Source organism: Humulus lupulus, chromosome 2 (genome assembly GCF_963169125.1).
Source record: "Humulus lupulus chromosome 2, drHumLupu1.1, whole genome shotgun sequence".
NCBI classification, from domain to species: Eukaryota; Viridiplantae; Streptophyta; class Magnoliopsida; order Rosales; family Cannabaceae; genus Humulus; species Humulus lupulus.
This window is the reverse complement of record NC_084794.1, coordinates 100188760-100260848: the sequence shown is the minus strand read 5'-3', so window position 1 is coordinate 100260848 and position 72089 is coordinate 100188760.

The window sequence follows — 72089 nt, the reverse complement described above, 5'->3', positions numbered from 1 at the left end:
GAATAATTATAATTGGCCTACTGAGCGAGAGAATAAGAAAGTAGTGGGAGTATTAGAAGTTGATCCAATTGCGCTATTGATCACTCAAGTACCATCTCTAACCAAACAACTGCAGCAAACTAATCTCGCCACGCAAGCAATGGAAGTGCAGAATGTCATGACTTGTGAGATTTGTGGAGGACCTCATTCTTATGAACAATGCCCAAGCACAGCTAGTTGCTCAACATATGTAAACATTATGCCCTTGGAACATGCACAGGTTATAGGTAATTTTTCAAGACCTGCACCCAACACTTACTCAAATTCCTATACACCTGCCTAGAAAAATCATCCTAATCTGTCTTGGAAAAATAATCAAGGGTTACAACCACAATATCCACAGTACCCATCTCAACAACCCCCTCATCAACCAACTTATGGATTACATGCTAGACCCTATTATGATCCAAACCCACGCCCATCTCATCCACCACCTCCTCAAATGAACCCACCAACAATTCAGCCAGACCAATCAAATCAATTTATGATAGAGACAAGGTCTTCAATCAGAAGTTGGAGACACAAATAGGTCAATTGGCTCAAATGTTTTCTAATAGACAGCAAGGGAATTCGCCTAGTTCCACAGAGGTAAATCCTAAAGAGCAATGCCAAGCTGTCATTCTGAGAAGTGGGACTAAGTATGATGGACCTACAGTGGATAAAAAAGGGGAGAATATAGAGAAACAACAAGTTACTAGTCTAATTCAGGAGGAGGTTATTGAAGACCTTCCAAAAATAGAAAAACCAAAACACTCTGAGCCTACACCAAAAATTCCATATCCTCAACGGTTTCGAAAGGCTAATCTTGACAAACAATTCTCCAAATTCCTTGAAGTATTTAAGAAACTTCATATTAACATCCCATTTGCAGAGGCTCTAGAACACATGCCTAGTTATGTGAAGTTTATGAAGAAGATATTGTCTAATAAGAGAAAAATGTAGGATTATGGAATTGTTGCATTAACTGAAGAGTGTAATGCAATTATTCAAAAGAAGCTTCCTCAAAAGTTAAGAGATCCTGGCAGTTTTACTATACCTTGCACTATTGGAAACTTTCATTGTGAGAGAGCTTTATGTGATTTAGGTGCAAGCATAAATTTAATGCCACTGTCTGTATTTAAAAGACATGGTTTGGGGGAAGCTAGACCTACTACTCTTACTCTTCAATTGGTTGATCATTCATTAGCACATCCCCGAGGTATTATAGAGGATGTTCTAGTAAAGGTAGATAAGTTCATTTTTCCAGCGGATTTCATTGTATTAGATATGGAGGAAGATGAGGATGTGACTATTATATTAGGACGACCATTCTTAGCCACGGGGCAAGCGCTAATAGACGTTCAAAAAGGAGAATTAAGGCTTAGAGTACAAGGAGATGAAGTCATTTTTAATGTTTTCAAAGCTTTGAAATATCCTTCAGCTAGTGATAGTTGCTTCTATGTTAGTGTAATGGAGGAAAAAGTAAAGGGGCTGAGTCTATTAAAGATCCATTGGAGTTGAGTCTGATAGAAAGTCCTGAAGAGTGTGTTGGTACTGAAGCCGGTGAGTATGTTAAGTGGTTGAATTCATTAGGGAAATTATATAAAAAGATATATGAGGAATTAGTGCAAGTGCCTGAGAGACATCTTCCATCCATTGAGAAGCCACCAGCCCTTGAATTAAAAACCTTACCTGATCATCTTAAATATGCTTATTTGGGTAAGAATGATACTCTTCCAGTTATTATTTCATTTTCTTTATCTGAGACTGAAGAAGAGAAGCTTCTAAGGGTATTAAGGGCTCATAAATTAGCAATTGGATGGAGTTTAGAAAATATAAATGGTATTAGTCCTTCGGCAGTAATGCCTTATATATTAATGGAGAAGGATAGTAAGCTTAATATTGATGCTCAAAGGAGGCTAAAACCTTCAATGAAAGAAGTGGTAAGGAAAGAAATTCTTAAATGGTTGGATGCTAGAGTAATTTACCCAATATCTGATAGCGCTTGGGCTAGTCTTGTCCAGGTAGTTGCAAAGAAAGGTGGCATGACGGTGGTTAAAAATAATAATAATGAACTTATTCTAACTCGTACGGTGACGGGGTTGATAATTTGTATTGATTACTGCAAACTAAATAAAGCCACCAAGAAAGACCATTTTCCTTTACCTTTTGTCGATCAAATGCTCGATAGATTGGCTGGCCATCCTTATTACTGTTTCTTGGATGGATATTTCGGATATCATCCAATTCCTATAGCTCCGGAGGATCAAGAAAAGACTACCTTCACATGCCCTTAAGGAACACTTGCCTTTGGGAGGATGCCATTCGAGTTATGTAATGCTCCCTCCACCTTTCAAAGATGTATGAGGTCAATTTTTTCAGACATGGTGGAAAAAGGTATTGACATTTTTATGGATGACTTTTCAGTTTTTTGATCCTCTTTTGATGGATGTTTACTTAATTTGGAAAGGGTTTTGAAAAGATATGAGAAGTCAAATTTAATTTTAAATTGGGAGAAATGTCACTTCATGGTGACAGAAGGAATAGTCATGGGCCACAAAATTTCACGCTATGGAATTGAAGTAGATAGGGCCAAGATATCAACAATAGAAAATTTACCTCCTACAGTGTTTGTTAAAGGGGTTCGAAGCTTCTTAGGCCATGCTAGATCTTATAGGAGGTTTATAAAGGATTTTTCAAAAATTTCAAAGCCCTTATGTACCTTACTTATGAATGGTGTGGTATTCAATTTTGATTCCGAGTGTTTAAAGGCGTTTAATACATTGAAGGAAAAATTAGTCTCTGCTCCAATTGTTGTATCACCAAATTGGGAAATTCCTTTCGAATTAATGTGTGATGCTAGTGATTATGCAGTAGGAGCGGTTCTTGGACAGCGAGTTGACAAGGTAGTTCGAACAATTTATTATGCTAGTCGAACCTTGAATGATGCTCAATTAAATTATGCAACTACTGAGAAGGACTTACTTGCAATAGTCTTTGCATTTGACAAGTTTAGGCCATATTTAATTGGTAATAAGGTGATAGTTTACACAGATCATTCATCTATTAGGTATCTTATGACTAATAAGGATGCTAAACCTCGTCTGATTTGATGGGTTTTACTATTGCAAGAGTTTGATATGGAAATTCATGATAAGAAGGGGACTGAAAATCTAGTTGCTGATCATTTATCTAGATTGGAAAAAGAAGACGAGCATAGTGCGAAAGAAGAGTCAATTGATGAAATTTTTTTGGATGAACAATTATTTTCAATTGAATGTGAAGAGAAGATACCATGGTTTGCAGATTATGTTAACTATTTGGTAGCTAAAGTTGTGCCTCCTAACATGTCAAGGCAGCAACTAAAAATGTTCTATTTGGAAGTGAAGCATTATTATTGGGATGAGCCCATTCTTTTTCATCATTGTTCTGACCAAGTGATTAGAATATGTGTTCCAGAAGAAGAAATGACTTCCATACTTACTCATTGCAATACTTTACATTGTGGTGGTCACTTTGGAGGAACAAGGACAGCAGCAAAAGTTTTGCAATGTGCATTTTATTGGCCTACATTATTTAAAGATGCTAATGCCTTTGTTAAGAGTTGTGATCGTTGCCAAAGGATCGGTAATATATCCAGAAGAGATCAAATGCCAATGGCTGGAATTCTGGAGGTTGAGTTGTTTGATGTGTGGGGCATAGATTTTATGGGACCTTTCTCAACATCTTATAATAATAAGTACATTTTGCTGGCAGTAGATTATGTTTCTAAATGGGTAGAAGTTGCAGCCACTCCTACTTGTGATGGTATGGAGGTACTTAAATTTCTTCATAATAATATTTTTACTCGGTTTGGTACTCCAAGAGCTATTATTAGTGACAGAGGCAGTCATTTCTGTAATAAATCATTTACATCTTTATGTGCTTGTTATGGAGTTCATCACAAAAAATCTCTGTTTTATCATCCGTTAACTAATGGTCAAGTTGAGGTGTCAAACCAAGAAATTAAAAGTATTTTAGAGAAAACCGTAAACACATCAAGGAAAGATTGGTAAAAAAGCTTGATGGTTCACTGTGGGCGTATCGCACAACTTTTAAAACTTCAATTGGTATGTCACCATATTGGTTGATGTTTGGGAAGGCCTGTCATTTACTAGTCGAACTTGAGCATTGAGCTTATTGGACGGTGAAAAAGTTGAATGTGGACTTATTTATGGCTGGGCAGAATAGGCTTCTAGAGTTGAATGAGCTTGATGAATTTAGAAACAAAGCTTATGAAAATGCAAAGATTTATAAAGAAAATTCTAAGGCTTTTCATGATAAACGAATAATCATAAATGATTTCCAACCGGGAGATAAAGTTTTGTTATTTAATTCTAGATTGAAACTGTTTCCAGGAAAAGTAAAATCTAGATGGTCGGGACCGTTTACAGTTGTGGTATCGTTACCTTATGGATCAGTACAAATTCATAGCGAGAAAACAAGACATTTTAAAGTAAATGGTCAGAGGTTAAAGCATTATTTGGAAGGACCAGTGGAAAAGTGTAAATCAATGATGGTTTTGGAACCCCTTTAAATGGGGTGTTCATCGTCCGGCTAAATGATGTTGACGATAGCGCTATAGGAGGCATTCCTATATTTAATTTTAGTTTTAGTTTTTAATTTTAATTAGTCAACAATTTTATTTTGGATTTGTAAAGTTTAGTTATTTTCATTTTATTTATTTTTCAGTTTAAAGTTTGTAAAAATCGTGAAAAATGTGTTTTTTTATTTGTCAAGGGGCCAAGTCGCGACTTGCACTAGCAAGTCACGACATTATCAAAGTCAGAGAGCTGTTTGAAATATAAAGTAGGGGCGGGTCGCGACTAGGGCTTATGAGCCGCGACCCTAGGCTGAAACAGAGAGCAAAGAGGTTCTAAATATGGGGGCGCACCGCGACTTGAAGATCTGAGTTGCGGCACCTGGAAAGGAATCTACTAAAGAAATTAGAGGCGGGATGCGACCTGAATAGACTCGGTCGCGGCGAGCCTATGTTAGACTGAAGAAAAAGTCTTAAAACTCATTTTTTCTCAAATCCTCTATCATTTTTCAAATTTTCTCATTCAAAAACAAATTTCTTTAAGAAAAAGCTCTACAAATTTTCCCTCTTTTCTTCTATTTCAAATTCTCTTCATCTATTTTTCTAATTTCTTCTTCATATTTCTTATTGATCTATTCCAATTTTTCCCTAACCCTAATTTGTGTTCTATTGCTGCTCATTGAGGAATTGAAGGAGGATTAAAGGGTGGCAGATTTTTCAACTTTCTAGGCTTGTAAGTTTTTCTTTTTGAAGTTTTCCTTGAGTTGCATTTATATTAAGTGTTTGCCTTGGATTTTTGGACTGTTTGTTGGTGTATTGGGTGAAAATTTTTGGGAGTTTATAGTAAGGAAATTTCAGAGTTTTAGGGGAAGTGCTGCATAAATTTTTGTGTGCCATTTTTGAAAAATTGTGAAGGTATGGAACCAAGGAAACAACCCACTAGGGCAGCATCTTCAAAGAATACTAGTCGCCCTTCCTCATCCCGTTCCCAACCACCCCAAACCCAGCCAAACCCGCCAGCACCTCTGCCAAATTTATAATATGATCCCGCACGCTTCATTAACAAGGATACCCATGATCTTTATCAAAGGTTATCCCAGCGGCCAGTTATTCAAGAGCGTGGGATGGACATTAAAGAAGAACTATACCCTAATGACACTTATCATATTATTAGGAATGAAATTTTACGCCGAGGTTGGCAATTGTTTGTGGATGATAAGATGCCAAAAGCCAATTGCTCATTAGTTTATCAGTTTTATGCCAATTTTCCTGGGGCTGTAAATAGAAAGGTGTTTGTTAGGGGCATTTTAGTTGAATGCGCCATTGATAATATTGATGCATTATTTAATGTACCTAAGTTATCTCCAGAAGAGGATGAGTGTTATCAATTGGCATATCATAGTGAGGTTGATTGGATGGAGGTGGCTGAGACCTTAGGAATTCCTAGTGCTTCCTTTGTTTTATAGAATGGGGAGTCGAAACATTTAAGAAGATACCAAATGAATGTCGTAGCTAAAGCTTGGACTCTTTTTGTGAGTGCACGACTTATGCCAAACAGACACTTGTCTGAAATGGGGACCGATAGGTTTCTTCTGGTGTATGCAATTATGATGGGGCTCTCCATTCACATTGGGCGAGTTATTTGCCAAAGCATGAGGGATTTATGTCAGTTGATCACTACTGCTAGGTTGGGGCATGGTTCTATGATTACTGACCTGTGTGAAGTCTGGGAGGTGCCTAAATATCCTAGTGATATTTATAGGAAGGCGATGGGGGCTATTTCTCGGGCTACAGTGAATAAATTCAATGCTCCATCTTTAGAGCCACGAGTAACGATACCCAGAAATATAAGAGTTGGTAAGGAAGGAGAAGCAGCTGAGGAGTCCATACGAGCCAATGATCAAACAAAAGGAGTGAAAGCAGCTCAGGATGAGAGAAGAGAAGAATACCCTCAATATTTGGCGATTGAGGCTGCACCGGATATACACTTGGCCATACTAGATTACATCATTTGACAAAACCAGCATATGCACAATTATTTGGGCGAGCTTCATGATTTTCATAGAGCTCAAGTTGATGGATAGAACGAGCTGATTTACCGATGGTTGAACTAAGAGGCGGATTGCCAGTACTTCCCTTATCCACTGCCTTGGCATCCATTTCTAGACCCACCACCATTCTGAAGTGATTCACACCTGGTAAGTTTTCTTTTCTTTACTTATTTTTAAACATTGGGGACAATGTTTAGGTTAAGTTTGGGGGAGGGAGCTTATTTTTTTTCCTGTTAGTGTTGTTTTGTGTGACTTGTTTATGTTAGTGTTTAGAGTTTTGTTTTAGTGTGTTTAGTTTGGTACCAACATGAATGAAAATTGACAACAATTGTCGATGAGAATAAAATGAATGTTATGAGTATAATTCAAAGAAAATAAAATCTGAAAAAAAATTTGTGTGCTTGATTGAACACTCCGTTAGTACATTTTAGTTTAGATAACATTCGTTGAATATTTTGTCATGATGTTAAATTTATGTTCTTGATATTGATTATGTTTGTTGAAATTGGTTAGTGGAATGATGAATGGAAAGTGAAAATTATTTTCAACAATTCTAGAACTTGCTTACTTGTTATTTGAGGCGAAATAATATATCATGTATGCTTAGGAATATGGTTTAGGCTATCATTTGGATCATTTGAGCTTTTCTTGCCAACCTTAAATTACTTAATCCTTTGTTTACCCTTTTTGAGCCTAATTTTGTATCCTTTTTGTTCTAAACCATCATTTAAGCCTAATACTTGCAACTTTGTTATATATCCGTCCCTGATATACTTTGAGCATATGATTGAGAAATAATTATGGGGATTTATTTGTAATGGGGTTTAATTTTTATTTGAGTGGGTTTAGAAAATGAAAAGTGAAAAAATTAGAGAGAATATATTTATTGAATATATATATTTCAATACACTCCCAATATGAGTATATAGAAAAATCAAGTTTGGGGGAGTGTAGTTATTATTGAAAAAAAACAAAATAAATATATATATATATCTCTAAAGGAAGAAAAAAAATAAGAAAGGGGATTAAGGGATTATATTCTTATGGAAGTAAAGTTGGTGAGTTTTGGTCATGTGCTTATAATAAGTGAGCTTAAAATTTACTTTGTCAACTACCTTTACCTAAGCCATCGTTACAAGCCTATAAAAGTCCTATTGATTCTTATGCATATCATGATTTATATTAGTGGAGAATAGCAAGTAAGTGAGCTTATGAAATTATTTGGTTTGAATGGATCGATTGGAAAGAAATTTGGTGAGCATAATTGATTTCAAATTCATTTATTTAATGATCATGATTTGATAATCCAAAATGATAGTAGACTAAGGTGTGTTGATGGAGTGTTTTGATCAAAATTCAAGATTGAATAAACTGTTGAGTAGTTTTCTGAGAATTATATGATTTACATTCATGATTTTGAGGCATAGTTGTTGTTGTTGGTATAGTTCATGTTGTTAGAATCTAGGATTGTTTTGAGTCCTTTGTTCGAGGGAGAACAAAGAGTAAGTTTGGGGGAGTTTGATAACTTCATTTTAGGGTCATTTTAGAATGTGTTTTTGTGGTAATCTTGAGTTTTTATGTGTGTTTTGTGCAAGATTACGCTTTTGATTGTCTTTGTTGTAGGTTGGAGCGATGAATCACGAGAAAAATGCAAAAAGAAGCGAAAATTGTGGGAAATCGAGGCTTTTGGCGGTTATTGGACTAAAAATGATACTAAGGATGCTTAAAGGACAATTTTTGATGAAGAGATGAGCGAAAAGATCAAATTTGAGAAAAAATTGAATTAAAGTCACAACTTGGACTTATGAGTCGTGACTCAAGGTGAAGTTAGAGGTGCATATGCTTGCTGGAAGGAATTAATGTTGCGACTTAGGCTTACAAGTCATGACTTAAGAGGGAAACAGAGGCTCGGCTAAGGGGAAACTCAGACACAGGCCGCAACTTGAGATTCTTGAGTCGTGGCGCCTGCAGACTTTACACGAGAAGGAAAGGCCCCAAAACAGACACGGGCCGCGACCCAGAGAAGGCTAAGTCGCGGCCCGCACACGAAAAAAACACAAATTCATTTAATTTTTTACTATAAATTTGTATTTGGGGTTTAATTAAGTCGTTAGGTCAGTTTTTAATTACGTTTTTAGAGACTAATTTTATTTTCTCAGGCTAGTAATTTTGCAGTTTTATATTTTTCTTTCTTCCTTAAGTTTATGAATCTTATGTTCAATAATTATTATTTTATTGATTTAGTCATGTCTTATATGAACTAAACAATTTTTATCTAGGGTTTAATGTAGTCACTTGGATTTCTATCTAATTGAATTATGATGTTCTATTGATTGTTCTTTTCTATTCTAATCTATATAATGTGTGTTCAATGCTAGTAAAAACTTGATCACTATTGGCTTGATTTAATGATTTTGATTCAAAATTCGAAAGATGAGAATCGAATATGCTATCATTATATAGACATAGGTTGCATATGGGACGAAAGTACCTGTATGGCTTGTGTAGTAATTAGGTTTCCATGCTTAATGTCTTCTATATGTTTAAGTTTATCACAAAGATGTAGAAAACTTGCATATAGGCTGAGATCTTATTTCTTGAAAAAGAATAGGAATCAATTTATGTTAACATGCTATTAGAATAGGAAGAAAGAAATCTAGAATTTATTAATAAAATTAGTAGAATGAAAAGTTGATGAAATTAACACCCTATGTCTTTTTCATGGTGATTTAGTTGTTTTTTTTTAAAAGATATTTTCAATTTTAAAATTAAATTCAAAATCAAATTCTTAGTTGCCAAATAGAAATTTAAAGAACAATTAGTGGTACTTGGAAGATAGCCTTCGATGGAACTATACTTTACTTATCATATATTACTTGAATCGATTGCATGCACTTGCGTATATACATATTTTCACGATCACCCAATGAAAGAAGTAGCCATGCTCGAGGTGAAGCTGACCCGAATAGAAAACTCAAGCTCGCGACTTGGAGTTGCGAACATATACGAGCCGGGGCACTCCTGTCCGTAAAGGATTACTTCAAGAAGTTTACCTAATGGATTTGTATTGCTCCCTTCCAACTTCAGTCCAACTCCTACCAGCTTTTAGCTGCGCTGAGGTCGCTTTATCATGATATGAAGTGGAAAAGACCCTCGCCTTACGAGATTTTATATCTTCTCGACTTGAAAATCAACCCCACACGGGTCAAGGGTGGAGATGGATTCTACTACCTTTAGAGTTGGCCTAGAGAGAAGCGATTGTTTGAAGACATTTCTAATCACCCTACGAACTTCAAGACCCAATTCTTTTGGACGAATGGCCTTGACTAGTTACGAGGACGAATGACCAGTCCAAGTTCTACTAATTACAACGTCCTCGTAAGTCTTGTCTTTGCATTTTTTTTAGATTAAAAATTTATCTTTTTCCTAAGCTCGACTAGTTATATTTTTATTGATATACCACCAATTCTGATTGCTTGAAGCCGACCAAGGAGATGAAGGAACATTGAAACGACATCCTAAAGCTCCCATACGACTGACGGTCTCTTCACTACCTCTTTCACGAGGATAAGCTCCGCCTATGCGGTCTCTTTGACAAAGGCGATTCTACAGACGGTCATGGGACTCAAAGGTACTCGATATGGGAAGACGTACCAATCCCCACCCCTAAATCCTTTTCAAACAAGAGGAATGGGGGTTCGATCTCGAGATCCTCTAACTCTTCCCCTGACAGACCATCTTGCTCGGGAAATGAGGCTCAAGACGAGGCTTCTCCTGGCCCGTCTGTTGGAGATAAAGTAATTCTAGACATGTCTTACTGGTCTCCCACCCCTTTCAAGTGAGAAAAAAATTGTGTTAGTCTCTTTTAAAAATTCGTAGAATAATTTTATGATCTTGTCAGGGGTAGAATTTAAGGTTCATAGAGATGACAGTTAGTTATTTGAGTCTCAAACTATGTACAATATAAATAAAGTGTGGGAGGGTATAGGATTCTAGTATGGATCGAATGAATGGAGAGAGTTGTCTGAGTTGTCCCCCACATTCTGAGGTGAGGAATTTGATCCTACTGTTATTGAGTTATCTTTAGAGGACATAGAGATTTCTCGGTCTTCGAGTTCAAATCAGGGTAAATCCTCTAGTTAGATCTTATTTTTGATATTACTTTCATATTTCAAATAAAAGTAACTGAATACTAATGTTTTTCTTTCTTTTGCAGGTGAGATGGATTCTAATCTCGAGAATCTCCTTAGCTAACCTACTGTCTCAAAGGGCTTAAAGCAGGGTCGAGTATCTTCAAATACCATTAGGGCTTCAAATATAGCCAAAAAGTCTGAGACTACACCTGCAACCTCAGATCTTCCTACTGCCTCCTCAGGTCCTGTCGTCGTTCCTTTGGCGGACCCTCCTCTGGTGCGGGTTATAGCTTGAACTCTTTCAAGCTTGACTGCTCCTCCTCCTGTGCTCCTAAGAAAGCACCCATTCAAGGAAAGAAAGTCCACTTGACTCAAACGTTGATACCTGTCCGAAAAAGCACCATATCTCCCCTTGAGCTTGAATTCGTGGTTGACAACATGGCTGGTACCTCTAGTGTTGAACTTGGTTCAAAGGCCCTTACCTGCCTGGGACGTTCCTACAGCAACCGTCAAGGTCCCCACTGGGAGTTCTTGAGGGGTTGTGACCACCCTCTTTGATATGGCTGGCAAGCAATACGCCTCATTAAGTATTGTTTCTTATCGAGTTTGAAGCTATACTTATTCGTCTTTTCTTAACTTAACATTTTCCTCTTAATGCAGAGCCTTTTGACTTTTTTTCACCAATACCAGATCTTAAATATGCTTGCTTGATGACCTTCTTGGAGAGGCTATGCCCCCCAGCGTGATCTCCACAAAACCCCTCATGAATTTCTTCAAGGATTATTTTAACCTAGGGTGGAGTTACACATCGCAACTGAGGCATGGAATACTCCATTAGATACAATTTCCCTTTCAGGATAATATATCTGGGTATTTTATACATCAACTTTCGAGCATCATTGCAGTCCTTAGGGTGGAGTCTGGTTTCGAGGTATTCAATTATAGGAGTCATCCATGTAGATTGTGAATCAATCATATTGACTTCAATCGTGTCGTGTTCGGTTATACTAGGTTATGGTAAGAACATTACTGGAACCACATTGAGTGTGTCGGCTTCCCTGGTTGTTGCAAGTCGAGCCAAGGCATCTGCATTCAAATATTGTTCTCTTGGGACTTGTTCGATTATGTAGAATTCGAATTGTTTGAATGTTGACTTGACTTTTCCCAAGTATGCAACCATCTTGGTTCCTCAAGCATGAAAATCTCCTAGTACTTGGTTGACCAAAAGTTGTGAATCACTGTAGTAGTGTACGGTCTTGGCTTTAAGCTTGGAAGCTACTCGTAATCCTGCTGGTAGTGCTTCATATTCAGCCTCGTTGTTGGATGCTTTAAATCCAAATCTCATTGCTAAATGAAACCCATGTCCTGGTGGGGCTATTAGTACAACATCTTCCCCCGATTCGTTCTCGTTGGAGGACCCATTGACATAAAGTCTCCACAGCTCTCGAGCTGAGGTTATGACTTTTTCGTTGGATATCCCCGTGCACTCTACTATGAAATTAGTTAGGGCTTGGCACTTTATCATCATTCTCAGGTGATATGTGATCTCTAATTGCCTGAGTTCAATTGCCCATTTCATTATTTGACTGGATGCCTCAGGTTTTGACAATATTTACCTTAATGACTGATCAGTCAGCACCTGTATTGGGTGCGCATGGAAATAAGGTTGCAACTTTAAAGACACATGCACTAGGAATAATGCGAGGTTTTCCATTATAGGGTATCGCAACTCAGCCCGTAAGAGTCGTTTACTGATATAGTAGACCAATCCTTGCACTTTTTTAGCCTCCCGAACTAATGCGACACTGATTGCATGCTCAGTTGTGGTGAGGTATAAGTACAGTACTTCTCCCAATATTGGTTTAGATAAGATTGGAGGCTCGGAAAGGTGCTTCTTAAGGGCTTGAAATGCAAGCTTGCACTCTCCTATTTATTCGAACTTCTTGCCCCCTCTCAAAAGATTAAAGAAGGGTAGGCATTTGTCAGTGGATTTCGAGATGAACCTGTTCAAGGCCGCCATTCGTCCAATTAAAATCTGGACATCTTTATGCTTTCGAGGTGAAGGCATATATATTAGGGCTTTGGTCTTATTTGGGTTTGCTTTGATTCCTCAAGCATTCACTATGAATCCCACAAACATTCCCAACGATACCCCAAAGGAGTATTTTTGTGGGTTAAGTCTCATGTTAAATTTTGAAGTTAGTGAAATACTTTTCAAGGTCGTGTACATGGTTATTATTGTGTTTGGATTTTACAAGCATATCATCCACATACACTTCCATGTTATTTCCAATTTTTTCAGCGAACATATGATTCACCAACCTCTAATACGCTGCTCTTGCATTTTTAAGCCCGAATGGCATTACATTGTAACAATATAGCCCCTTATCCATCATAAATCTCACGTGTTCTTGGTCAGGAGCATGCATTGCTATCTGTTTATATCAGGAGTAAGCATCCATGAATGACATGATGTCATGACTTGATGTTGCATCAACGAGCTGATCGATTTAAGGCAGTGGAAAACAATCATTTAGGCACTCCTTATTTAGTCTGATTAATCGATGTAGGTTCCCCACTTACCATTCAGTTTCGAGAATAAAACCAGATTGGCAATCGAATCTGGGTAGAAGGCATCTCTTGTGAGCTGATTTGCCTTTAATCTAGCATCTTCTTCTTTCAGTGCTTTCCTTCTTTTGTCATCTAGGAGCCTTCTTTTTTGTTGCTTCGGGGGGAAGTTTTTGTATATGTTTAGTGCATGGCTAATTATATTTGGATATCTCTCGATCATATCCGAATGAGACCATGCAAAAACATCTTGATTCTCCTTCAGGAAGCGGATTAACTGCTATCTCGCTTCCTTGATGAGGTTCTTCCCTATTTTCACCACCTTAGTAGTGTCTTTATCCATAAGCTGAATGTTTTCAAGCTCCTTTATTGGGCCAAGATCAGCTCTATCTTCTCCCATTCTTGGGTCAATTTCATCTTTGACCTCGAAAATTCTCTCTCCTATTTCCTCAATCACAAATAGTGTTTGAGCGCTAGACTGACCTTTCCCCCTCATACAATAATTAATAATCTAATATTTATTGGAGCTTGATGTTATAGGTCCATAGGTCCACAGGGTGGCTCTGTCAACACCATATCAAGGTAAGATTTGATACAAGTGTAAAGCTGTAATTTGTAAATTTGAGAATAATTTTATTCTTCGGGTTAAATATAAAATTATATGATAATTGAGGTTAAATAATTAATTTAGAATTAATTATTAAATTGACGAGAAGGTCTTGGTTATGCTATATTTTTCACAAAAGTTTGTGAAGAGATCACTATCGAAATGGATTCCGTTGTCTGAAACGATCTTTTTAGGGAGTCCAAATCGACATATGATATTCTTCACAACTCTCTTTGAGGTGATAGTTGCCAGAGGTTAATCCTCTACCCACTTCGTGAAATAATCGATCACCACTATTGCATACTGAACCCCTCCTTTTCCCATCGGCAGGGAACCTATCAAGTCAATTCCCCATGCTGCAAATGGCCAAGGGGATGAAATCATGGTTATCTCGACTGGAGCAACTCGTGAAACTATTGCGAAACGCTGGCATTTATTGCACTTTTTCACATACTAGATCAAGTCCTTTGTTAAAGTGGGCCAAAATAGTCATGCCTCAATATCTTCAGAGCTAGGTTTTTCCCCCAACATGATCTCCGCAAAAGCCTTCGTGTATTTCTTGTAAAATAGTTTTTGCTTCCTCAGGCAGAACACATTGTAGAAGGGGAAACGAATGACCTCGCTAATATAGGATTCATTCAACAATTACATATCGTGGAGCTTGATAAAGCAGTTTTCTCGCATCTTTCTGGTCATCAGGTAGCTTTCCGGTTATAAGGTACCCCATTATAGGAGTCATCCAGGTCGGTCTTACATCAACCATTCCGACCTCCACTGTTTCTCCCATTACACTCGGGCTTTCCAAGAACTCCACTGGAACTACATGCAATGTTTTGGCCTCTTTGGTTGTAGCGAGTCGAGCCAGAGCATCATCATTGGAATTTATGCTCGCGGGGTATCTGCTCAACGGAGCTAAACTCAAACTCAGACAACTCGCCCTTTACCTTAGCCAGGTAGGCCGCCATCTTGATGCCTCGAGCTTGGTACTCCCCCAATATCTGATTTACCATGAGCTAGGAATCACTATAGCATTGGATGGCTTTCACCTTCAGCTCTTTCGCCACCCTTAGCCTGGCCAATAAGGCCTCATACTTCGTTTCATTGTTACATGCTTCAAACCCGAACCTGAGAGCTGTATGGAACTAATGTCCTTCAGGTGAGATCAAGATTATCCTAGCTCTCGATCCATTTTCGTTTGACGATCCATCAACGAAGATTTTCCATAATTCTTGCATTGGCTCCCTTATCAGCTCGTCCTGAATACCAGTGCACTCAGCCACAAAGTCAGCAAGGACTTGACTCTTGATTGTTGTTCGTGGCATGTATAATATCTTAAACTAGCTAAGTTTGATGGGCCACTTTAATAGATGTCTCGACGTTTCAGGCTTTTGCAACACCTGCCTTAAAGGTTGGTCAGTTAAGACATGAATAGAATGGGACTTGAAGTATGGCCTGAGCTTCCTTGATGCCAAAATGAGACATAATGCAATCTTATCTATCAGTGGGTACCGTGATTCAGCTTCTAGAAGCCTCTTGATTATGTAATATATGAGTTTTTGCGCTCGGTTTTCTTCTCGAACTAACACGACACTGATTGCATTCTCTGTCACGGCCAGGTAAAGAAACAGATACTCTCTAGACGTCGGTTTTGATAGTTTGGGGGTTCATCTAGATGCGTTTTCAGATCGTGAAATGCCTGTTCACATTCTTCGATCCACTCAAATTTCTTGTTTCCCCTGAGAAAGTTGTAGAATGGTAGACACTTGTCAGTTGATTTTGAAATGAAGCAGTTTAGAGACGCCACCTTTCCAGTTAGGCTTTGTTCTTATTTACGCGACCTGGGCGAAGGCATTTCTAGTAGCAACTTGAATTTTTCCAGATTCGCTTCTATCCCCCTTGTGTTGACTATAAACCCTTGAAACTTTCCAAACGCAACTACGAAAGTGCACATCTGGGGATTCAGCTTCATGTCGTACTTTCTCAGTATCCCAAAACATTCTTCCAGATCTGATACATGGTTATTGGCAGTCTTTGTTTTGACGAGCATATCATCGACATACACGTCCATGTTTCTCCTTATCTGGTTAGTGAACATCTTGTTGACCAACCGTTGGTAGTGGTCCCGATGTTTTTTTAGCCTGGATGGCATAACTTTGTAGCAATATACTTTATGCGCGGTCATGAAACTGGTATGCTCTTGGTATGCAAGGTTCATCGCGATCTGGTTGTATCCATAATACGCATCCATGAAAGACATGAGCTCGTGACCGGCCGTGGAGTCTACCAACAGATCAATTCTTTGTAGTGGGAAACAATCCTTGGGACAAACCTTGTTGAGATTGGAGAAATCGATACAGGTTCTCCAATTCCCGTCTGGCTTCGGGACCAGCACGAGGTTAGCAACCCAGATCGGGTATTTTGCTTCCCTGATAAATCCACATTTAAGTAGGTGAGTTACTTCTTCTTCTAACGCTTCAACTTGTACTGTCCCCAAAAGCCTCTATTTTTGGGACTTCGTAGGCATGCTCTTGTCCAAGTTTTGAGGTATGCATTATTATACTCAGATTGATTCCCACCATATCCTTATGCGACCAGGAGAAAACATCCAGGCTCTTTCGCAGAAACTCGACCAATTGCTTCTTCCTTTCAACTTCAAGATTTTTCCAATTTTTACAACTCTTGAAGGTTCTTTTGGGTTGATGTTTATTTCCTCGAGCTCTTCTATTTCTTTAAGCTTAGACATGTCTTCGCCTACCCGCGAATCAATATCGTCCCGTTTGGTGACCTCACCATCTTCTTCTCGAGGTTCTTCCATCCCACGGGTAACTTCCATTCCCTGTGACTCCTCACCTCCCTCACTTATGGCCATTGCCTGCTGCCTGGGTTGTGATTCTCCCTTCATAGAAATTCTATAACATTATCTGGCGATGAGTTGGTCTCCTCTCATTGTGCATATCCCTGGGGTTGAGGGAAATTTCATTGCTAGATGTTGGATTGAAGTGATGGCTAAAAATGCCATCAACGCAGGTCGGCGTTATATGCGGCCAAACAATCGATTACCACGAACTCGAGTATTTTAGAGACAATTAGTAACTCTTCTCCCAATGTCACTACTAGTCATGTCGCTACTCCTTCACCCGAAAACCCATAGAGAGTCATTTAGTTCGCCTTAAAATCGGTTACAGATAAACCCATCTTTTCTAGGGTGGACCTGAAAAGTAAATTTACGGAACTTTCATTATCCACCAGTACTCTTTGTACCCTTCGGTTAGCGAGCTACACGGTTACCACCAGCAAGTCATTGTGTGGGAATTGGACGTGGCTAGCATCCTCTTCCGTGAAAATGATTGGTTGTTTTTCCAACCGCTGTTGCTTCGATAACCGCTGCTCCGAGAAGAACCCCACACTGTTATAATTTTTCAACTCATTGATATACCTTTTTTGGGCCCGCTGCTCGTGCCCGCCAAATGAGGTCTTCCAGCAATAATGGTTATTTATCCTCCTACTATCGGGGGAGGGTCGACCTAATTCATCTGAGCTCCAGGTTGACCTATCAGAGCTTCTAGAACTGGCTGAGGAACTACCCAATTTCGGGCGTATTGAGCTAATGGTCCAGCTCGAATGAGACTCTCAATTTTATCCTTCAGCTGTCGGCAATCATCAGTGTTATGACCAATGTCATTGTGGATTTGGCAAAGCTTTGAAGGGTCTCTCTTCTCCCTCTGGCGCCTTAAAGGTTTTGGCTTCTTCCCTAGGAGGCAATTAGAATTAGCCAGGAAGATACACTCTCAGGATTTCTATTAGGTTGGTGTAGGTGGCGTAAAGGGCTTGAACTTCTCCACAGACTTGTTCTTCTTTGTCCCGTTCTGGTCGCCCTCACCATTCCCCTTTCTCTTGTTATTTCCCCCTTGGTTATTCTGGGTAATGGGTTGAGCCATAGCTGCAACATCCGTCATCGCTCCAATAGGTTGGACATGGGCCTAGCTGGTTCCTACGACAGAAGCTCGTGCCTCCTCCAAGTTTATCCACTCCCGAGCTCGGGCCAGAAATTTGTCTACGCTTTTAACTCCTTTTTGTTTGAGTTCTTGCCACAAGCCACCTCCCACTAGGATTCCCGTTCTCGAGGTTCTGCTCGCTCCAGCTATATAGGGTCCCCAACCGATGGTTATCACATCTTCTCCGTTGATTTGGGGTGGTTGATTCTCCTCCCTTGATGGGATATGAAAATTTGAGGTTGTTGCGCAAGCTGGGTCAGAGCTGCCCTCTGGTTAGGCGGAGCTTGCGCCTAGTTATTGTTTCTTTTTTCAGACATATTTTCTGAGGTAGCCTCTTGATATCAATCACTTTATTTTGTCTTTTAATTGTTTGCATTCCTCAGTCATGTGGCTAATGTCCCTGTGGAACCGGCATTATTTATTTTGATCCCATTTTGTGCATTGCAAATTGCCTTAGGGCACATGAATGGAACTTGATTCTCATTCACCATGTATATATTTTCTTGAGTTTCTGTGAGTTCGGTATATACAGTGTAAATAGAGATATTCTTATCTCACTTTTTCTTTTTGTTCCTGCCTGCCTCAGGGTTATTTCCCTCATTTTTGTTCTGCTTGGAAGAATTGTCACTAGAAGGTTGGGTCGTGGATGATGCTACAGAGCACGGGGCTAAGTTAATGTTCGTCGTTGTTGTTATTGGGGCTTGAGATGCTAACTGTAGTGCCAACATAGCCTCATCTACGTTGATGAACCTCTGGGACAGAAAGGTGAACTTTGTGATTGTTTGCACTGGCTTTCATTGTATGTCATCCCAGAGGGGGCTTCCTGGATCCAGCTCAAACCGCCATTAGGTGGCTACTATCATCAACATCACGAGCTCGGGCTGCCTTGATGTTGAATATGACCAGATACTTCTTTACTGACTCTCCTGGTTGTTGCCGGATATTTTCCAAAGACGATGCTTCAGGCTTGATGCTTTTTGCAGCCCGAAACTACTTTTGAAATACTTTGACAATTTTTCCCATGACGAGATTGAGTGTCCTCGGAACTAGTCAAACCAACCTTTTGCAGCTCTTGTCAGTGTCGTTGGGAAGAATATACATTTCTTAAGTCTGGATTTTCCTGATTGTATAACCCCCAATTCTGGTTCAGGTGGTCTCGAAGATCTGTACCATTGTTAGGATAATGCTCATATTACCTTGGTTTAGTGTTAAAGATAGTCGTCGACCTACTATAGTCTTGATTGCCGTCGAGAAAATTGATAGTCATTTGCTGTTGTTGTTGGGTGTAGTTTCAAGGTGGATTGTCACTACTACAAAAAAGGTCATTTGCGTCAGTTTCTAAATGCCACAATTGAGTTTTTGTGTCAGTTTTATATGTGATGTGGAATCCCACGACACAAACCGGGCTGGCATTTACGTCAGTGGGGAATTGTCACAAATCTGACATTTGTGGCAGTTCCCCATTGACACAAACGCTAGGCGTTTGCATCAGTGGGGCACTGTCACAACTTGGCATTTGTGAGAGTAGGGCACTGACGCAAATGTTATATTAAAAAAATGTTATGAACCCCGACCAGTGTACCTAGCCCCTAGCCATCCCATGTGACCCCAGCCCCTTATACCCAGTCCCGAGCTAGCCACCTCTCAACCCCCGCGACCCCAGCCAACCCCCACGACCCCAGCCACATACATGACCCCTGTGAACCCAGTCTGAGAAAAAAATCAAGAGGATGGATTTTGGGTTTTCAAACAATATAATCTTCAAAATCAGAAATCTATACAAAAAATTAAAAAAATATACTATGTATAAGGATCATAAACATATTATATTCATCAATTTAACCTTAAAATTAAAAATAAAAAAAAACTTGCCAAAATGGGTCTAGGAAGTCGGAGGCGCCGCTAGTTCTTGGGAGAAAACCAAAGTTTTGAATGTGGGAGAATGAGGGGCTCAGGGTCGATGGTAGGGATTTAATATTGGGTGCACCGTTTGCGTCAGTAGGCAACTGACGCTAACGACATGTTTGCGTCAGTGGGGCACTGATGCAAACACGACATTAGCGTCAGTTGCCCACTGACACAAACCGTGAGTTAACGACGTCAGTTGACCACTGACGCAAACTTCGCCAATTAACAGTGTCAGTGTTATCACTAACGCAAATGTCCCTACATTTGTGGCAGTTCTCAACTACCACAAATGTTGATTCTCTGTCAACTGCGTTGACTGACGCGTTTGACTAACACAAAAGGGGTATTTTGGTGTAGTGTGTCCACGTGCACTCTAATCCCAGTTGACTGTGACCTCAACATATAACTCCCAGACAGCTGGGGTTGTCTTGCTCGTCTATGCCCTTGGTCTGCCCCTATTAGGGCCTCGTGGTTACTCCCTTGCTCACGCCGAGCCTGAGGGTAACTATCTCGGCTTGCAGTCCTCACACTTCAGGTAGGTCTCTGAGGTACCCCTTCTCCAACTCGAGGTCCACTTGGGGCCTATGAAACCTCTCACGCTGGTGATGGATACCTTATTGGAGAGGGAAAATGCCTTATTAGAGATGGCGGTGGCCTTTCATTTTTCGCAATTGGCCTCGTAGGCTCTGAGTTATTATTCCGAGCCGCTTGTGGGGGAGCTCGATTTTTCCCAGTGTCAGCAGGAACCTCTCTGGTTTGGTTGGTATATGCCGAGTTTCCAAATGAAACTCTTGACTAGTTAACACCAACATTTTCCTTAGTCCTTGCTTGATCTTGCCAGGCTCTTTGCTCGGCCATTCTAGTTGTCGTACTTCCACAAGGTCGCCCCTAGTCCTTCGTGGGGGTGCCTGGGCTTTAGCTGCCCGTCTTCATCTCCTCATTTAATTGAGTAGCCTCAGCTAATATCTCCAACAACCTTTGTGTAGGATCTCATTTATATATGTCTATATGCATGCTCCCTATTGCACAAAATAACATACAATAGAAAACATAAATACATGCATAGAGTGATTTTCATACAGAGATTCGTAAATACAATGATAGAAATATTAGAGAACTTACGAGATGTGTAGCGCAACAATGACTACACCCTTTGGAATCCATAACCTTTTGTCCTTGTTGAATGCTAGGTATTGCAAGGAATCCAAACTGCTTTGAAACAAGAGCACAATCTTCTAAGTCTTTCTCTAAAACAACCTACTGTTTGTGTGGGCAAGTCTCAACACATGAGAAGAGAATTCCTAGAGAGAAAACTAAGAGAGAGTAGGCGGCTAGGTATAGAATATTAGTAGTGAATTTTTACCTTGTCAAATTAAGCTTACCTCATGCATTCTATAATACTAGTATATATAGGCAATTAGCTAGGACATAAAATAGGTTTTAGTTTCTCATTTTAATTTAATTATTATAATTAATTAAATACTTGTCAAAGTTAACCAATTATAATTTTGACATTTATTTAATTCATTTGATTAATATTAATACTAATTTATCACTATTAACAAAATTGTCCCAATTGGCTATAATACTCTCATTTTGAAACTTTGCAATAACTCAATTTTTCTTCTAATTCTTTTTTCACAAAATATCAATAAGTTATTTAACTTATTTATTTCCATTGAACTAGTCAATATGATATTTTTATAATTAATAATTAAATTAATTATTCAAGACTACTATGTTCATTTTCATAAGAGATGACATGGGGACCATGCATCCATGAACTCAAGTTCCAATAAGTTACCGTGAGTTTATTTATAACAAATAATCTCACTACCTTATTAGTTCCTCGTGACTCCACTATAGATTCAGAATTGCAATCTTGAATTCATAGAACGCTTTACACTAAATGTAAATACGTTATCCATTGTTATAACTATAATCGCCATTTAATCATCTATAGATGATCTGCTAATGAGACGGGTGAAAATTACCGTTTTACCCATCATTGGTATTTTATCCTTAACTCCCACAAAAATCCTTGTAAATGATATTTCCATAAATTTAATTATAGAAATGAGTACCTTGTCATTTAACACTTTAACCAAGCTATAAGGAAATCATCGTTTCACTTCTTAAACACAAGCTATAGATTTCATATCTATGATAAATACTCCCACCCAATTGTGCTTCCAAATCTCCAATATGTAAGTATGTGCTAGTTCGTAGGGTAAGTTGGTAACGAACAAATAAAAGGACTTGAATAATACAATTAGCAAAATATTAATCACTCAGAATTAAGATTGAATTGAACTATGGTCAACGTTGTGATATGATTAGATTAGATAATAACGATACTTACTTATCTTGTCAATAATCAATATCGGTCCAATCCAATGTAACAAAATACATCCGAACTTATCTACTTGGTCAATGCCTTAGATAAGACATCACACACTAAATCTGTAAGTAGATCATATCGTAGATTACCAGATCAATGAAAATCCAATGGACTGACTTAATCTTAGGACTCATTCTTTTGAACATATAATTACAATTATAATCCACTGTGACCTAGTCACTATAATTGTAATTATTTATATGTTCGGGATTTTATAAATGTTTGTATTATTCAAATAATCATGTAATAAACACAAGCAAGCAACACAGTTGTCAAACTAAATGATTTCTACTTCTTTTATTCACAATATAAAATTGCCTTACATGTCCGACATGGATATATAAGGGCATAAAACCCAACACTTTGGTTTTCCAATTTCACCATTGGAACATATTTGTTAGGATTGTAATAATCCTGATTTTTTTGGCCTGGAACTTTGACCAGGGTCTCGCGGTGTAGTTGACGCGCTCCCATCATCGGGAGTTTGATCATTAACCGACTGCTTGCCAGGCCATCAAGGATGCTCTTCAGTGCAAGGAGTTTTTTCCTTAGGAATTCCTTGGAGTGGTCGTCCACTTCCTGATCAGGGGATGTTTATAGCAGCCATTTTTATGAAACGGGACGTTTGAAAGAATGCTTAATGCTCTCAATGAAAGCACCAAACTATTGACGACGTCTTTCGTCAACTAAAAAGAAATAAGAGCGATTAAGCACTTAAAGAAAATAGGAAGAAAATAAGGAACAAGAGACTTTTACATGGTTCAGTAGTTAAATCTACCTACATCCATGAGTCGCTTTTATTATAATTTGCATTAAAGCTTTTGAGAGCAATTTCATAGAGCTTCTGAATACAAATTTGTGCGTAAGTCCTAAATGACTATGATCTAGGCTATTTATAGACCTTGTTTACAGAATACTCTTCCCTTGATTTTGGGGAAGTTACAACATATCTGATTTGAATTTGAAATACAATTGAATTTAAATAAATACCATCAAATGCTCACTTAAACAAATATCCCTTAAAAGTAGGGTTGTTTATGGCACACAGTTTCAACTAAGCCCATAATAGTAGGGATTTATAACTATATAAACGTTATTGCTTAACATGTTTTCGAGCCTGCATGATGTTTCGAGCTTAGTCGTAACGGCAATTTCGCCTCTTCATCTATTAAACTTTCAAGTGTGTCCTTCGAGCTCACATTGTACGGTCAGGAGTCAATGATGCGGCATCTTTGAGTAATTAAATTCCTTTTTACCTATTTGATTTCCACTCTTGCGAGCTTATATTTCGAGGCTGCTTTTTATATCTTGAAATTTGAGGTGTAGCAATATCACTACCATATAAATTTCAAATATATAAACAATATTACATACACATAAACATATTAAAAGAAAAATTAAACAAAAACAATGTTTATGGTTTTTTTTAAATATATATAATAGGAAAAATACTATTTTGGCCCTTGTGTTTTTCCAGAATATGCTATCGGACTCTATGTTTTGTTAAATAACAATTCAGACCGTGTATTTTACAAAATTGATCAAAATAGTACCCTAGACCCAATTTTGGTCAAAATATTTTCAATTATAAGATCAATTCTCGGGTTGTTAGTGAAGTGATGAGATGAGTTTAAAGAAAATGAGAAAATGGTCGATGTTCTGAGAATGAAATATTATATTTGAAATTTTTTTGACCAAAATTTGGCATAAGGTACTATTTTTATCCATATTGTAAAACACAAAGTTCGAATTGTCATTTAACAAAACACATGGGTCAATCGCGTATTTGAAAAAAATACAAGAGCCAAACTAATATTTTTCCTATATAATATGTTAACCTTTTTAAATATAAATAATAAATTTTTAAATAAAAATCAACATTATGTATTATATATTATTGTTATAATAATATTTTATAATATTTAAATTTATATTAATATAAGTATTAAATATCTAGTATTGTATTAAATATTATTATAATAATAATATTTTATAATATTTGAATTTATATTAATATAATTATTAAATATCTAGTTTTCTATTATATATTATTATAATCATAATATTTGAATTTAAATTTATATTAATATAATTAATAAATATATATTTTTATTAGTTTTAAAATTATATTTTGTTAAATATTTAGGATATTCTATTAAAATTAACAACCAAAATTTATGCGCAAAATAATGATAGAAAATAAAGATTTTACTCTAAAGAACGTGTTATATTTTATCATCACACACATATTTGAAAGTACATCTAACTAAATTGATTAGAATAATGTAGGTTCAGGAAGCCAATCACTTTCTGAACCTGTTGACACTATTATTGGAAGGGTGAAAAGTTTCTACAATATGCCTTTCTAACGTCAATTAGTGTACCATTATTAGTGTACCATGATCAAACCAGTAGTCAATAACTCATATGAATGTAGACTTTTTTGCCTGGGAACCAATCTAAAATTAGGTAACCACGTTTTTTTTGGTTGGAAACGTGATTTCCTTATTTAGAAATTATAACAAATGGTACAATTTAATAGTCAAGATTTAGTTAATTTCTATGTTTTTGTAGGAGTGATAAATAAATACTCAATTTTTTTATTTATGTTTAAATAATGCTCCACTACTAACACTACCCACTATTTAATGACATTAAGTTCGCCGTTAAAATTTTTTTTTAGTATTTATATGTTACACTTATAAAATCTTGATCATTTATTTATGGAAAAATATTATTTTGGCTCTTCTGTTTTTTCTAAATACGTGATCGACCCATGTATTTTGTTAAATGATAATTCAGAACTTGTGTTTTACAAAATGGTTCAAAATAGTACCTTATTCCAAATTTTGGTCAAAAAAATTTCAAATACAATCTTTCATTCTCAACTCCACGACTATTTTTTCCACTTCTCTTAACTCATCGCATCACTAACGACCTGAGAATTGATCTTATAATTAAAAGTAGTTTGATCAAAATTGAGTATAGGGTACTATTTTGATCAATTTTATATAACACATGGTCCGAATTGTCATTTAACAAAACACAGAGGCCGATCGCGTATTCAAGAAAAACACATGCCAAAATTGTATTTTCACTTTATCTATCACACTTGCAAAAGGTGGGGCAGCTTCTTCGTCAATATTCTTTATACATATATATATATATATATATTATTTTGACAAGAATGAAATTGAATATTAATTATAAAAGAGAGTTATATTTATACCCTAAAATATTATAAAGACATCTCATTTATTAAATATTTTTATTGCATATTTATGCTTAAGTAAAATTACTAAAATACTATAACTAAATTGTAAGATAAGTGAGTACACCCCAATTCGATTCATTTTTGTATGAGTAAATAAAAGAGCATATTGAAAAAATTTATATAATATAAAAGTTTTAAAATATTATAAAAATGAAAATTTTCATGTTATATAATTTGTTTGTATTGTTATTAAAATGAATACAATTTGGAAGGATTATTAATATTTCATTTAAATATTTTGAGGTGTAAATATGATATCACATATCAACCTAGGATGGCAATCAAAGGATGGACATTGGAAGGAGATATTAGAAACATAAGCAAAAGAGGTTGAGAATGTCACATGGAAGTTAATCTAGGCAGATCATCAAATGAGCACAACTCTGGTGCTGGTCTAATTCTTGTAACTCCAGAAGAACATTGCATTAATTGCGCTTTGAGGTTCAGGTTCAGCTCATCAAATAATGAAGCCGAATATAAACCCCTACTTGCTGGGTTAAGATTGGCCAAAGATGTGAAAGCTCAATTGTTAGAGATTTATAATGATTCTCAGCTGATTGTTAATCAAATATTGGGTGAATACCAAGCAAAGGGCCTACAAATGGTGGCTTATTTTATCAGGGTCAAATATATGCTTGCTAACAAAGATGCACTTGCAAAGCGAGCTTGTGCTAAAGATGCATATACTCTAAATGTTGTTATAAGCGAGCATCTAGCAAATCCTAGTATAAATGAGTAGGCTAGTGCAATAATCATTATAGAAGTAGACTCCTAGATGACTTTGATTGCCAAATACCTTATCGAGGGAGTCCTAGCAGTAGAAAGAAATGCGATAAATAAATTTATGAAACAAGCTGCTTGGTATATAATTGTGGATGGAATTATGTATTGAAGGGGATTTTCATTGCCATTCCTATGGTGTATTATGAAAAATGAATCAAGGACAATCCTCCAAAAGGTGCGTGAGGGGTTTTGTGGTAACCATGTTGAGGGGAAAACTTCTCTATAAAGATATTGTGACAAGGGTATTTTCTGTCCAACTATGAATGAAGATTCGATGGAGTATGTCAGAAAGTGTGATAAATGTCAGCGGTTTGCTAAAACACCTCGAGCACCACCTAATATGCTGAAAGAGAGGCAAAGCCCCTGGTCTTTTGTAATTTAGGGAATCAACCTGATTATAGGAAATTGCCAACCCACGAGTAGAAGTTAAATTTGTAGTGGTTGCAATGGATTATTTCACTAAATGGATAGAAGTGAAACAACTTCCAATCATCGTGTCAAAAAAGGTATTGGACTTTGTGGTGAAAAATATTATATGTCACTGTGGATTACCGAAGAATATTATTTTAGATAATGGAACTCATATTGATAGTGATCATTTTGACTGATTTTTGTGCTTGACAAAGTATAGCAAATCATTTCTCATCGTTCGTGCATCCACATACAAACAAGAAAGTTGAGGTTGTTTATAAGACATTAAAAAGTACACCTAAAAGCATCTCGAGCAAGCCAAAGGAGGATGAGCAGATGAGTTGTCCAAGGTGTTATGGTCATGCCAGAGAACTACTTGAAATACTACAGGACATACCATATTTTCTTTAGCCTATGACTATGAAGCTATGTTGCCTGTAGAAGTTGATTTACCATCTCACTGACGTGTTACTTACAATCAAGAACAAAATCATCAGCCTCTCAAAAACTCATAGAATTTAATCGAGGAGAAAAGGGTGTAAAATGTTGGTATTAAAGTGTATATCAGAGATACACAGTGGAGAAATTTGGGTTTTGAAAAATTTATTAATACCAGCCAGGATCACACATATATAGATTTATTAAATTTATTAAACCACATACAAATGGATTAGAGATTACCTCTTGAAGCCTATCAAGTATCCACGAATCTTTTTTGTATAAATCAACGATCGTCCAATCCAGATTCTGAAAGCTCACACTGTAACGTCCCAAATTACCTAATAAGGCTTAGGGCCTTGATTAGGGGGTCAGGATGGAAAATTATGAAATTATGTGATTATGTGAGTTATATTATAATATGATGTGATATGCATGTTTAGGTGTATTAAATATGCATATGTATGCATGTGGGCCCATTTCTGATTAAAAGAGCAATTTTCATAATTTGGCCCGTTATGGGTATATTTGGCATATATGTGTGGGACCACATTATTATGTGGATATATTTGGGTTACTCGGCATGAGACGATCCTAGGGAGCAAGCTAGTGCGAAATTCACAACGGGACCCATAATTGACTCGGTGAGAGTCAAAAGGTATATTGGGTATTTAATACATAACCGGGTTATTGGGTAATGAGAATAAATATTTGATGATATATTGGGAGTTAGTGTGATCAGGAGGGAATTCTGTGGATTTTGACTATTTTAACATCGAGGGTATTTTTGGGACCCCGAGTATTGTGATTTGTTTGAGGTTACTTAAGCTCGAAGTAACCTATCAGAAACATAAAAGAATGTTCAGTATGTTCTCTTTCTCCCGTTATCCCTTTTTACCTTTCGTCGCATTTTTTAAGGAAACTCGAGTTTTAGGATTCGGATTCAAGCAAAGATCGAGTCATAACGATTCTAGGAAAGATTAGAAGCTTATTAGCCGGAGGATTTAGCGAGAAACGACATAATCATAGGTAATTTAAGCTTTGAATTTCTGAGTTTCCGTTTTCTGAAATTTCTTAAGTTTTGAATTTGGATTTTACGTTTTGAGGAGTTTGTGAATGGTTTGAGGCTTGGGTTTTGATGTTTTGGGCCATTGAGATGATTGGGAACTTTTTTTTCGAGATTCGGGTATGTTTGGATATGGTTTTGGAAGGTTTTAAAATGGGAGAAACGGAGTTTCATGGCAGAGTTTTGGTTGGGCCGCGACCCTTTTCTTGTGTGCCGCGGCACAGGCTTGAAGAAGCAGGTGAATTGGTTGTTGGGGGCACCTTGGGCCGCGATACCTTTTAGGCAAGCCGCGGCCCACGGCGCAAACAGAGAGGGGTTTAGCACTTGTTCTCGAGCAGGCCGCAGCTCGGTATTTTGGGGCCACGACCCAAAAGGGAATTTTTGGCCAAAGTGGGATTTTAGTCATGGGAACTTAAACCTAAGGGCTCGAGATTGATCTTACTACCCAGTTTGGTAGGATTCGACGCCCCGGAGGCTAGGACTCTGTCCGGAAGCTTGTGTTACTCATTATTGACAGGATTCTATATTATGGTTGTGACTAGGTTATCACCAGGGGCTCAGAATCAGGATCGTGCTCGAGGGCCGTTTATTGGTAACCAATGCTTGGACTAAAGGTAAGAAAACTGCACCCAGTATGCGATTATGGCGTGGGCTAAATGTTGAATATAGACTTGATCAGAGCCCAAGTCTCTGTAAATGGGCATGATTATTATTATGCTTGTGATTCTGAATTGTTGTATAGGAACATGAATAGGGCATGAACGCCCGAGTATGTGTATGATTATGATTATGCTTGTGATTATGGATTAGGCATGGTGAATGTTTTGTATATGGATATTTGACATATGATATATGTTTGTTTACATTATCTTAATGAGAAAGACTTGACTTATTAGTCAGGGGCGGCAATAGCGCGCTGAGCGCTGGTCGTTATGGTTATGCTTAACCAGGAGCGCATCATAAACTTGACAGACCTATTGGTTGGGGAAAACTCAGCGCCAGGTATGCTGAATCAGCTCCAAAGTTGGTTATACAGAGGATAGGGCAATGGGCCCCGAGGTGACTTATTAGTCCCATTTCCTATGGCTGGGCCCTAGCATTGACTTATTAGTCAAGAAAGGTCTTAGTACGGTGAGTGCTAGTCGTAAAGCATTGGCTTATTTGTCAAGGACGACATTAACACGATGAGTGCTGGTCGTAAAGTATTGACTTATTAGTCAAGGACGGTATTAGCATGGTGAGTGCTGGTCGTAAAGCATTGACTTATTAGTCAAGGATGGCATTAGCACGATGAGTGCTGGTTGTATAGCATTGACTTGTTAGTCAAGAATGGCAATAGCGTGCTGAGCGCTGGTCATTATGGTTATGCTTAACCAGGAGCGCATCATACGCTTGACCAACCTATGGGTTAGAGATAACTAAAGCGCCAGGTACGCTGGGCAAGTTCCAAGGCTGGTTATACAGAGGATAGGGCAAAGGGCCCCAGGGTGACTCATTAGGCCCATACCCTAGGGCGTTGAGCTAGTATGATCCCATAATCATGTATTTTGGGCATTGGACCCCGATATGATTTATTGATCATTTATCGAGGGTAATTGGTCCGTTATGACACTGTAGTTATTTATATGAATGTTATGCATGCATGAGTAGGGTTATTACTACTAGGCATTCTTGTTATGATTTGGATATATGTTGTTAAATGCTTATGAGCATGTTTAAATTTTCTTGCTAAGCCTCGGCTCACGGGTGCTATGTGGTGCAGGTAAAGAGAAAAGAAAGCTGGACCATCCTTAAGTTGGAGAGCTTAGGTAATGATGTGTACATATGCACTTGCTCGACTACCATGGTCGAGGGTTTAAAGAGGAACTAGGGTCAAACCCTATTTTGTCACTTAGGTCGGCAAGTTGTAACTCTTTTATTGTAATTAACCTTTAAAATGTATTTGGGGATCCCATGTATACTGTAAACATTTTAGTGAAACGTTTGTGCCTTTGACCATAATTTTTAAACATAAACCGTTAATCACGTTTAGTTACACGATTATGGCCAAATGACTCGTTTAGTGAGTGTAGCGTTATTTAAAATACACAGTGTAACGGTCCCTGGGTAGTAGGGCATTACCCACACCTTGATCTTCTAGACCAATGCTCAAACACACAAGGACGTGTGTGGGCACGTAGGATTCAAAATGGTTATTTAGGACTCTCTAGATGTACTCAACACATGAAATTTAGAGAAGTTTGATAGATAGAAGATATATTGGATAATTTTTCAGGTTTAGAAAAAATTATCGCTTTCTTTTCAAAGAGGGAGTCTCACAGTCTATGAAAACCAATTCTAGTGTTTCTTGAAAAGTATCGCTTCTTTTCAGGTTTATAAAGATAATTAACTAATTTAATTATTTAATTTAAAAAAATAATAATTAAATATAAATAAATAAACACATTATTTGAAATTCAAATCCTAGGGACAAGAAATCCATGTGTGTGGCGCCACACTCACTGTACATGGAGTATGTCGACCACACCATTATGGCTATCCCTAATTTTTTCATTTGTTTATTTAATTAATATTTAAGACAATATATTTATCCCAAAATAAATATCAGTTAATTCAAAATTAAATCTTAAAATATCATTATTAATTAAATAAATAAATATCTTATTCTAAATAAGATAATTATTAAACTCTCTTTATATTAATCCAAACATGATTAATATTTATTTTAACCTATAATTTTTCAAAATAAAAACTATATAGTTAAATAATAAATTAATTCATATTAAACAATTGCCCATAATTTTCACATAATTACTTCCTTGCCCTGAAAAATTAATTTCTTTGCAATTAAGTAATTCTCTTTACAAATCTTTCTTTTGACATCCTTACCCTTGATAGTGTAGGACAGAGGTGATCTAGGAACCATGACCCTATAATATGAAGCTCCAATAAACCAGATTATTAATTAAACTCTTTAATCCAATAATCTTTTTTATTAATTCCATGATTACTCCACTATAAATATGGAATTGCACTCTAAGTATTTATAGAACTATATTTACAGAGTTTTCTCTTGTAGTCCTTTGATATAATCAATAAATGTAGTTATGTCCTCCATTTATTGATTCGTCATTTAAAAGTGGTCAAGATTACTGTTTTACCCTTCTAATTAATGTTGTTAATGTTGTAACTATTCTCTTATCAACAACTTGTTCTTACCCATTGAACTCTACACTTGATGTATACAAGTTTTGAGTTGGGTCACCATCATTTGGGAATCTATTGGTCAAGGAGTTTTAGTCTCATATCTCTATTAGTATAACTCACCAAATCTCTCCCAAGAAGTATGGTAAATGGATCCACCAAGTTCTCACAATATATGACATACGAAATTGATATGATACTCTTATCAATCAATTATCTCGGGTAGTCATGTCTTAGACTTAGATGTCTAGACTTCCCATTGTATATTTTGCTTTAAGCTCTAATCAAAGTGGCTTGATTATCACAATGTATCAAAATCACTGATATATCAATTGCGGTTTTCGGTATCTCCACCATGAGATCTCTTAGCCACTCAGCCTCTTTGTTGTTGCTGCTAGAGCTACAAACTCGAACTCCCATGTTTCCCACATGATCCATAAATGACTTTGTAGGAAGTGTCTTAGTAAATGGGTCTGCCAGTGTAACGACCCAAATTAGCTAATAAGGCTTAAGGGCCTTGATTAGTGTGCCAGGAGGGCAGGTTGGGATTTATGTGTGATTTTATGAGTTAAATGCATGGTTATGATTTAAAGCATGTTATTTGGCTATGTGTTTATCTGAGATGCATGACTATGTATATTAGTATGCATGTAGGCCCGGATCGTGTTAGAAGGGCGTAATTGTAATTTTGGCCATGTTGGGCATAACTGTATTGATATGTGATAATTGTATTCTGTGAATTGTACCACGTGAGTGTGGTTTTATTATTGTGATGCACGTGTTGAGACGGTCCTAGAGAGCTAGTTAACTCAAGAGTCGCAACGGGATTTCTATACCCGGCTCGGGAGGAGCCTAGGGGTACCTCGGGAATTTTATGGTTAAGTTGAGATTTAGCGGGTAATGGTTATTGGAGATTTAGTAACCTGGGTAACCATTAGTTACTGCTGAGAGTAACAAGTTTTAGAAAGAAAATGGTAGACATGAAATAGAAATGAAAGGACTTAAGTGCCCTTGAGGTTTAGGTAGGAAAGGTTAGGCAAGGAGGGGCAAAATGGTCATTTGGTTGGGAATTAGATAAATGGCAGCTGGGTTATATGAGGTACACGGTTTGGGGCTTAGTCATTTTGGTCTTGATAGAGTTTGAAGAGAAGAGAAAAGAGAGGGAAAAGCTAGGGCATGAAGAAGAAGAAGATGAGTGGAGGAGCTGAATTGGAGACCTAGGAGATGAAGGAAGCTTAGGGATGGATTCTCCATATGAGGTAAGGAATTTTGTACACATTGAAGGCTTGATTATGTTATGGGTTAAGAAATTTGAGCATGGTTTAAGTTTGAACTTTGAGTTTTTATTTTTCTGAAGTTGAAATCAAGGATGTGGATTTTGGGGATTTGATTGTGTGTTTGGATGTCTTTGATGATGTTTATGGGTTGTTAGATGGTCTATTTGATGTTTGAAATTGATTTTGGGGTTTGGGTATTGGTTTGGTATGATTTGGGAAGGTTTTAGCTCGGTGAAAACGCAAGAGAAAACCCAGAATTCTGGGCCTGCGAAGGCGTGCCGCGGCACAGTTTTTGCGTGCCGCGGCGTGGAGCCCCTGTCTTGCTGGGTGCCACGGCACAAGGCCAATTTCAGGATGTCATTTTTGGGCAATTTTAGGCCTTTGCTCCGGGGGTTCGGGGGATGTCTCTGGGGTGTTGTTTTAGGAATTTGGGAGTCCCGAGAGTGCGGGATTGGTCCCGGGAAGTGGTTGTGAATTGATTAGTATTTAAGGAAGATTCTTGTGTGTTGTGACTAGGATATTGGAGAGGCTCGTGCTAGAGGACCGTGCTCGCGGCGTGAGTGCATCAGGAGGTTCAGAATACAGGTAAGAAAACTATATCACCCGTAGGATAGGGCGTGGGCCCATAGTGTGATTGCGGGGCACCGCCCTATATTGCATGATGAGATGATTGCCGGGCATGGCCCTATATTGCATTACATGTTAGGGTGTAGACTTAAATGAATTAATATTTATTGGAATGTTGTTGTGTTATGCTATATGTGTGATTATAGTAAATTGAACGGCAAGGGCCGAGAACGGCGTAGGCCGGGTACGGCAGCGGGACCGGAAGTAACACCTAGCACATGGGATGCTATAGTCAGGGCAGGGCCCGGTGGATACATGAGTTATCCTTACGGTGAGAACCGATACCCCAGGGCTTTGGTAAGGTTTCTGGGGCGGCATGGCCGTGTTTGCTTAGTCTAATGGTTGACTTGTTTATTTGTGGATTATCTGTTATGATAAACTGTATACATTGCATATGTTATGTTCTGCATGAGTTTTCTTGCTGGGCTTCGGCTCACGGGTGCTCTGTGTTGCAGGTAAGGGCAATGACTGAGTCAACCAACCATGAGTACGGAGAGCGTGAAGCGGCGCGTACATGTTTGGCCTGCCCGACTGCTTTGGTTGGGGGTTTATTCGAAAATGGCTGTAATAATCTATGATTTTTATAACTGATCAATTGTAAACTTATTTTAAGATGTAAATTGTTTTCAAACCTTATTTTGGGATCCCAAATGTGTAATACTAGAAGTTTTATTGAAACAACGCATTTTTCTAAGATTACAGCCTTAACTTTTAATTAGTCACACTTTTGTTTCAAAACCTCGGTTAGCGAGTTCTTTGCACACAGTTTTGTCTTAAAACTCACTTAGTAACGGCTCTAAGGAAGTAGGGCGTTACAACTTGGTATCAGAGCGAGCCAAGGTTTATTGGTTCTGGAGATTGACCGAACATGTACGCTCGCTGTCAGTGACAAGCTCGACTCAGGGTTGGTTGGTATGAATGATTAATATGCTTGAATATATGTTTGATTGCCCTGTTTGCCTGCTTATCTATATGGAGCATGAGAAATGAGTTGACATGTGCAGGAGATATTGTTGGGCTGGGCCCTTGACTATTGCATGTTGAGATTAATGCATGCTGAATGACTTTATTATGCATATGGGTGAATATTGGCATAATGGTTCGCATATTGAGTGTATGTGGTTAATTTTCTGAATTAATTCATTAGTTATATCTATTTATTGGCTTGTATGAAGCATGGTGAGTATGGATATACTTAGTGATAATAGTATCTGGTAGCTAAATGTATATCATTGTGGATTTGACCTAGTATAGGCTTGTGTGTGCATTATACCTGTGGATGTTCGGATCTAGTTGTGGGTTGGTTCGGGATATGAACCTCTGAGTTCAGGAGTTTGGTCGGTTTTGACGGATGAACTCGAGTTGTTGGTTCCTAGAAGGGTTTGGGGACCTGATATTGTGTTGAAAAGGGGGTTTCTAGATGTAAGTTGGAGTTGAGATCTCCAGTTATCCCTGAAAGTAGCAGCAGAGGGTCACTAGTGTGTGAGTAAGCTGTGGAGTTGTTAGTTGAGACGGGATAGAAGAACAGCGGATTTCTCTGGGGAAATAGCTGATTTATATGCTTTAACAGTCTAGGTGGCCAGTGTTGGTTTACTGTGAGGTATGGACAGATAAGGGTATTACATGAGAGGTTTAAAGGGTGTTATCCTCGGGTTTTGAGGAGAGCTCGAGTTGGCAAGGGATTTATCAATAGACGAGCAGAGTTAATTCCACCCTTGGTTAAGAGGATGAGAGATCCTGATTAGAGGGTTGTGTTAAAGGTTGAGGTAGGGAGATGCCCGGATTTGGTACTCGGGCTGAGGTACTGGTTTAATGGGTTGGAAAGAACTCAGATGGTGAGTGATAGGAGAGGTTATAAAGACGTGATTTGAACTGTGGAGACTGGTGGACTTATAAGTTTGGTTTGGACTGATAGAGTAACAACAGTGTAGAATAATGGGTTTGGTGAATTGGATAATTCATTTTGGGAATTTATACTGACGGATGTATCCGGAAATGGTGGCGACCCATTTAAGGATGGAACTCTGGGATAGTCCAGGGCATTTGGGCCGCTCTGATGTAAGGACTTATCGTCTGCATGTGGATGGCGGAGAGGGCCATGTGGTTCGAGGAACTAATGGTTGATGTCTAGAGCATGAGTGCTAGAGTCGCTATGGCGGTGCTTCTTGGGATGGAATTAGTAAAGTTGGATTCGTGATAATCGAGTTAAAGGAACCCCGGATAGTTCTATGGCTTCTGGTTTGCCAGAAAGAGGGAAAAGTCTGATTGATAAGATGGTACTTGTGTTGATAGAACGCAGAGAGGTCGGATTCTCAATTTTGAGGTAGAAGGACCCCAGACAGTGCTTGGGCACCTGATTTGAGATTGGAAAGAAGCCTGATGGAAGAGGTAGTTATCAAGTGGGTGACAGGAACTAGGGAGGTTATTTTGTATGCATAAGGGAAAGGATACCACCTGGGAGGAGGTCAGGTGAGGGCGTGACTTCTGCGTAGAATGACTTGAGATGTTAGGATGGATTTCCCATGGTGAGGGAAACGGAGAACGGGAATGCGTCGATACATTACAAGTTCGAGGCTGAGTCCTCAAGGAGGAGTATTTGACTGACGAGCTTATGCTTTGGGCAAGTAACGAACTGGAAGGGCTCGGTGCGGAGAGTGCTCCGAGAGGGTGATGGACATAGAGAGGTTGCCTCAAAGGTGCTATTCGGGAGGCTGAGGACAGTAATGCTTATTGAGAAGGAATTAGAAACTCTGGCAGATGAATTGTTGAGGATATCATCTGGAGTATGTAAAGGAGACTGAGTGGGAACTGAGCTGACCCGTGGAAAGTGGTGTGGGTATGTAAAGAAAGAGTTGTGGCGTTCCAGGTGTTGAGAGTTGGGATAGAATACCATGCTCCTGCATGAAATCTTTGAATTCTAAATCCAAATATTCACCACCTCGATCTGATCGAAGTGTTTTAAGAGTCTTACTTAATTGCTTCTCAGCCTCAGCTTTGAATTCTTGAAACTTACCAAAGGTTTCAGATTTCCTAAGCATTAGATGAGTATGACCATATCTTGAGTAATCGTCAATAAAAGTGACAAAGTACTCATACCCACCTCTTTCTTTTACATTGATTGGACCACAAACATCGCTGTGTACAAGCTCCAAATGTTCTTTTGCTCTTTTGTCTTTTGCTAACAAAGGACGTTTGATCATTTTTTTCTTCTAGACAGGATTCACAAATGAGAAGAGTTTCAACTCTTAGTTCTCTCAAAGCTCCATCTTTTGTTAACCATTTTATTCTATCTAGTCCTATATGACCAAGTCTAAGATGCCAAAGATATGTGGCATCCTCATTTCAAACATTTTGTCTTTTGTTTCCTTACAGTTTTGCTACTTTAAATAATTTCGAGTTATTTAGCGTCCGTTCATTAGGTTTGAGCATATACAGTCTATTTGTATGTTCTACTTGACAAATTTTGAAACCATTCTTCGAAATAACAATCACATTATTATTAAAAGAAATATTAAAAAGTTGTTCATGCAACAAAGATAAAGAAACTAAATTTCAAGAAAATCCAGGAATAAAATAAACATTGTTCAAAACAAGAGAATTGTTCCCAAAATATAAAAGGATTGTTCCCATTGCTCTAACTGAAATGAGCACACCTCTTCTAACTCGCATTGTCACCTCGCCATCAGCCAGTTTCCTTGTCGACTCAAGTGTAACGCCCTACTCCCTTAGAGCCGTTACTAAGTGTGTTTAAAATCGTGCCTCAACTCGCTAATCGAGGTTTTAAATCAAAGACGTGTAACTAAGCCATAATTAAAAGAAAACATTAGAGAAAGTAGATTTCGTAGCTAATCATAAAAATTTACACTTGGGATCCCAAAACATAGTTTAGAAAATATTTACAACACAAAACTGATCAGAGTCGACTAGCCGACAAAACCTAGGTTCCCTTACAAACATCTCCCAAAATCCCCTAGCTGTGGCAGCCAGACTGGCCGAACATGTACACGCCGCCTCATGCCAGCTGCGCTCATGGTTGGTTGATCTTCTCTTTACCCTTACCTGCACCACAGAGCATTTGTGAGCCGAAGCCCAGCAAGAAAACCCAAAACAGATAACATATGCAAATTACAAGTCAAACATATAAACAGGCCACCAATGGCTAAACACATACGGCCTAGCCGCCCAGGCGTTTACCAAGCCCTAGGTTCGCGGACCACGCCGTGAGGATATCCCAGGTATCCTTTTAGGGACTCGCCCTGGCAACTCGCACCCCTCGTGCTCAACGCTGCTCCCGGCCCTTTGCCGTTCTCGGCCTTGCACTCAACGTTCCTGATGCCGTTCCCGGCCCCACGCCGTTCCCGGTCTACACCATTCCCGCCTCTTGCAGATCACACATATAATATCAAACACAGTATAGCGGCAAGCACATAGTTCAAGCATAAACAAATAAAGAGCCATGCTCTGCAATTCCAACATATATATAGGGCTCGGCCCTGCATATCATTTCCATTCAATACAATGGGCTCAGCCCTGCACACGAGCTCTATGGAAACACGGGTTTCCTTACCTGAATTTCGAGCTTCCTGAGCACCGATGCCCCGAGCACAGTCCGCTAACGTGAGCCTCGCCGAAATCCTAGTCACAACACATAACAATCCGACCATCAAATTCCAACCCAACAAATAACCTCAAACCGTAACCCTAACCTCCGGGATCTTGAATTCTATCACTTCGAGTGACAAAATCCATCCCGAGCCGTCCCCTTAAAGTTCCCAAGTCAAAAATATCATTAAATTCCTCACTGACACTAAGGGTCGCGGCCCCTCCCCCTAGAGCCGCGGCTAGCCTCAAAACAGAGGCTAGCTCTCCACTGACCAACACGCGGGCCGCAGCGCGCTCGAGTTCCTTCAGCCTCCCAAGGCTGCGCGCACATGCGGACCGCGGCACACCCCTCCTAGGGCCGCGACACTAACAACAAACCCAGAATTTCCATCAACTTTTCACCTCTTCTTCAAGCCAATTACCACCAAAACCAAACTAAGACTCCTAGATATTCAACACAGTTACTCCAGCACAGAAACAACATCAAAACCTCATCAAAGCATGCTCCAAAACTTAGCTAAAACACCCAAAGATTAAGCAAGCTTAACTACATGCAAACTTCTAAACCATCAGAAAATTAAAGACTAGACCTTAGTGTTTAAAGCTTACCTTGCAGAGCTTAATCCCAGAATTATGATCCTCAATCCTAAAGCTTCAAGCCCCTAAAGTTTCCCAGCCGAACCCCTTCAATTTCCTAAGCAATTCCTTTAAGTTTCTTCAAGTTCAGCTTTTGAGAGAGTGAAAGAGAGACAAAATCTATTTCTCTGTTCAAGAAAGATATGAGTCGGTTTCCCTCAGTTTCTATACAGATCCATTTCATTTATTTATTTTATATGACTTAAGTCCAGAGGTTACCTCAAGGCTCGGGGTACCAAAACGTCCCCGAGGCAAAAATGGTAAATTCCCCAAATATTCCCGCCTAGACATTCTATCCTCAAATATATCTCCAAATATTTATTTCTATGTCCCGATAATCCCATAACTCAACTAATACCAGAATTACCCCTCGACTCAACCCGAGTCCGAATCTCAACCCCGTTGTGACTCCCTGGCCAACTGCTCCCCAGGACTGTCTCGGATCGTGCTGTACAGACATATCACACATATACAACATATATTTCATTTATCACATTTATGCCCCCAATATCCAGACGGGGCCCACATGCACATTTAACTCAATTAAACATGCATCAAAATCATACATACACATAAATTCACATATAAGCATATTTAAACCACTTATTGCCCTCCAGGCACACCAATCAAGGTCCTAAGCCTGATTAGCAAATTCGGGTCGTTACATCAAGTATCTGTATAGAAGAACAAACATGGTTAGTGGCTCTTGAATCTAAAACCCAAGATCATATCGTCTTCCACTACACAAGCTTCAAGTATAAGCAAATCATATTTACCTTTCTTTTCAGCTCCGCGAGATGCTTTTTTCATTTTCTCTTCTAGTGACCTTCAACTCCAAAGTGGAAACATTTTCCTTTTGGTTCTTTCTTCTTGGAGTTGTTGGCATTCTTGTTCTCCTTGGCTTTTGGTTCCTTCTTGCCTTTGTTGGAATTCTTGTCCTTACTTTTGTCCTTATCATTGTTCTTCTTCCTCTTCTTAGTTTTATCCTTAGAGGTTGAAGGTTTCTCCTCTGCCACATTTGCCTCAGCCTCTATGATTTTGGTTTTGTTAAGAGACCCAAATGTCTTTAGTTCATTCAACAGCTAGGTCATGTTGAATTACAACTTATTCATAATATAGTTGGTCGTGAACACAGAGAAAGTAGGAGTGAATGATTCAAGTATGACGCTTACTTGTGCACACTCATCAATGACGACCCCATGTATTTCTTTTTCATGCATCACGTTAATGATGCTCCAAATTTCTTCTAACATTGATACCTGGTATGGTATCGACCTCTCCATGATCTTTCATTTTGAAAGTGGACGATAGAATCCTCTTCATTTCTAATATGTGTTTCATGTCATTACTTATTATCAACATATCATCAACATATAGGCAGCCCAAGATGACATAGCCATCACAAATCGTAGAATATAAGTACTTGTCCGCATTGTTGTGTCTAAATCCATCCAAAACAATGACATTATTGAACATCTCATGCCATTGCTTTGGTGGTTGTTTTAAACCTTATAATGATTTTAAAAGCTTGCACACCTTATGCTCATTTCCCCTAAGAACAAACTCTTCCAGTTGTTCCATGTATACCTCCTCATCGAGGTTACCATCGAGGAATGTCATTTTGACATCTATTTGATGAACATATAGGTTGTGTATTGATGATAAGGCAAACAAAAATCTTATTGATGTTGTCCTTGCTACCGGTGCATAGATATCAAAATAATCTATGCCTTCCTTTTGTCTAAACCAATTGGCTACCACCATTGCTTTAAATGCTCGAGTGGTCCCATTAGTGTGATATTTTCTTCGAAATACCCACTCACAACCGATTGGCTTTGATCCTTGTGGAAGATCAACAATATCCCAATAATTGAATCCATCTCATCATTTATTACCTCTTTCCAAAAAGTAGAGTCCCTTGAGGACATATCTTCTTGGAAAGTTTTAGGATCATCCTCCACTTGAAGTACCATTGGATACTTCAAAGTGTCTCCCTTGGGATTGCCCTCTACTAGGTAAAGAGTCTCCACTTGAGAGGTTTCATTTTTTGATCCACTCTCTTTAAGCCTTTGGCTTATTCTAGGCAATTTCAGTTGCTCTACAACCCTTGAAGGCAACTCTTCTTGAGTTCATTCTAACGAGGTCGACTCTTGAGGCTTATTGCCAGTATACAATATATTCTCAAAGATCTCAACTTCTATTGATTAAATTATCACATTAAAATCCAAGTCTAATAGCCTATATTCTTTGTTATTTGAGTCATAGCCTACAAATGCACATTTGATGGCCCGGTGACCCAACTTGGTCCTTTTAGGCTCCGTACTAAGGCAAGACACCCCCACACTTTGATATACCTTAGGTTGGTCCTCTTTCCTTTCCATATCTAATAAGGTAAAATATGATTATTCTTTAGAGGAATCCAGTTTACACTATGACAAGCGGATAGCAAGGCTTCTCCTCATAATGCAAATCTCAAATTAGCATGTAATAGCAAAACATTTATCATTTCGACATATGTTCTATTCTTTCTTTTCACTATACCATTTTGTTAGGGTGTATAAGGGGCTATAACCTCATGTAATATACCATGCATCTCATAAAATACATCGAGTTCATTGAAAAGGTATTCACTGCCCTTATCACTTCTAATGACTTTAATTTTATTTTCCAATTGATTTTCAACTTCTTCTTTATAGATTTTAAACATGCTAATGGCCTCATCCTTATTATTAAGAAAGTACACATATGTGAATCTATAAAAATCATCAATAAAGGTAATAAAGTACCTATATCCTCCCCTAGTAATTATTCGAATCAATTCACATAAATCACTATCTATCAAATCTAACAAGTTAGTTTCTTTCAACACTTGGAAAATGTTTCTATACCATCTTAGATTTACTATATAACTCACATATATCATGGTCAACATAATTTCATACAATTAATCCACATTTGATAACTCTTTCAATTGTACTATGTCCTATATGAGCAAGTCTATTATGCCACACAGTAATAGAATCAAAGCCAAGCATATAAGAGGAAGATGTGCATGCACTATTATCAAAACAAGAGTCTTTGGTACACAATTTTCTCATTCCATCACATACGTACCCTTTCCCCACAAAGTAGTTCCCTTTGGATAAGATTAGCTTGCCGGAATCAAACACAACTTCGATGCCCGGTTTGCTCAACAAGGGCACACTCACAAGATTCCTACTCATATTCATAACATACAATACATTGGTGGAAAGAACCTTCTTTCAGGATGTGAAGACCTCTCTATCATAAGTTACATGAATGGTGGCACAGGTGTCATACCACCATCCTTGCACTTGGCCTTGGATGACATTCACCTCACTCAAGGTAGCAACAGAATCCTCTTTGGTTTTGTTGACATTTGATCTATGGTTGTTGGATTTTCAGAACTTGCATTCTTTAGCCATGTGATCATTCTTACCACAAACAAAACAAGGGCCTCTCATACCCTTGAATTGCCCTTAATTCTTCTTAGAGGCTAGAAATGTATCCTTCCTTTATTGGGGTCTCTTGTGGGCCTTCCCTTTGGATTGAGGGCTCTTCTATTTGTCGTTAGTCTTGGAGGTCCCAACATTGGACTCATCCATACACTTGTCTCTAGAACGAGACTCCTCTTCAATCCTTAGGTGCTTTAGAATCTCCTCCAAAGATATCTCCTCATTCTTATGGAGAATCTTCTTTCTATAACCCCATCCAACATGGAGGCAACTTGGCTATAATCCCACCCACAATGAAGGATTCCAACAATGTTATCTTTATGGTAGATAACTTATTCACAATAACTTGTAGCTCATGTAATTTGGGGAGTAAGGATTGTCCATCAAAGAATTTAAATTCCATGTATTGAGTTATGAGGAATTTCTTGGTGCATTCTTCTTCGGTTTTGTATTTCTTCTCAAGTGCATTCCATATCTCCTTTGATGATGTTGTATTGGTGTAGAGATAATAAACTCTTCTTCTTCTTCCCTTTTCTTCCTTTCCCTGATCACTTCTTGAGTATCATCATCCTTTGGTGCATCCAAAGTCTTCAAGTCTTTGTCAAGGATGTCGTGAACCTTCAATATTGAGAGGAGGAATTCGGTCTTGTCTTGCCATCGATCAAAGTTTGACCCATCGAATCGATCTAGTTTCACTAGATCATGAGACATAAAATTGAGGGATGCGATTGAGGAGCTTTCTTCAATAGTCTTGATGAGTAGATAAACCTTAGAGATAGACAATCTTTGTTACAAAACATTGGTGTGGGGTTAGAGATTTTTGATTGTTGGGAGTTAGGCTATATAAACCAAGTTTTGTATATTGAAACTCAAGAGAATAAGAAGAATGATCTATAATCTAATGGGGGAATAACAAAAAGAACATAATACAAATAAACAAGTGATAGAATTGACCTTTGGTGTTGAAGAACATTGATACATAAAATCAAAAGTCTATGATTTTATGTGAAACACAAAATGGAACAAAAGCTTGACACAAATGAAGATTTGTTGTCCAAAAATCTCTATTCCTAGCCTCCTCCTTGAGATTGCTTGAAGCTACTACCTTGGAATGAAATTGGGATTAACAAGCCTTGAATCTTCATACAAGGCAAGGTTTCTTGATGAAGATCTTAGAGAAAACTAGTAATCTTGAGAGCTAGAGAGAGAGAGAGAGATCTTGTATTAGTACGAGATAATTAAGATCATATATAATGAATAAAATAGTCATCGGCATATTAAAGTACAAAATCTTTAATGAATGTTTGTTAGCACAATTTACTAAGCATATGGGATGCGAGTAATCTAGATTCAGATTATTGATGTGGATAGACATCTTGGTAAATATGTTGTATGTAATAATGATTATATATGACAGAACCGATATGAATTAATTATCTTTATAAACTTACCAATTTCCATAAAGATTTAATTCATATCATAATAAATGATCACTTGTTGATCAGTCTAAATTCTCATTAATCATGAACTCGTATTTGTGCTTATTGGATCTTTTGATTCATTCGTTAAGGTCTCTTGATATAATGAGGATAGTGGCTTTTGTTTTGGAGATTCAATATCATGAATGGCTAGGAACATGATTTTATAATAATAGAATCCATGCTTTCCTAATGTATTGAATATTTGTTCCCTTAATTGTTAATTTTGCAACTGAATAGTTATGGAGCTTAAATCTATAATATGATTCTAGATTAATTATTTGCTAATGAATTAATGGAACTTAAAGAACAAGAGGTAATTAGAAGGGTGAAATGGTAATCATGACCAACTCTAAGTAACGAACCAATAAATGGAGGACATAACTATATTTATTGATTATATCAATTGACTATAAGAGAAAACTCTGTAAATATAATTCTATAAATACATAGAGTGTAACTCCATATTTATAGTGGAGTAATCATGAAATTAATAATTAAGATTATTGAATTAAAGAGTTTAATTAATGATCTGGTTTATTGGAGCTTCGTATTATAGGTCCATGGTCCTCGAGTCACCTCTGTCCTACACTGTCAAGGTTAAGGATGTCACAAGGAAGATTAATAGAAAAAATGATTAAATTGTAAATGAATTAATTTTCTAGGTCAAGGAATTAATTATGTGATAATTATGGGCAATTGATTAAATGTGAATTAATTAATTAACTAATTATTTTTTATTTGAAAATTTTTAAATTAGTTAAAATAAATATTAATCATGTTTTATTAATATTTGAGAAAGTTTAATTATTATCTTATTATAAGATAATTATTTAAAACTTATAGTTTTTGAGATAAAGTTCTTTTTGACCTAAATAGATATTTATCTTTTGGAAATAAATAGATTGCCTTATAATTAATTAAACAAACAAATAAGAAAATCAGGGATAAGGATAAGTGGCACACACCACTCACTATGGAAGACAGTGAGTGGCGCCATGTATGTCTGCATCACATATGTGGGATTTGAATTTCGAATTTTGAATTAATTTTTTATTTAATTATTCTTTTTTAAATATGATTTAATTTAAATATTTAATTTGATTAAATAAATATTATTAAAAATAGTTTAATTATCTTTATAAATGTGAAAAGAAGCGATTCTTTTCTAAGTCAATTGTTTCTAGGTTATCAGACTCTCTCAAAGAAAAGAAACGATAAAATTTTCTATACCTGAAATTCTAAAATTTTCATAGCATCTCTCTTCTCAAACATCTCAAGATCTCATGTATTGAGTACATCTAGAGAACCTAAATAGACATGTGAATTCTACGTGCTTACACACGTCCTTGTGTGTTAGAGAAACGACTTGGAAGTCTAAGGTGTGAGCTTTCATAAGGATAGAAAGATCGTTGGCTTTTACTAAAAGACTCAAGGATACTTCATAGGCTACGATAGATAATCTCTATTCCTTGTAGGTGTTAATTTAATATATGTGTATATGTATGATCTTGGCTGGTATTAATATTTTTTTGAAAATCCCCTCCCCTTACATTCTGCTGCTGTTATCCCTCAAAAATCCAATGATGATGTGGCAAATGAGAAAGCGACACGTGGCATCACAAATCAGGGAAAAATGACGAAGTATTGAAAAAAGACCGATGAGCAAAAAAGATAGGTCCAAGACCTATAGAGAAGTCGACCAGGCCAAAACCCCTAGGGGTGGTCGGCCCAAGCATGCCCAAGAACCCCTCGGGGTGGCCGGCCCACCCTTCCTTCATAGGGTGGTCGGCCTACACTCCCAAAAATGGGTAAGACTCATGCTCGCCCAGACTGAGATCAACAGGCCTAGCACCCAGAAGATCAACAAGCCTAGCACCCAAAAGATCACATGCCTAGTGTAATGCCCCGGATTCCCTAATATGGTTAACGGCTGGTTTTGTAGGCCGGGAGGGCCATAATTGTTTAATTATGCCATTTAATGTGTTTATGTACGTTTATGAGAATTATATTATATTATAATATAATGTTAATTATATGCATGTCGATGATATATGTGAGACCACATTATGATGTGGGTTTGTTCGAGCTGTTTGACATGAGACGATCGTAGATTATTGATTAGCGGTTTAGTCACAACAGGTTTAAGTGTCGGGACTTGGGTTGAGTCTCGGGGTGATTTTGATGGTTAGAGCGTTACCGGGAGATAAAGGGTAACGGGATGTGAATTATTGGTGTTTATGATTTTTGAGAATAGCGGGAATTGGAGAGCGTTAATTATGATTAACGAGTTAGGAGGAAAGTACCAAAAATGCCCTTGGGAGCCTTTAGGAAGTATTAATTGACCTAGGTGTAAAATGGACATTTCACCCCTAGGATAGATATAACACTCTTGGCTGAAGGAAATAGTGAAGGAAAACAGAGTATATTTTAGAGTTCTCCCGTACCTCCTTTTTCTCACTGTTCTTTGTGGTTTTTGAGCCAACTTTGAGGATTCTAGCCTGGGAAGCAAGCCTTGGGAGATTGGGAGTGTGTTCCACCATTGAAGGCCATCATAAGCCAAGCTTTGGGTAAGTTTCTAACCATAGTTTCTCTGGTTTGCTCTGTTTTGGTTTTGTTTTGCAGCTGAGTTTTCTAGGGTGAATTCATGGTTTTTTTTGGGAGTTTTGGCTAGGGTTCCCATGCTTGTGATGTTTGGGGTGTGTTGGGATGGTTTTTGGGTTCATTTGGCATCAAGAATAGGCTTTGGAAGATTGGAAATCGAGTTGGAAATGAAGGAGATGAAGAAGGTCGGTTCAGGGATGTTTTGGGCTGGAGGTAGCGCTACAGCGCCCACCCTAGGGCGCTATAGCACTCCTCAGGAGGGTTTTTGGCTTTTGGGAGGTTCTGAGTAGAGCGCTGTGGCACTAGGGGTTGAGCGCTGTAGCGCTACCCTGTTCCTTCCAAACCCCGTTTTGAGTGTTTTTAAGGGTTTTTGACTTGGGGTTTCAATCCTTAAGGCCCGGGATCGAATCTACTCACCGTGTGGGCATATTTCGAGGTCCCGAGGATGGTGCTTAGGTTAAGACCCTATTATTGTGGATTCTCATTAATGGAGGTTATAATTGGTTGTGATTAGGTAACCGCTAAGGAACTAAAAGACCGATCGTTCTCAGGGGTCGTCTTTATCATACTTCTCGCTCGAACTTGAGGTAAGAAAACAGTGTATGGATACAGTTGCACCCTGTACAGGTATATGACATGCATGGTTTGATATTGAAGTATGTTGGTTGATATATGTGAACGTGGATTGCATATTAAATGCTAATGAATGCTGGTTACCTGTTCAAGACACTGCCTAGTCAGGGACCGACTCTAAAGTCGACGATCACGCATTGAATGGCTCTATGGCATTAATGCGGAACCGACCCTAAGGTCGAAGAACTTATAAGCGCTTGCCTGGTTTACGACCAGATGACTATAGCCAAGGTATATGACCCCGGTGACCGTTAGTCACGTGGCTAAGGGACGTTGTCCATAGTTTCGACTCTAGAGTCGTGAGGAAGGTTATGACGGTGACTAATCACCATGCACCTGTCCTGGTCGAACTTATGATTGAAACACTTATCGATTAAGCCCTGGTGACCCTATCGTCACATGGCTAAAGAGAGCGATGCTCATTATTGTGACTTTCGGCTATTGTCACCTATTTGCTGGACTGATAGTCCTGGATGGTTATTATGAACGTTGTTGATATTATATCATGTTTTCTTGCTGGGCCTTGGCTCATGGGTGCTATGTGGTGCAGGTAAAGGAAAGGAAAAGCTTGGCCAGCCCTGAGTGGAGAGCTTGGGCGATGCTGTGTACATACAGGGCCGCTTGACCGCCACGGTCAAGGAGTTCTCAGAGGGACTAGGGGTTTACCTATTTTTGCCGCTTAGGCCGGCGGAGTTTGTAAATTTGGAACTGTAGCGACTCTTTTGTATTACGAACCACTTGTAAATATTTTGAAAGGCTCATGAGCAGTTTATTTACTTAATGAAAAGCACCCTTTCCTTTTTACTGGTTTTTCACCTTAACCTGATAATAACACTTAGATCACGTTTTTAACCAAAGGACTCGGGTAGCGGGTCAAATTTCCGGTTCACCGTTCACCGTAACTGCTCTGGGGTAACCAAGGCGTTACAACTTGGTATCAGAGCAATGCCAAGGTTAAGGTTCCTGTAGACTGGCTGGGTATGTACACACATCACCGAAGTCAAGCTCGACTCATGGTTTGGTAACTATCTAAGTGGTTACATGTATAATTACTTAAATGTGATATATATGCTTTACCCGTGTGCATGCGATATTATGTTGAGCTTGTGCCCTGAGACATTATATTTTCAGCAAATGTGTACTGATTAGTACTGAGATTGCTGGCGCCTGCTTATTAGTATGGTTGTTTATAAGTTATTTTGTGATACATGCTGAGTGCTGAGTGCCATAAACATGTATCTGCTTGTGAATACTGAGTGACTGTGGAATGTGATAGTTGTCTGTTGTTCTTGGACCGTAAGGCGGCAAGAGGTTTAGTTATTACTACCTGACTGGCCGTATTGATTATTGTTTCAGTAAGGTATCAGTGACAGAATGAACTCAGGACAGACAGACATGTCAGCTGGCCAGAGTGATCCAGGCCAGAATAATAATAGTCAGGGTCAAGAGAATGACCAATCTCATATTCCACAGCCAGCACCTGCAAACTGGCAACAATTGTTTGATGATTTGCAGGCTACAGTGTTAAAACAGGGAGAGGAGCTTCGTCTCCTATGACAGCAGCAAGTGCCTGTAGTTTCCAGCGTTGCAGAGGCACCTTCTGTGTCGGTGCCAGTTACTGGGCCACTGCCCGGGGTTGAAAACAGATTGGAACCTCTTTATGAGCGGTTCAGGAAACAACAACCTCCTGTGTTTGAAGGCAGTGCTGATCCTACCAAAGCTGAACAATGGATGAGCATGATTACCACTGTTCTGGATTTTATGAAGGTAGTTGGTACTGAGAGGGTGGCCTGTGCTGCCTATATGTTTCGGGAAGATGCCCGGATTTGGTGGGAAGTGGTTGGCCAGACCAAGGATGTTAATCTCCTGAGCTGGGAGGAATTTCAGACTTTGTTCAATGAAAAGTACTATAATGACGCCATTAGAGCGGCGAAGGCTGATGAATTTATGAGGCTACTTCAGGGAAACTTATCAGTAACCGAGTATTCCTTAAGGTTTGACCGTTTGGAAAAGTTTGCCAAGGAGTTGGTACCCACTGATGGGACCAGGAGAGAGTGTTTCTTACAGGGGCTACAGCCCAGGTTAGCCCGAGATGTGCGCATCACCACTGTGGCAGGAGTGACTACTTATGCACAGGTGGTGGAGAAGGCGCTTACAGCTGAAACTGCAGAGATTAAGATCTGGCGTGAAAATGCAGCCAGAAGGGATTTCAGGAGGCCAGGTCCTCCATTTGTGGGTTCTGGTAGGGGTGTTGGCCCCAGTGATCAGAAGAGGAAGGTTCCTGACACCTTCCCAGTTCCAGGTCCTGACAGGAGACCTCGTGGTGTTACAATAGGTCGTCCTGGGGGCAGTGAAGCCTGGAGGTCCTTTTCCGAGTGTCCTAGATGCAAGAGGCATCACTTGGGAGAGTGTAAGGCAAGGGCCTGCTTCTCTTGTGGAGCAGTGGGTCATCTGAAAAAAGATTGCCCTAAGGCAAGAAAGGAAGAGCCCAGAAGGCAGATAGCTCGGCCCCAGCGCGAGTGTTTGCTTTGACTCAAGCAGAAGCTGAGGCTCCGCCCTCAGTTGTTACAGGTCAGCTTCTTAGTGCAGGAACTGCTTATAATGTATTGATTGACTCTGGTGCTACACATTCCTTTGTTGCTAGTAGTGTTATTGATAGATTGTGTAGACCTTGTGATTTCTATGCTGTGGGGTTTGGTACTTTGTTACCCACTGGGGAGCTGGTTGTATCCAGGAGATGGGTCAGGTCTTTGCCAGTGATAGTGGAGGGCAGAGAGTTGTCAGTGGATCTTATAGAGTTGGTTATGACTGACTTTGATATGATACTGGGTATGGACTGGTTAGCCAAGTATGGGGCAACGATTGATTGCAGAAGGAAAATGGTCACCTTTGAGCCTGAAGGTGAGGATCCTTTTGTATTTGTTGGTGCTGTGCATGGACCCCGTATTCCTATGATTTCTACATTGAGGGCTAGGGATTTATTGCAAGGGGGTTGCATTGGATTCTTAGCCAGTGTGGTTGATACCACCCAGGTCATGCCAGTGAGACCAGAGGATACTAGGCTTGTATGTGAGTTTCTGGATGTGTTTCTGGAAGATTTGCCAGGGTTGCCACCACACAGAGAGATTGAGTTCATTATAGAACTGGCCCCAGGGACGGAGCCAGTGTCTAGAGCACCATAAAGAATGGCCCCAGTTGAGTTGAAAGAATTAAAGTTACAGTTGCAAGAGCTGTTGGATTTGGGTTTTATCAGACCTAGCTTTTCACCTTGGGGTGCGCCAGTTCTGTTTGTGAAGAAGAAAGATGGTTCTCTGAGAATGTGTATAGATTACAGGGAACTGAATAAGTTAACAATTAAGAACCGGTATCCTTTGCCAAGGATAGATGATATGTTTGATCAATTGCAGGGTAAGACGGTATTCTCTAAGATCGACCTTCGTTCTGGTTATCATCAGTTGAGGGTTAAGGAGGGAGACATACCGAAGACCGCTTTTCGCACTAGGTATGGGCATTATGAGTTTCTAGTTACGTCATTTGGATTGACTAATGCCCCTGCTGCTTTCATGGATATGATGAACAGGGTGTTCAAGGATTATTTGGACCAGTTTGTGATCGTCTTCATCGATGATATTCTGGTATATTCTCATACTGAGTTAGAGCATGAGCAACATCTGAGGTTGGTTCTACAGAGGTTGAGGGAACACAGATTATTTCCAAAGTTCAAGAAATGTGAATTCTGGTTTTCTCAGGTGTCCTTTCTTGGGCATATTGTTAGTAAGGAGGGGATTACAGTAGATCCATCAAAGATTGAAGCGGTCAGGGATTGGCCAAGGCCAAAGAATGCTTCTGAGGTTAGAAGTTTCCTTGGATTGGCAGGGTATTACAGGCGTTTTGTGGAAGGGTTCTCAAAGATTACTACTTCGTTGACTGAGCTGACACGCAAGGGTCAGAAGTTTGTGTGGTCAGACAAGTGTGAGAACAGCTTCCAAGAGTTGAAACAGAGGTTGATTCCAGCTCCAGTTCTGAGTCTTCCGACAGACCAGGAGAAGTTTGTGATATACTGTGATGCTTCTCATCAGGGTTTGGGCTATGTTCTGATGCAATCAGAGAGAGTTATAGCTTATGCTTCTCGTCAGCTGAAGGAGTATGAGAAGAGGTATCCTACTCATGATTTAGAGTTGGCAGCGGTGGTTTTCGCTTTAAAGATATGGAGGCACTATCTCTATGGAGAGAAGTGTGAGATTTATACAGATCACAAGAGCCTGAAGTATTTCTTTACTCAGAAAGACTTGAACATGAGGCAGAGGCGATGGTTAGAATTAGTAAAAGATTACGATTGTGAGATTCTGTATCACCCAGGAAAAGCCAACGTGGTAGCTGATGCTTTAAGCCGGAAGGGTCCGAGACAAATTCATGGTATTAGGCTGATAGCCAGGGAGTTAGCTGATGATATGACCAGAGCTGGTATAGAGTTGCTGGTGGGCCAGTTGGCCAATGTTACGCTACAGTCTATGCTGCTAGAGAGGATTAAAGAGGGTCAGTTGGGTGATCCACAGCTGTTCAGGATTAGAGAGGATGTCTTGGCTGGAGTATCCAGAGACTATACAGTGTCTGATTTGGGGTTGTTGAGATATAAGGGATGGATATGTGTTCCATTAGACACTGCATTGAGGCGAGAGATTCTGGATGAATCTCATACTACACCTTACTCTTTGCATCCAGGCACCACGAAGATGTATCAGGATGTGAGATCATTGTACTGGTGGCCAGGGATGAAGAGGGATGTAGTAGAGTATGTGGCTAAGTGCTTGACATGTCAACAGGTCAAGGCTGAGCATCAGAGGCCGGCAGGGTTACTGCAGCCTCTGGATATCCCGGAGTGGAAGTGGGAAGACATCACAATGGACTTTGTGGTGGGCTTGCCCAGGACTGTTGGTCAGCATGATTCCATTTGGGTGATAGTGGATCGCTATACCAAGTCAGCTCATTTTCTACCAGTGAGGACTACTTATACTGTTGACCAGTATGCAGATCTCTATGTGAGAGAGATCGTGCGCCTCCATGGAGCTCCTAGGTCGATCGTGTCTGATCGGGACCCTACGTTCACTTCCAAGTTCTGGAAGAGTTTACAGATAGCCATGGGTACACGATTGAAGTTCAGTACAGCTTATCATCCTCAGACAGATGGGCAATCTGAGAGGACGATCCAGATATTAGAAGACACGCTGCGGGCATGTGTAGTGGACTTTGGTGGATCATGGAGTAAGTATCTGCCTTTGATAGAGTTCTCCTATAATAACAGTTATCAGTCTACCATTGGAGTTGCACCTTATGAGATGCTATATGGTAGGAAGTGTAGATCTCCCATTCATTGGGATGAGACAGGTGAAAGGAGATACTTAGGTCCTGAGGCAGTTCAGAGGACTAGTGAGGCTATTGATAAAATTAGAGCTCGGATGCTTACTTCTCAAAGTAGACAGAAGAGCTATGCAGATCCCGAACGCAGGAACGTAGAGTTTCAGGTAGGAGACTATGTTTTCCTCAGAGTCTCGCCGTGGAAAGGGGTGAGAAGGTTTGGGAAGAAAGGCAAGCTGAGTCCCAGGTTTGTAGGTCCATTTGAGATCCTGGAAAGGATTGGTCAAGTGGCTTACAGGCTAGCTTTGCCTCCGGCGTTGTCGGCCGGGCATAATGTATTTCATGTTTCTGCTCTTCGGTGGTACGTATCTGATGAGAGTCATGTTTTGAGTTATGAGGATCTAGAGCTTGAGCCAGATCTCTCCTTTGAGGAGCAGCCTGTTCAGATACATGATCAGAAGGATAAAGTCCTCAGGAACAAGACAATACCTTTGGTTAAGGTGTTGTGGAGGAACAGCAAGGTCGAGGAGGCGACGTGGGAGTTGGAGTCTGATATGCGGAGTCAGTATCCCGAGCAGTTCAGGTAAATTTCGAGGACGAAATTTCTGTAAGGAGGGGATAGTTGTAATGCCCCGGATTCCCTAATATGGTTAACGGCTGGTTTTGTAGGCCGGGAGGGCCATAATTGTTTAATTATGCCATTTAATGTGTTTATGTACGTTTATGAGAATTATATTATATTATAATATAATGTTAATTATATGCATGTCGATGATATATGTGAGACCACATTATGATGTGGGTTTGTTCGAGCTGTTTGACATGAGACGATCGTAGATTATTGATTAGCGGTTTAGTCACAACAGGTTTAAGTGTCGGGACTTGGGTTGAGTCTCGGGGTGATTTTGATGGTTAGAGCGTTACCGGGAGATAAAGGGTAACGGGATGTGAATTATTGGTGTTTATGATTTTTGAGAATAGCGGGAATTGGAGAGCGTTAATTATGATTAACGAGTTAGGAGGAAAGTACCAAAAATGCCCTTGGGAGCCTTTAGGAAGTATTAATTGACCTAGGTGTAAAATGGACATTTCACCCCTAGGATAGATATAACACTCTTGGCTGAAGGAAATAGTGAAGGAAAACAGAGTATATTTTAGAGTTCTCCCGTACCTCCTTTTTCTCACTGTTCTTTGTGGTTTTTGAGCCAACTTTGAGGATTCTAGCCTGGGAAGCAAGCCTTGGGAGATTGGGAGTGTGTTCCACCATTGAAGGCCATCATAAGCCAAGCTTTGGGTAAGTTTCTAACCATAGTTTCTCTGGTTTGCTCTGTTTTGGTTTTGTTTTGCAGCTGAGTTTTCTAGGGTGAATTCATGGTTTTTTTTGGGAGTTTTGGCTAGGTTTCCCATGCTTGTGATGTTTGGGGTGTGTTGGGATGGTTTTTGGGTTCATTTGGCATCAAGAATAGGCTTTGGAAGATTGGAAATCGAGTTGGAAATGAAGGAGATGAAGAAGGTCGGTTCAGGGATGTTTTGGGCTGGAGGTAGCGCTACAGCGCCCACCCTAGGGCGCTATAGCACTCCTCAGGAGGGTTTTTGGCTTTTGGGAGGTTCTGAGTAGAGCGCTGTGGCACTAGGGGTTGAGCGCTGTAGCGCTACCCTGTTCCTTCCAAACCCCGTTTTGAGTGTTTTTAAGGGTTTTTGACTTGGGGTTTCAATCCTTAAGGCCCGGGATCGAATCTACTCACCGTGTGGGCATGTTTCGAGGTCCCGAGGATGGTGCTTAGGTTAAGACCCTATTATTGTGGATTCTCATTAATGGAGGTTATAATTGGTTGTGATTAGGTAACCGCTAAGGAACTAAAAGACCGATCGTTCTCAGGGGTCGTCTTTATCATACTTCTCGCTCGAACTTGAGGTAAGAAAACAGTGTATGGATACAGTTGCACCCTGTACAGGTATATGACATGCATGGTTTGATATTGAAGTATGTTGGTTGATATATGTGAACGTGGATTGCATATTAAATGCTAATGAATGCTGGTTACCTGTTCAAGACACTGCCTAGTCAGGGACCGACTCTAAAGTCGACGATCACGCATTGAATGGCTCTATGGCATTAATGCGGAACCGACCCTAAGGTCGAAGAACTTATAAGCGCTTGCCTGGTTTACGACCAGATGACTATAGCCAAGGTATATGACCCCGGTGACCGTTAGTCACGTGGCTAAGGGACGTTGTCCATAGTTTCGACTCTAGAGTCGTGAGGAAGGTTATGACGGTGACTAATCACCATGCACCTGTCCTGGTCGAACTTATGATTGAAACACTTATCGATTAAGCCCTGGTGACCCTATCGTCACATGGCTAAAGAGAGCGATGCTCATTATTGTGACTTTCGGCTATTGTCACCTATTTGCTGGACTGATAGTCCTGGATGGTTATTATGAACGTTGTTGATATTATATCATGTTTTCTTGCTGGGCCTTGGCTCATGGGTGCTATGTGGTGCAGGTAAAGGAAAGGAAAAGCTTGGCCAGCCCTGAGTGGAGAGCTTGGGCGATGCTGTGTACATACAGGGCCGCTTGACCGCCACGGTCAAGGAGTTCTCAGAGGGACTAGGGGTTTACCTATTTTTGCCGCTTAGGCCGGCGGAGTTTGTAAATTTGGAACTGTAGCGACTCTTTTGTATTACGAACCACTTGTAAATATTTTGAAAGGCTCATGAGCAGTTTATTTACTTAATGAAAAGCACCCTTTCCTTTTTACTGGTTTTTCACCTTAACCTGATAATAACACTTAGATCACGTTTTTAACCAAAGGACTCGGGTAGCGGGTCAAATTTCTGGTTCACCGTTCACCGTAACTGCTCTGGGGTAACCAGGGCGTTACACCTAGCATCCAGAGAACCAACGGGCCTAGAACCCAAGCTCTAAAGGGTGATCAAGGGTGATTGAGCCTAGCACCTAACTCTCATAGACCAATCTAGACTTAGAATTTTCCCAGAGGTCTCAATTGTGCATTATCGACCATGATCCAGAGAAGACAATGGGAAGACCCACGATCACATAATCATGGGAAGGTGGAGAAGTATCTCCACTCCCAATGATCGTGTACCAAAGTATAATCCCACTCTTACTGATCATGTAACACCCCCTGGGTACTATAAATAAAGGACCCAGGGCTTTATTGAAAGGGATCTGATGAACATTTAGGGAGAAACTCTGGGCAAATTAGCAACGGGTGAATACTTCTGTTCATCATTGTAATTGTCTATCAAGTAATTCAATACTAAAAACTAAGTGGATTAGGTTATTACTGTTCATCAGAATAGGGCTGAACCACTATAAATTCCTGTCTGTTTGTTTAAGATATTTGTACTCTGTCATATTTGATATTCATTCTATTGAAAAGGTGTTATATATTGTACATACGACCGTTAGCCAATTTCACAGGTCAAAATTTTGGTGGTATCATTGAGAGTGCGAAATCAAGAAACACACTTTCATCAATTTTACGATGCCTCCAAAACCCAGCCAGACAAAGAAGATGACTCCCAAGGATTCCACCACTAAGGACCCAATCGGTCCCGTTAAGAACCTCAGGTGGAGGTTGGAGACCAACCTGATGCAGAAGATCCACAGGATGCTCACCAGGAGGAGATGGCGCAATTTATGGCAAGGCAGGAGACCTTTCCTACAGAAATTGCCCGCCAAAGGGTGACTATGGAACGAAAAAAATGGGAGATAGAAGAGCAGGTCCAGAGGATGATCTAGAGGGAGTCGGAAGCTGACCGAAGGCACCAGGAGGCTACTGTGGCCCTGGAGGCTGCTACTCAGTTATCCCAAGCTAACGCTGAAGCTGAAGCTGCTGCTCAGGCGGTGAGGGAGGCTCAGGCCATAAAAACAGGAATGCGAGACAACAGTAATAGGGAGTCCCAGGGGAGGATTAGAACCCCAAGGACTCTCTCAGAGCCACTTTCCCAGAGACAGGATGAAGAGGCACAGTCCAAGACTGCCTCCTCAATGACTAAGAAGAATAACAGTTCATCTCGGAGTAAGAGTGTTACCAACCCAAAGGCTCCCTCCTAGGAGGACAAATGAAACAATGCAAGAGATGAGGGTCAAACATCTGAGAGGTGTGACAGGAATGGAAGCGGCCGCTCAAAGTCTCAAATTCATGTAGGAGGAGAGTCTCGAGAGCAGGGTTGCACCAACAAGGGCAAGGCAAACCTACCACCCCTACACCCCCAGTCTCGCAAGGGAAAGTAATTGATGAACAATACCAATATCGTGTTCGTTAGACTTGGAAAAGATGCACAACCTCAGGATTTGAGGGAGGTCATCAATAGGAGGACCAATGCTTAGGAGGCGGTATCAGGGACGTCTACCCCACCTAGAGCAGCGATCCCACCAGCAGTGTATGCTAAAATAAATGCACTTGTCATGGATGTCCAAGGTCTGACAAAGAAATCTTCTGATATTGAGCTGGCTCATAGAAGTGGGAGTCCCTTCAGTGCTAATATCAAAGCTGCTCAACCACCACCGAAATACAAGACCTCGAAACTCCCAACATACACTGGGAAAGAGGACCCCAGTACGACACATTGGAAAGTTCGACGAACAGATGGAGTTACTCGATGTGGAGCATGATTATAGGTGCAGAGTATTCCCTACCACTCTCTCTGACTTAGCTCAGGGATGGTATTGGAAATTCAAACCTGGATCTATCACTTCCTAGGAGCAGTTCAGGAAGGAATTTTGCAAGGTCTTCAATGCTGGACAGATTCAACCATTTTATGCCAATCATCTAGCTGACATCAAGCAAGGGAATGATGAATCCCTGAAGGACTACATCGAAAGATTCATAACAGAGGCAAACCGAGCGTCCACAGTAGGATATGAAGGGAACTTTTTTCCATCTCGGCAGAAATAATTTATCATAATCCCTTGTGGGATAGCATACTCAGGAACCCCATCAACACCTTGCAGGAGTTCCTGAAACGAGTAAACAAATACAAGAAGCTAGATGATGCTATCATGAAGGAAGAAAAAGGCATAAACCATCCAACCACTGTCAAGGAAGATAAAAACAACGCAAACCCTCAGGGCAGCAATGGGGGCAACAGTAAGAAGAGGAATACCTCAGGGGTCGAGCAGGGTGGAGAAAAGAAAGCTAAGTTAGCACCAGCCAACAAACAGCCTAAGCATCAGCCCTACTAGCCCAGGTTCACTAATTATACCGTCCTAACTACATCGAGGGCTGAGATTTACTTGGCAACATATAAGAAGGTACCATACCGAAAGCCACCGCCCTTGCACTTAGAAGGAAAGAGAAACAAGAATAAGTTTTTTCATTTCCATAATGATGATGGGCACGACACAAACGAGTGCAAACAATTGAAGGATGAGATAGAGTTTCTCCTTGGATCAGGTTAACTCCCGAGGCACCGAGTCAAGACCAAAACCCAAGCAGGAATCTAGAGTTCTGAAGGCAGAGGAGTCCACCACTGGAGCCAACAACCGTAGACTTCATATTGGATACCATATGTAGAGGAACCCACATAGCAGGCAACAGTAACAATGCTAATGAGCGATATGCAAGGACCCTGAGACATGAAGTAGGGGAGTCTTCCCAGTGCATGGCAGTCAAAGAGTATGAAAGTGAAACCCTCACTTTTACGGAGGACGATGCCAAGCACATGAGGTACCCCCACAATGACCCTTTGGTCCTTACCATTCAAACCGCCAATGCTCGGGTGAAGAAATGCTTGGTGGATACAGGAAGCTCAGTAGATATCATCTACAAAAAATCCCTTAAGAAGATGAAGCTCACGGTCAAGGACCTGACAACGTGTTCCCAAGTGATATATGGGTTCACGGGAGAACGCTAGCACCAGCAAGAACTATTAGACTACCGGCCATGGTGGGGGATGCCCCCAGGCATGAGACTGTCTGTGATGACAGAGTTCCTGGTGATAGAATTCTCATCGGCTTACAATGCAGTGCTCGGGAGACCCCTCCTGATGGCGTTACACGTAGTAGTATCTATCTGGCATATGTCTTTGAAGTTCCCCACAAGCGCAGGGCAAGGATACGTACATGGTAACCAAAGGGAGGCACAAGAATGCTATAATGCATCACTGGTCAAAGCAAAGAAAGGACCATGCATAAACAACATGGTAGTAGCCTGCTGCAAAGAGAAGGAAGGAACCGATGAGGTTGTCAACATGGAAATTGAATTTGAAAGAAACACTTTACTGGAGCCGAGGGCTCCTTTTAACGAAGATTTGTTATTATAGCAAGTTTCCCAAAGCGAGGAAAATGACATCGATCCTTGCTTTAGGGATGACATCATACTAGAAGAGAAGGACCCGACTAGAGTAATTAAAGTCGGGAAGGACCTAAAGGTGGAAATTAAGGTACGGTTGGTAGAATTTTTGAAGAAGAACCAGGACATCTTTGCCTGGTCACATAAGGACATGGTTGGAATTTCTCCATTCGTGATAAGCCATGTCATCAATGTGGACAAGAACTACCCACCAATGCAACAAAAGAGGAGACTGCTTGACAAAGACCGATCTCAAGCCCTAGAGGAGGAGGTCGAGCGACTCAAGGAAAACAGCTTTATAAGGGAGGCCTACTACCTAGATTGGATATCAAACCCCATGCTGGTCCCAAAGCCAAACGGGAAGTGAAGAACATGCGTGGACTTCATAGATCTGAACAAGGCCTGCCCCAAAGACTGCTTCCCACTACCCAGAATAGACCAACTAGTCGATGCAACAGCAGGACATGAAATACTCTCATTCATTGATGCGTATTCTGGGTATAATCAAATAAGTATGCACCCTCCCAACAGGGAACATACCAGCTTTCGGATAAACAAGGGATTGTACTGTTATAAGGTGATGCCATTCAACTTGAATAAAGGAGGAGCCACCTACCAGTGTTTAGTGAATGGCATGTTCTAAGACTAGATCGACAAACATATGGAAAGTGAATGGCAAGTTCATATCAAAGTTTATGGACAGGTGTATCCTTTTCTTTAACTTTCTAAGGGGCAGCAAGAAGATCTAATGGACCAAGGAATGTGAGGAAGCCTTCCAAGACTTGAAAGAGCATCTCTCTCAACCTCCCGTCCAAGCGAAGCCAATATATGGTGAAGTACTATTCATTTATTTGGAAATCATCGAGCATGCAATCAGCGTTGCTTTGGTAAAAGAAAAGAACATGGTACAACACCCTGTGTACTATATCAGTAAAAGGCTAATAGGTGTAGAGTCTAGGTATCCCCCTCTTGAAAAGCTAGCCTATTGTTTAGTAATCGCCTCTCAAAAGCTGCGTCCATATTTCCAAGCTCACTCGATCTGAGTCCTGACCGATCAACCACTGAGACAAGTTCTTTAGAAACCAAAGGCCTCAGGACGATTACATAAGTGGGAATTGGAACTAGGACAGTTTGATATCACTTATAATTTGAGGACGGCGATAAAAGGGCAAGCATTGGCAGACTGCATAGTCGAAGGCACCAATCTTGAAGACCCTTCCTACCAATCTGAGAATGGAGATACTGAGAAGGAAGGAGATACTTCTGTATGGATGCTATATGTTTATGGAACATCTAATGAACACAACTCAGGTGCGGGAATCATACTGATTACTCTAGAGAATCACCAAATCCATTGTGCTCTCATGTTTGGATTCAATGCTTCAAACGACAAGGCTGAGTACGAGGCATTATTAGTAGAATTACTCTTGTCTCGGGATGTGCATGCACAGTCCCTAGAGATATTCAGCGATTCCCAGCTAGTAGTGTACTAGGTATTAGGGGTGTATCAAGCAAATGGACTTAGGATGGTGCAATACCTGAACAAGGTGAAAGAGTTGTTGGCGCAGTTCAAGAAATACTCAATTATACAAGTCTCGAGGGAGAAAAATGCCAATGTTGATGCCTTAGCCAAGCTTGTTGGTGCCAAAGATGTGGACACCCTGAATTTCGTTCCCATCTAATCCTTGGCGGAAAGAAGCATAGCCAAGCAAAAGGAAAATTTATTATTTTCAAATTATCTATATAACAACCATTGTGCTTCAATGAATAAATGAATTTAATTTCTTAAGTTTCACTTAATTCTTTAAATTTCTTTCAACGAGGGACTTGTCACTTTAGACCTGTCAACCCCATCGGATCATGTTCAATTTCGGTCCTTGAGGGACCTATCGACCCATACGATTCAAAAGAGAGACAGGTCCTAGGACCTTGTCGCCAAATTATTAGATCACGTTCGATCTTGGTTCTTGAGGAGCCTAATGACCAATACGATCCAAACAAGAGACTGGTCTGAGGACCTTGTCGACAAATTTATGGATCTTGTTCGATCTTGGTTCTTGAGGAGCCTAACGACCCATACGATCCAAATGAGAGACAGGTCCTAGGACCTTGTTGCCAAATTATGGATCATGTTCGATCTTGGTTCTTGAGGAGCCTATCGACCCATAAGATCCAAATAAGAGATTGGTCCGAGGACCTTGTCACCAAACTATTTGATCATGTTCGATCTTGGTTCTTAAGGAACGCATCGACCCATAAGATCCAAATAAGAGAATGGTCCGAGGACCCTGTCACCAAACTATTTGATCATGTTTGATTCTGGTTCTTGAGGAACCTATCGACCCACACAATCAACAAGAGAGACAGGTCCTAAGACCTTGTTGTCAAATTATGGATCATGTTCGATCTTGGTTCTTGAGGAGCCTATCGACCCATAAGATCCAAACAAGATATTGGTCCGATGACCTAGTCGCCAATTTATTTAATCATGTTGGATCTTGGTTCTTGAGGAACCTATCGACCCATATGGTCAAAAAAGAGACTAGTCCGAAGACCAGTCACCATCATCGGATCATAATCGAAATTAGTCCTTGAGGGACCAATCGATAATTTTATCTAAGACTCGTTATAGGCTCGATTAGCCTATCTAGACCTGGTTGGTCCAACTTAGACACTTCTGTCTACAATCATTATAATGAGTAAACGAGAGATTATGTAGATCATGATCGACACTTGCTACACAATCTACATCTGTGTATATGTATCATCACTACTGAGTATGAAACCATCACCTGACTACCAATGAGGGACGGGCATTTGCTTCTTGCATCAATTGGTAGAAAGGATAGTACTATGTGTCTAAACGCTCGAAGCAAGGCATGGTCAAGTAGCAAGTGGCCAAGGCTTTTAAATCGATGATCACATGGGGGGCATATAGTACATACCGATTGGGGTATACACAAGCAATGAGGGTGTGACCTTAAGTACTAAGCAAGCTCAAGTTTTTCTAGGACATTTTTTGAACATATGTTTCGAAAATGTAAAAAACAAAAACAAAAAAGGCATTGGTGAGGAGACTCCTAGCCATGTCCCTTATAGGGTGGTTGGCCAATCCATCAACCCATGGGGTGGTTGACCGGGCCTGTTTTGTTCATGGTACTTGGTGAAATATCATACTACTCACATTACCATGGTTGTTAGCATGAAAAACATAAAAGAGTAAGGTTAGCATGGCACCTGAAATACATGTATTCGAAGTATACTGATACCTGAACCAATGAGGGTTGTGAGTTGATATACTTAGTAAGCATTGGAAATAAAATATTTCAATCAATACTCTGAGTACTCATAACAAAAAAAGCATAAAGGCATAAAATTTCATATGTAAAAAACTGTCAAGTACAAGGTGCCCCACCAATGGCATGAAAGGAAAGATAGCATAAAATACCAAGAGAGGACTAACTAGGGAGAGGAATATCATCTGAAAGACAACCCTGAGCCTCGGCAGCCTCCTGAGCCAAGCACTTCCTAAGCTCCTTTGCTCGCGTCTTCTCGGGAAGGAAATCCAAGTTCAGATCTTTGTTGGACTTCTAGATCAAGTAGAAGCAAGAGAAAGTTGTCTCTGAGTACTCCTCTCGAGCCTTGTCCCAGGCAGCCTTGACCTCTTGCTCCTTCTCAACAAGAGCATCCTTCTGCAATTGGTCCATGTCAGCAATCAACTTTAGAATGCTGGAGTTGATCGACAACTTTCCCCTCCATCTTGGTTATCCTGAGAGTCAACCTTGCCACTTCCTGCTGTTTGAGCTCCATGGCACTACGGAGGGTGTCGATCTCTACATCCTTCAAAGCAATGTCAGCATCCCTAGAGCCAAGAATGCACCTAAGGTCCAGCGCCTCCTGGAGGACAACTTCATGCTCAGAACGAAGGTTTGAGAGCGTAGAGGTATACTCCACAGACCTGTCACTTACATGAAAGACCAACATCAGTGTTTGCAAAGAACATACAAGTCTTAGATAAATGTCAGCACACAAGCTAACGAGACAAGAAGAGAACTGTAAAGGACTCACACTTTGAATGTCAAGGAATGACTTCGTTAGGATGGTGCTCAAGTCCTCATTCTTAATCCCATTAAAATCCATTTTCTTCTGCTCCAGATGAGACACTTGGTCCATGATGGCACCTAGGTTCCGTATAGGAGACTGGTGTGGCTCAGATAAGGGAGCAGGCGCAGAACATGAGGCACTCGTATCAGTGAAGATGGGAGGAATTGTTGTAGACAAATATGGCTCTACCTCTGTGATAGAACTAGACACGAAAGGAGTCGGAGGAGGCACCTCGGGAGGAACCTCCATTATCGACTCAGCCTCAACCCTAACCCTTTTAGCCGCTCAGACAGAAGGACTGACCTCAATGGGAGTCGACCTCTGTTGGGTATGAACAAAACTGAACATGTTTGAACCTGAAAAAGAAGATCAAATGTTAGAAGGATATTATGCACATACGAATCATAAAATAGAGGTGATAAAGTGTCAAACCTTCTAAATGAGTTCCGGGCTCGAACATAGTCTCATCAAAGTCATCTGAAGCAAGCCATGAGTACACGACAGATGCACCCACCTCATCATCTTCCAGTTCAGCTAGCACATGCAAAGAAGGTACCTCCTCGACATGAATAAGTCCTAGGGAGTTTATGGCGCTCACGGGCTCGGGACCATCGTCATCTGAAACACAGGCTATAGTAGGAGGAAACAGCCCGACCTTCCTAAGGTTCTCTGAAGTAACGAGGGTCTTGACATTCTTCTCCTCAAGGGTCATGGAAATCAATGCCTTGGCCCTAGCTGTCATAGCTTGGGTCGGGAGCGGTCTATAAAAAGGCCTAATGTGCTTAAACTTGGAGTAGTTAGCCTCTACATCATTAATGAAGAAATAGTTGTTGGCATATCTAAACACCTTGCTATTTCCAGATATCTCTTCCAAGAAGATGTTGGTACCCTCGCTCATATAATGGTGGAAATTGAAATACCCCAAATTGCACTGAGAAAGGTTTGTCTTCAGGTAAAATAAGTAGTGGATCTCGTGAAGCACATGAGCAACCAATTATCTACGGTGATAGATAATGTACAACGCAGATAACACCAAGATCACATTGGGAGCCAGTTGAGAAGGACTAATACAAAAATAATCTGCAACGCTACAGAAGTACGGATGAAGATGAAGTAAGGCGCCAGACTTGATGACAGAACGTGTCCAAGTGCACATACCCAAAGGGGGGGGGGGGGGTCCTCAGCTCTGTCATTTGGACCAGGGATGGTAATAGACACGCCAGAGAGGTCAAAGGTCTTCCTTAAGTTCTTTACCTTCTCTTCAGTTATGTCAAAGGCAGCCTCCTTGAACCACACAACCTAGTAATCAGCAGGGCAAGGCTTTTCAACCAGTTTCCATATGATATCTTTGGCCAAGGTGGCCCTAGAATCTGATAAATGGAATTCCTTTTGTCGTCTCTTCTTCTACTATGCAACTGGCAAGACTGTCTTGCTCTTGGAAGGAGGGCGAACCACCTTACATCAGAATTTGTGAATAGAACGCTCCTGAGGATGATTAGCATGACGATGAGAGCCCTAAGTATGTTCTCGCTGAGAAGAAGAACGATGGGGAACCCGACTGGTATCTCGGTGCAAAGGGCGTTGCTATGAATCTCACTTACCTGAGAAGAATGGCTTCGCTAAGATGTGCCTTGAGTGCCACGGGGCGTACTATGCTGAGAAGAGATTTGAGAAGAGCCAGGCGAGGAGCCCTAAGTAATGTACCTACAATATGAGGATCATCTTCGAAAGGTTGTCGAGTTGTCTGTTTTACTCTTGCTATTGGGCTATACCTTTTCAAAAAGTCTTCCTCACTGAACAAATATAAAGTGGAGTGAGGGAAACTCCTTTTCACCCTTTCCAATAACCCCTGGGGAGTATGCTCGCTTACAGACTTGTCTGACAAAGAGGAGTTGTACATCTGCAACAAAGGAAAAATAAAGAGTAAAGTTAGTAAGTGAACATAACGAAGCCAATAGCTAGGGGCATAGGTGGTCGGCCTACCACCTTAGGTCGACCACCCTAGGGATACAGACCTTAGAAAAATGCCAAAGGACTAAAGTTCAAGTCTCCAATAAACTATATAGTATAAGGAAGACCCCAAAGAGATTAGTAAAGGAGGAGAAATTTTTTTTAGGGTCCCAGGTGGTCGGCTTATGCTTGGGCTGACCACTCTGGATCCCTGGAAGTTGCCCAGCTAAGGAAACCTTAGGGGTAGTCCGCCTAAACTCTAATCCCCTATACCTGGTAATCGCCAGGCTAATGAATCTCAAAGAAGTGGTCGGCCTAGGGTTTTACAAACCTGAAATCACCTATGTTAGGGTTTGGATCCCTGGAAATCATCCAGGCTAAGGAAATCATAGGGAAATCATAGACTTGATTCAAACAAGTCAATTATTTTAGATAAAAAAAAAAAAACTAGGAGATTCAGACAAATTCATCAAAAACGTAAAAATTGGGAAAGAATACTTACCAGAGAGGAGATACGTAGAGTTGATCAAGAATTGGAGAATTCCATAGCTCAAAACTTCTAAAGGAGGCGCATGGGTCAAGAGTTTGATGAGTGAGGCCTTTCTTATAGCCTCTCAGGCTAACCATATTTTTAGGACTTCAAAACTCCTTGAAAAATATATTACATTTTTTAGACTTCAAATGTCCTTGAAAAATATACTAGATTTTTAGGAAATTAATTTTCCTTGAAAAATCTCGTTATTTTTAGGAATTACAAATTATCCTTGAAAAATTAGTGCTGAGCAAATTATCGATAGTTGATCAAAGTTTTATGTAATGTTCTGAGGGACTTTGTTGTTAAAGTATTGCTACGATATGTTTCTCGGGCCAGATCAAGTTTACTATAATGTTGAACACATTACAATAAACTTGGGGGGCAAATGTAATTCTAAAAAATCCAGGGATGATGTGGCAAATGAGAAAGCGGCATGTGGCATCACAAATCAGGGAAAAACGACAAAGTATTGAAAAAAGACTAATGAGCAAAAAAGATAGGTCCAGGACCTATAGAGAAGTCGACCAGGCCAAAACCCCTTGGGGGTGGTCGGCCTGGCCCTAACCCGTAGGGGTGGTCGGACTAACCGCAACCCCTAAGGGTGGTCGACCCAAGCATGCCCAAGAAACCCTCGGGGTGGTTGGCCCACCCTTTCCTTCATAGGGTGGTCGGCCTACACTCCCCAAAACGGGTAAAACTCAAGCTCGTTCAGACTGAGATCAACAAGCCTTGCACCTAGAAGATCACACGCCTAGCATCCAGAGAACCAACAGGCCTAGCACCCAAAAGCTCTAAAGGGTCGTCGAGCCTAGCACCTAAGTCTCATAGACCAATCTAGACTTATCATTTTCCCAGAGGTCTCAATTGTGCATTATCGACCATGATCCAAAGAAGACAACGGGAAGACCCATGATCTCATAATCATGGGAAGGTGGACACGTATCTCCACTCCGAATGATTGTGTACCAAACTACAATCCCACTCTTACTGATCATGTAACAGCCCCTAGGTACTATAAATAAAGGATCCAGGGCTTCATTGAAGGGGATCTGATGAATATTTTGGGAGAAACTCTGGGCAAATTAGCAATGAGTTAATACTTTAGTTCATCAGTGGAATTGTATATCGAGTAATTCAATACTAAAAACTAAGTGGATTAGGTTATTACTGTTCATCAGAACAGGGATGAACCACTATAAATTCATGTGTGTTTGTTTAAGATATTTGTACTCTATCGTATTTTATATTCATTTCGTTCAAAATGTGTCGTATTTTGTACATACGACTGTTGGCCAATTTCACAGGTCAACAGCTGCGTATTTTGATATTTTTCTTATTTAATACCAACATAACCATCGGTTACCTAGGACATTTTTGCTAATTTCAAAAAATTCGAGGTTGGTGAATCCGCAATGGCTCATCAAAACTCTTAGGATTATATGCCTCACTTACCTCTTGGGCAAATGTCATGGTAGCTAACCAGACCAATTGTAGCACACCAATTTCTTTGTATTTTATTAATTTTTGTGCTTTATTTTATTTTAAGTGTTATGATTTTATTATTATTTGATGTTTGAATTGTTTGTAGAAATTGTGTATATTTAATTGTTAATTATTATTTTTTATTTATTAATTTAATTTGTGAATAAATGAGTTTTGTTTGAATGCACCAAGGTGCATGGTAAGTAGAGATGCACCTTAGTAATTGGGTGTGTGCATGTGCATGATTTCATGGTGTGCATGCAATAGATTTTATACACATCATTTTCCTTTTATTGGTTTATTTTATTTAATAAAAAGAAGAAAAAAATAAAAAGAGGAAAGGAGAAGGGTGGACAGAAATAGAGTGGGAAATGGAAGAATTTTTTTCCCATTTATTTTTTCAATCAAATAGATTAAATTGGAAGACCATAGCTATTTTGGGTAAGGGAATTGTTGATATTTATCTATTTATTTATTCTTTTATTATAATTTATTTTAGGCTTAGTTAGAAGAAATGGTTTGGGAAACTTACCCATTACCCATTAGGCTATTATTTCCTAGGTTAGATTAAAAGGGAAAGAAAGAGAGGAAATGGCCATTTGTACATTGGTGACCGTCGGCCATAGACAGAGAACAAGAGACAGAGAGCGTGACGGCTAGAGGGAGAAGGAGAAGGAGAAAGGAAGAAAGAGAAAAAAGAGAAAAGAGATTCAATCCTAGGGTATGTCTCCTTGTATTTGTGGTTTCTAGACTCTCTCTTCTTTTGTTTCTTGTGTTTTGATAAATGTTCTTGGTTGTTGTTGTTGGTTTTATTCTTTTCTTCACGTGGGTTTTGAAACCCTAGGCTTGAACAAGGGGTGACTATAATTTTGGGTGTTGGTCACTTTTTTGTTCGTGATTTTACAATCAAGAGAGGGAATGAATTCTTTAGCCCTATTGTTATTATGATTTTCTTGGGTTATATGGATTGGTTGTTATTTTTATTTTGAGATGAATGATTGTATTATTTGACGCATGAAGGATTTTGGCCTAGGCGTGTGGCTTTATAATTTTTTGTTGTTTTGGTTTATGGCATCATTCTATTATTGGTCATGGGAAAATATTGTTATGATTAAACTATGGAAGGGTTTTGTTTTGTTTTTGTATGAGATAAGATTTGATGAAGTATAAAGGGATGGTGAGATTGGTTGATTTGTTGTCGATTCTTTGATTGTTGACTCTACATTGATTTTTAGAAACATGATCATATTGGTATTAATGTTGCATCATCTAGGATTTTCTAAAATTCTTGTGGGAGTCCTATGTTTATTTATGATATTATTATTTTAATCTTAGTGATCTAAATGTAGGGGTGATGATCGATACATGTAAGGGTATTGTTGTTGTTGGGAAAATGTGATCCTGTATTTTGTAAGGATTCATATGTTTATTTAAATTGTTTGTTATCAAGCTTATGAGTTTGGGGTAAGTGGTTAATATGTGGGAATTGTGATTCATGGGGTTTCGGCTTATGGGGTGTGATGCATGTTGTGTTGTTGTTGTTTTTTTTTTTTTTTGTTACTTATACATATTAAGAACATGCTAGGTTAATGGATTAAATGAAAGGTTGTCTTGAATCTTTTATAAATTGATATATTAGTGGTACATGAAGATTATATTTGAGTTTTGAAGAAGCATGAATAAAAATAAATTTTATGAAGAGTTATGATTGGTGATTTTGTGTATATTTGGTGAGTAATTTTGGTGAAACAATGATTTGCATGCATAAGTGATGTCTCAAATGATATGTTGATTTTATGTAAATAAAATGGTATTTTATTTCATATTTAAAATGGTATTTTTACACAATTAATACCTACAAATTTATTTTTGTGTATATTTTATGACGAAAATATAGTTTTTAATCCAAGTTTATGATTTTTGAGTGATTAAATAGTTGCTGGAAGTTTTGATTAAAAATAATAAATGTCTTTTGAATGAAATAAATAATGTGAGTATATTGAATATATTATTTCCTAAGTTATGTATATGTTAAATTGATATTTTTAAAATGTAACCATGAATTTTCACATTATTATTAAGTGTAGTTTTTCTTATTTTTAATGAGGAAATATTTGAGTTTAAATTCACTTATGATTTTTTAAACAGAATAAATAGTTGCTGAAAGTTTATGTTATTAAGATAAAAATAATTATTTTGTTTAAAAGTAATGGGATTGCATTACATAATTTGATTCTTAAATAATACAAATGAAAATATATTTTTCTCACACTTAATCTTGTAATTTTATTAATTTAGAAGAAAATGTTATTTTCTAATGGAAACATTAAATTTTATAAGTATTTCTAAATAATTACAAGTATTATTGTTTCTAAGCAATTTAAAATAATAAATGAAAATATTTTTTTATGAGAAGTTTAGAGAGGTTAAATGAATTATTTTAATCAACTTTGAGACTTAAATAAATAATAGTAAAAATAATATGTTGCTGAATTTTTACTTGAAGAGGTTAGAAATGAGCATGTAGAAATTATAGTTTTAAGCGTTACTTTTTAACAACGCTCCCACGTATGCATGTCGCATGCAAATGCACTTTTACGTTAAAATATATGCCTATTATTCAAACATATCATTTTCACTTTGTAACCATGAATGGATAATAGGTAGATTTGGCATTATTCTTTTGTTATTTTATGTAGAAATGTGCATGCTTAGAAAATTATGAATAATTTGCACCATGTGTGCATGGCACATGGACACATGGGGTATATGTGTTGGGCACGAGAAATCTCATGTGATTCTAAAGAGAAATATTTGATTATGATTATAGGCTCGTTGTGAAGTTTTTCTCATTTTTCTTTGCTCAGACTCGAGGTAAGGAAGTTAGATAGAATTTCTATGTTTATGTTATGAAATGGTAAGAATGGTCTGTTATGAGAATAATGATATGTTATGTATGATAGACCATGAAATATGAAGTATTGCACTCTATCTTGAAATGCTACGATGAATGTGTGTGCAACATGTGTTTTCCTTTATGTTGTTTGAAATGAATTTCATGTGTTGGTATACTGTATGAAAAAGCAAATGGTTGTCAGACACAACACAACACCGGGGTTACTAAGTATATATGTAACGACCCAAATTTACTAATAAGACTTAAGGGCCTTGATTAGTGTGTCGGAAGGGCATAACTAGATTATATGTGAATTAAGTGATTAAAAGCATGTTATATGATTATTTGAATATCTGTGATTCATGACTATGTGTATTAGTATGAATGTAGGCCCTGATTAGGATAGAAGGGCATAATCGTAATTTTGGCCCATTGAGGGCATAACTGTATATATTTGTGATAAATTGTCGAGATCGCATTATTATGTGGATATATATGTAATCTGTGACTCGAGGCGATCCTAGTGAGCGGTTTAGCGAAAAAGTCACGGCGGGGATTTATACCCGGCTCGGGGCGAGCCTGGGGGTATTTTTGGGAATTTAGAGAATATATTAGAGTTTATTTTGATATTAAGGAAAATAATTGGTGATTAGTCAGGTGTTGGGAAGTAAGCGATAAATATTAGAGACACTCGAGGAATTAGCGGGAGTTGGGTGTAATGACCAAAGTGCCCCTAGGTTGATTGAAAGGCTTAGGAATTATGGGAGGGAAAATTGGACCTTTGGCTTATAAGGGATAATTATTATTAGGCTTTATGCCTTATTTGAATGTGTAGAAGGTAGTAGAGGTATGAAGGAAAGAAGAGAAGGAAAAGGAAAGAATGGAAAAGCAGGGTAATTCTCATGAACGGATTGGGACTTCTTCATGAATTTCTTCTGGAAATTCGGGGCTAAAATATAAAGGAGCTTTAGGCTGAGATTGTGTACTTGGGGTCTTGATCAGGTTGGGGAAACTAGCTGAGGTTGCTTATCAATTGAGGTAAGAATTTGAGGTTAACATTCAGTTCTTGGTATTGGTGTTGAATTAGTTTTCTAAACAGGATTCTGTGGGGATTCTAGGGGATTGAGGCTGAAGCTTTGAGGAGGTGAAGGCTAAGCAAGTGTGGGGGATAGCTTAGGCTGAGCTCATCCATCAAAGGTAAGAAACTCTAGCTTCAAGCTTTGTGATTTCTGTGGTTTGTTGAGATTTTGAGCTCTAGGTTCAGCCATGGTGGATTTTGTGTTTTGGGGTGCATGTGATTGAATTTCTTGTGGTTGGGACTTATGGAATGAGTTGAGGATGTTGTGAGGCTTGTTTTGAAGTTTGGTTGAGGTTTGAGAAGGTTTGGCTTGGGAAAATTCGAAGGAGAAAAAGCTGTGCTGGGCTGTGCTGTGACTAGCGCCACGACGCTAGTCACTAGGCTACAGCGCTAGGTCCTAAAGTTCCTGAGCCTTATGGCTCTGTTTGTAGCGCTATAGCGCTCTCCTTAGGGCGCTGTAGTGCTACCCTGTTCCCAGAAATGGGTTTTTAGGTTATTTCTTAGGGTTTTTGCCCAGGGGCTCGGGGTTTGATTCCACCACCCTGTTTGGTGGAATTAGGACTTCCCGAGGGCTCGAGATTGGTCCCAAGGCTAGGTTTTGGATTTGAGATTTGGTGATGATTCTGATCTATGGCTGTGACTAGGTGTATGCTAGGGCGCATGCGGGATCATGCTTGAGGATCAACTTGAACAAAGTTAGCGAATCTAAAGGTAAGAAAACTGCACTCGGTTATGTGTTTGTGATGGGACTAAGAGCTCCCTATATCTGTATAATATCATAGATTGTATTATGCAGTGGGACATATGAAAAATGGCCTAAGGGTGCCATAAATAACACTTGCACACATGGCACGGCTTGGCCACTGGTAGCTGAGGACATCTTAATATTCACTGAGCTCGGTTTAAGCGGGCCGGAGTCAGTGGGATAAATAGAGGGTGCGGCCTAAGGGCGTTAACCCTAGTTATCATATGTGATTTGATTAATGATATGAGATGATGTACCTGGTATGCTGAATACTTGAACAACATGAATGTCTTGCTGGGCCTTGGCTCACGGGTGCTACGTGGTGCAGGTAAAGGCAAAGGCAAGTTGAACCAGTCTTGAGATGGAGATCTTCGGGGATGAATGTACATAACTAGGAGTGGGACGAGGAAAGCTTATTTGTTTGTTTTTCCTTAGAGTGGCTAGCAACTGTATTTAAATCTTGAATCTCTTGTAAACGGTCTTTAACTTTACTACTTTTGGGATCCCATGTAAAAAGAATATTTGTTTATGGGAAATGAAGCTTTTGAGACCAAAATCTTTTAACCCTAGTTCAACAATAGTTACAGTAACACGTTTTTGAATTAAATGACTTGATTAGCAAGTCTTGCACCTTTATAAACACACAGTGTAACGGTCTTGGCTACCCATGGTGTTACAATATAAGACGTAACCCGAGTTACTAAGGATATGACGTAACTCATAGGGCAGACACGCCGAGGTTATTCAAGGACTAGAGCCTCATGTTTACCTCAAGATGTGACATGGAAAATAGAGGTGCCATGTTCACAAAGAATATGATGATGATGTTATTTGAATGTGATGATGAT